This window comes from Callorhinus ursinus, unplaced genomic scaffold (assembly GCF_003265705.2).
Source record: "Callorhinus ursinus isolate GAN/ISIS: 27379988/994484 unplaced genomic scaffold, GSC_fseal_2.0 scaffold4, whole genome shotgun sequence".
NCBI lineage: Eukaryota > Metazoa > Chordata > Mammalia > Carnivora > Otariidae > Callorhinus > Callorhinus ursinus.
In genome coordinates, this window is record NW_027397066.1 from 79,518,978 (window position 1) to 79,591,066 (window position 72,089).

Consider the following 72,089-nt stretch of genomic DNA (forward strand, 5'->3'; position numbering starts at 1 on the left):
AAACCAAGAGTCAGAGTCAGTCGCTTAACCAACTGCGCCATTGTATTTTGCAAATATAATGTTCAGTGCAAGAGGCAAGACAAATATTTACTTATGATATGATATATTTGTGTAAATTTTAAAGGCAGAAAAATCTAAACTGTAAATTATATCATTTAGGTATGTATATTTTGGGGTTCTATCTGTACAGGAAAACAGTAAATCAACTGCACAGTTGTACCTCTGGGAGTTGGAATAAGAGGATGGTTTTTAGGGGTGCGTAGAAGCTTCAAGGGTGTTAGAAATGTTCTCATTTTTTACCTGGATGGTGATTACATTGCTGTTTGCTTTACAACCATTCTTCACACAATTTACACATTTCTGTAAGTTGTTATAGTTTAAAATAAAAACAAAAAGGTTTTAAAGGCTGGGGAGTTTTTCAGAGCTGGGTCCTCACATAATGGCCAAAGTTTCTTATAGCAAAGGATGCACAGTGGACTGATTGCCAGGGCTGCCACCCATGGTTGTCATAGCCAGATGACAGGACACTCCCCAACAGCAAGGAGAACTAGATGAGACCAGAACAATCAGAGGACTGTCAGGCCCTCTTGTGACAAGGGAAAAAGAAGACCATGAGCTGTACCAACCACAGTCCTTAGAGAGAGAGAGACACCAGCCAAATTTCCCCTGGAAGTTCAGTGAGTAACCCAGACCAGCCATACCTCAGCAAAATCCGAAGATTATGCAGAGGATAGCCAATCTATGTATGCTTATCAGCTCCCTTCATTACTATAGTATCCTACAAAACACTTGGATTTTTACAGCAGGATAGTATTTTTATTTAAAAAGGCTAAGCATTTATCTAACAGGAAAGTTTAAATTATTATATCCACAATGCTTACCCAACTGGACTAAAATTTAGATGTTTTTGCCATTACACTAAAAATTGTGGAATTGTAAAGAAATTTATATCAGTAACACAGAATAAACTACCTTTTCTTTGGACATCTAAATGTAGTTTGAGTAATTCTTTGGCCTAACAATAAATATATGTGCATTTGTAAAGGAGATGAGACAGTCTGCATTGTTTTTAAGGATTTCATTGGAACAGAGTTGGAGTCCAATTTACACTGTTAATTAATTGCTGTTGCAGATAGTTCTCTTACCTACTTTGATTCTCAAGGTTGTACAGCTCCTAAGTTTGCTGTGACAAAAAAGAGGTCTCGGTTTGCATATACACTTTGTTTCTTTAGCTATGGTGTATGTACAGAATTGTACTTGATCGTAATTAACACTTTAAAGAGAGAACATAAAAAATGAATATGGACATTTATGCTTAATCAAATTACTGGTATCCCTTAAGAATATCATTAGAATTATGAAGTAAAATAATGAAGCACTTAACGATGCTTATGAGTGTTTGAGGAAAAAAAAACTGCTTTACTGATTTTAAAAGGTAACTCCATATCTTATATGACATGCTACTGGTATTTTTTTAACTCCATAATATTTATTCTTATATTATTAAAAGTAATAAATAGTATTCTGAACTAGAATAGAAGCTTTCTATGACATGCTTACACAATGTAGCTATAACCAATGTAGCTATAACCTAATGAAGTTGGCTCTGTATTTGGCTCTTTTCAGAACTCCTCTAAAACAAGAATCCCACTTAACATAGTTTTATACTTTCCACCCATATAAGATTTCAATGAATATTTGAATGAATGAATGAATGAACAAATAATGTGAAATCTTGCACATCCTGGAGTTTATATTTTAGAATAATATAGTAATTAATTTTAAGAATTACTTTTAAAATCTAAGTTTTAATGGAAGTTTTAGTGTCTTTATATTTCTTGGCATTTATACCCAGCTGTTACATCAATTGATGATTAAAAACCTTTCTTTCCCTTTATCGTGACAAATCTTATTATAAAATTTTTTACTAGAGCTTCAGATAAATTATTTTGCTTTTTCAGACTTAATACATAGCATGTATATCTGATGATGTCAATACTTAACCATTTTCAAATAAGCTGGCCATCTTGTCAATTGCACATGTGAATGAGGGCATAAACTTTTGATATAAAACTTTCTAGAGAAGAGAATGGACAAAGAGGCTAGAAATAGGAGTGTGGGTCAGGAGTGCAATGAGATTCCAGTTGATAATCAGGGGAAATAACAAGCTAAAATAAATGGCCACAGGCTCCTTAATCTCTAGGGGACACAAAAATAGTGTCTTTTTCATTGGAGAAGGGGATCCAAGTGTTGAATATGAGTGAAAGTAGCAGAAGGGACCAAGTAGACAGATCTAATTCAGAGGGATGGAGATGCACAATATTGAAAAGGATCTCTGAGTCTGTCCGTGCTTGTATTTCCTAAGAAGTTTTGGAAGGGGCAGGAGCTCAGTGCTCCTCAGTCAGGTTAGAGCAGATTCTGCAATCGCCATAAATACTAATTATGGGAGAGTCTTCCAGATGCCCTTCTCCTTCACAGTAAAAACAGTGTGCTATGCAAATGGCAGCAAAAGCAAGATTTCAAACTAACTTAGCAGTCTCTTTCAATATTATTTGTTACTTCAGACTTAAAAACTCTTATGTTTATCCATAAGTTACCTGGTTAGCTACAAAACTACACCAGTACCAACACAAAACCTTGAGGGGATTTTGGTATTATTAAGTCTGAAACTAGCTTAATATTTCTTGGCTTAGGCTCCCAATGAACCTGAGACGTATTGATTCAGAAACTCCATAACTCTCCACCTTCTGAATCATTTTTAAATGATGTAAAGAAATATGTATTTTGTCAGCATTTCTCCAGACAAAGGAAATGGAAATCAGGCTTGCCATATTCAGGTGGAGAATTTTAAAAAACCATTTTTTACAAATAACAGTTTATTAAAGGATTTTAACTTATATACTTTATCAACACCATTAACATAATTGCCTTACTATTTTATAGTTTGCTTTTTAATGTTAACGCTGTGATTCTTATAACTATTCTGTAACATGAAGAGCATGGTTTCTCATCAGTTGCCCTTCCCCTACAGAAGCCTACTTTAAAAAAGAAAGTCTTGAGCCTCAGAAAAAGTCATTGATTTATTTTAAATTCTATTCAATATTAGAATAATCATTCTACCTTTACTATGGTTGTTATTTCCATGATATATCTTTTCCATCTTTTAAGTTTCACCTATTTCATCATTGAATCTGAAGTCGGTCTCTTGTAGATAGCAAATAAGTTGGATCTTGCTTTTTAATCCAGACAGACAGTCAGTCTTTGGTTAACTTGGTTTTTTGATAAAGTTGGATATATTGTTGTCTTTTGTTTTTCTCTGAGGATTCCAATTTCTTTTTATTTGCTGTCTACCTAAAGGGTTTCTTTTAATACTTCTTGTAAAGTTGATCTGCTAGTAACAGATTCTTTCAGTTTTTATCTGGTAATGTCTTCATTTTGCCTTCGTTTTTGAGAGATAGTTTTGTTGGACACAATATTCTTGGTTAACAATCTTTGTCTGTTTGTTTGTGGGCATTTTGAATATGTCACCCACTACCTTTGGCTTCCATTGCATCTTATAAGTTGACAATCTTATTGGGGTTCCTTTGTATATGACAAGTCATTTTTATCTTGCTGTGTTCAGATTTTCACTTTAGCTTTCAGCATTTTTACTATGATGTGTCTGGTGTGCTCTTTTTGCATTTATCCTACTTGGAATTCACTGAACTTCTTGAATATGTAGGTTAATGTCTTTCGACAACTTGTGAAATCTTCAGCTGCATTTCTATATACAAATATATGGAGATACACACACACATATGTGTGTGCATATATATATATGTGTGTATATATATACTTGTGTTATATATGTGTGTGTGTGTGTGTGTGTGTGTATGGCTCCTTCCTTTTTTCCTTTCCTCCTGTATTTCAAATACACATGTTGGCACATTTAAAGGTGCCCCACATTCCTCTGAGGTTGTTTATTTTTCTTCATTCTATTTTCTCTCTGTTTTTTGGATTGCATAATCTCTATCAATTTATTTTTGAGTTCATTGATTCTTCTACCAGTTCAAATTTGTTGTTGAGCTCTCTAATGAATTTTTCATTTCAGTTATTGTAGTTTTCAAATACAGAATTTTCATCTAGTTCTTTTGATGATTTCTGTATCTCTACTGATATTGTCTATCTGAGGAGACATTGTCTTCATACTTCATACCTTGCCCTACTCCTTAAGCATGATTTCCTTTCATTCTTTGAACATGTTTGTAATGGTGACTCTCAGGGTTTTGTCTGTTAAATCTGATATCTGGTCTCTCTCACAGACAATTTCTGTTGCCTGCTGTTTTTCCTGTGTCTCATCCTGTGTCTCATACTGCTACCACATGTATCATATCTCATATAACTTTTGAAAAATTTTACACAATATATTTTAGCAAGTCTAGATGTTGATTCCCCTCCATTCTCTCTGGGGTTGTTTTTATTATTGTTTGTGTGCTTATTTGTTTTGTGATTTGACTAGGCTACTTAGAAATGTCCATTCCCGATGTAGTGTGAAGACTTTGGTGACACTCATCTGAAGATGTAGCCCTGGGCATGTATACAATCACCCTGGGATGACATTGGTTTTATCAGAGCTCTCTCTTTCTCCAGTCTCTCTGTTATCTGCTTCCTTTAGTCTCACACACTACTCATTTAGGCTTTATTAATTATTGCCTGATTTCTCTATTGTTTTCACCATTACTCTAGAAGTATAAATTGCTCAGCAGTCTGGTCCAATTAAATTCAGATAATGGTAATTTTTGAGGCCAGTGTTTAAAGTTTTCCTGTCCCCAGGAGGGCTCTGTTCAGTTGTCTCTTTCCATGGTTCTCTCCTGAAAATTGGATGGCCAATGGTTTAGCTTGTTGCTGTTCATTAAGAGAAGCTATTGTTTTTGAGAGCACTCCAGCTTGAACTTTATTTCAAATAAAGACAATTATTTTTTAAAAGATTTTATGTATTTATTTATTTATTTATTTGAGAGAGAGAGTGACAGAGAGAGAGAGAATGAGCAGGGAGAGCGGCAGAGGGAGAGGGAGAAGCAGACTCCCCGCTGAGTAGGGAGCCCAAAGTGGGGCTCAATCCCAGAGCTCTGGGATCATGACCCGAGCCAAAGGCAGACGCTTAACCAACTGAGCCACCCAGGCGCCCCACCCAGGCGCTTTAGGTAGAACTTCAGAGCTCTCTTTTTTTATGGAATGCCTCTCCTCCTGGTAAAACTCTGAGCTCTGAGAGGGGCAATAGCCTCTGAGTTTCTTGGCTTGCCTCTCCCAAAATGGAATGTCTGCTCTAAGAATGAGCTGGTGTGAAGACCACAGTGACCTCAGTATTCTCAGTTTGCTGCACATGGAGTAGAGCCTCTGTCCTGTGAGCAGGGCCTGGGCGGAAAAAGGAACCCAACTGTTAGCCAGCACTCTCCAGGGATTTAGCCTCTTCAACTTGCACTTGGAATGGATGAGAAATACTGATGCCTTCTGGTGAGATATGGTAAAACTCAACTGGGAGCTGAGGGAAGAAGGAACCCCAACCTCTTGACCACACCTACATATAGTAGAGCTTTCATCAAGCTGAGTTTGGTGGATAGAGAGAAGCAAGCAGTGAGTCATGGCTTAAATGCCAGTCTTTCACTCTTTTGACTGAGAGAAGAACGTCTTCCTTTATTCTTGAGTATTTTTTTTTCATTAGTTGTATAGCCTTGGAACAATTTCCAGAGACTAATTTGTTTTTAGTTTTATAATTTTCATTAGCTTTGCTTATTTCACCGAGGATTGGGTCTGCAGAGCTCTTCACATTGTTATCCTGGACATGGAGCCCCTAGAAGCTTCTTCTTTAAAATTTTATTTTCAGTTATTCCAAGGGAATATAAGGTTAGATGTGAGATGGACAAAAATGCTCAATTTGTCATCTTGATCTAATCCCTTTCACCTCTTTTTAAAGAGTTTGTCTCTTCTTTCCAGGTCTCCACTGTCCCCCAGGTATAAATAATAGATTTGTATGGTCATATCACTGGCATTTGTTAGGACAGGCCCAGAAACTCTGTAAGTAAACTTGGTTTCAAATCCAGGCTTCTGTACTTCCTAGTTATTTGACCTTAACAACACGTGGGTTCTTTGAATTTTCGTTCCTTCACCTGTAATAAAAGGAAAGAACACTTACCATGTGTTGCTACATTTAGAGATAACATAAAATGCCAATCTAAACATGGCTTTTAGAGAATCCAGGTCACTTCATTATAATTATGGGAAATACAGGAAAGACTGTGGCAAAAATGTTATTAGTTTCATTATCTAATGAGTGCAGACTACTCTTAAATTTAAAAAAAAAATACCTATGCACAAAGCAATTATTGCTACATTAAAAATGTTTCAAAAGAATGCAATTCAAACCTATTTTTTGATTCCTGATTAATCTTTATAATGCCTTGAATTCTTATGCAAGAAGCATTTAAGAACTCATGACTGGGAAGAATTTTCTTTTTCATATGAACATTCCTGATATTTTGATGCTGGTTTTGTATAGGTTTAGACAAAACAGGCAGAATGATTTTAAGTAGGCTCCACAGTATGCGTGGATCCCAACATTGGGCTTGAACTCATAACCCTCAGTTCAAGACCTGAGCTGAGATCAAGAATCACATGCTCAACCAACTGAGCCACCCAGGCACCCCAAAACAGGCAGAATAATTTTAAAATGATAGTACCAGAGGGTTTCATTTCAGAAACCATTACTGTTTAATCCCACAGTGATGGATTCCTGTATCCAGAGAGCTTGATTTAATTTAAAGGATACTGTTAAGAAATGCCCTATTATTATATTAAAATTTTATTGATTCTTACCCCATTTATTTGAAATCTCTAAGAATTTACACATGGATTGAGTGTAAATTTGCCCTTGCTTTCTTTTTGAAATGAGTTTCCTAAAATTTTCTCAAAGCAAAATTTAATAGAGAGCCCTGCATAAAGTCGGTAGACAAAAAATAATTGCTGTACTTAATAAACATGCTCTTGGGTGAGAGAGGCATTTGATTAGCAGAGAAGAGTCATACATTTAGGTAAGTGACAATAAATTACAGATTTCTAAATATTTAGAATAAAGGAAAGGCCTTTAAGACCTTGCCTGGCAGTATCTTCTTACATCAATTGGTGCCTGATAGCTGGAAGTAGCCCGATTATTTAGGTGTTTATGTGGTTTTTATATGGTGCATCAATATATCTTTGCAGATTCTACAAGACCCCTTAGTAACAGAAAGTGGTGGTGTAGAAGTGGGTGGTGTTAACTATAACAACTTTCGGGGACTCATCCTGCTTTAACCATTGAGCTTTTATTTGTGTTACATATGGACTTCTGTATAGTGTTTCATTCATTCAAACAAAGGGTCTTGTGGTGGTTAATTTTATGTGTCACTTTAATGAGGCCTCTGTACCCAGAAGTACCTTCTGTACCTCTGTACCCTGAATATTACTGTGAAAGTAATTTTTAGGTGAGATTAACACTTGAATCAATAGATTATTACTTTAATAATGTGAGTGGGTCTTATCCAATCAGTTGAAAGCCTTAAAAAGAGACTGAGATCTCTGAGGATGAATTCTACCCTCAGTCTGCCTTTGGACTTGAGCTACAACATCATCTCTTCCCTGGGTCTCCAGCCTGCTGGCCTGTTCTGCAGATTGTGGACTTGCTGGCCTCCACAATCATGTGAGCCAATTCTGTAAAATAAATTTCTCAATATCTATCTCTGTTTCTATGCACACGCACATAGACACATAGGTGTCTCTGTATATGCACCCAATATGCACACACATAGACACATCTTACTGGTTCTCTTTCTCTAGAGAACCCTTACTGATACAAATCCATTGTTAAATGTATTGCTTTGGTTTAACCCCAGTTTTTTCAGTAAGTAAACTAAGGTACACACAGTAACAGCCTCAAGATCATACTACCATTTTGTAGGTGATCTGAGACCAGAAGCTTTGGCTTCTCCTATCAATAGAGATCTTTCTCTAAGCTATTATTCTCCAGACTTTAGCATGCATCAGAATCACCTGGAGCTCTTGTTATACCAGAGATTACTAGCTTCACTTCCTCCCTGCTAGAATTTCTGATTCTATATGTTCAAGATAGGACCCTGAAATTTGCATTTAATTTCTAACGAGTTTCCATGTGATGCTGACCCTGCTAGTATAGAGACCACACTTGAGAACAGCTGCTCTAGATTACAGTGTAAAATGTGGGGAAGCAATGAAGGAGCTTCAGTACACAAGAAAGAAAGAAAGCATTAAATAAATTATTTGATATAGCCTTTTTTTGGTTTCTTGACTGAGCCTCATCCATATTCCTGGGCCTTAGATTTCTTATTAATAAAATAAGGACTTTGGAGCAAAATATATTGGTATTTCTGCTAGTTATAATAATTTATAGGATATTATAAATACTACTACTTACTTGGGAGAATTAAAGAAAATACTTAAGAAAAAAATTCTGGAACTGTTTCCCTATAACAGCTAGAAATGATTTCACAGCAGGTAACTGTGAAACTTTGCAAGTAACTGTAGTTTAAATAAATTGTTTTCTCACATGCAAAAATGTCAGAAAGCAGATGACTATCATTTTTGTTTTCTTTACTGCTGGGTGGGTTCTTTGGAAGAGAGGACAAGATGGAGTTTGGGGTGTTAGATGTTTCTTGTAGGGATCAACACCTAGGAGGAGTGAGAGGAAGGAGGATTGGGCAGATAAAAACTGTAATGCACACCCAACAGAGCCTCAGACATTCTAGCAGGGAGCCCTAGAGTGAATACTGCCTATCAGAAGGTCTTGTGTTGGCCGGAAATGTCTGGGTCTGCCTCAGGGTAGAAACCATCTCGCTCTGTCACTGATAGAGTATGGCCATGGCCAGGCGGCTCTCAGCAGCTGAATTAGACCCTGAAGACCTGGTGTTTGCATGCTGTCTGCTGATCCCACTCTCTAGAGCTAGCAGCTGTCCTTCCTTAAGGGGGGTTGTGGGTGGCACATCTTATGTTTATGACACGTATCAACACAAGTCCTCTGTGATTCTTTTAGCCTTTCTCATGTTCAGAAAATGGCTCCTGCAGTTGCAAGGATCACATGCCGTTCAAAGCACCAAGGAAGGGAAGAAGCAGTACTATATATCCCTTTTATCAGGAAATTAAAAGCTTTCCTAGAAACTATTGAGTAGGTTTTGCTTATGCTTCGCTTATTGGAAAGTTATCACATGACTAGATCTAGCTAAAGGTTGGAAAGGTGAGTAGTTAGTATCTCCAGTCACTGCACTGGAGAAATAAAAGGGAAAGGTGATTGGGAATGGATGTGGCCTTTGTCGCTCACTTTACTAATCACCTAAAATGCCTCCCAAGTTCCTCTGCCAGGTACTATCCATTAAATCCCATAAAGAGATGCAAAATCTGTAGTATTATTCCCAATTCCCAAGTAAAAGCCTGAAAGCTAAATCCTTGCTTTTTCTTATACTTTTTTTCTTTTTTTTGTTTTCCTCTGTCATTGTCATGGCACCCAGAATTAACAGTCTAAGGCTTTAAAGAATTCAGTAGAACAGCAGAAAAGGATATTTTTCTGGCAATATTTGTAGAGTGAAGTTTTACCAAGAATATGTACATAATCCTATTGGGAAAAAAAAATAACATTCACTAAGCTTAGTATTTTAATTTTTCCTTGGGGGCTCAAAGAAGTTTTCTTCCCTCTCATGGGAAAATGTATGCAGCCAACTCACAGATGTGGCAGGGAAAATGTATGCAGGAACTCACACAGATGTGGCATGAACTGAAGGATATAGGGATTGTAATTTGCATCAAGGCCACACCAACAGAACTTCTGTCATCTCCTTTTCAAAGCAATATTATTATCCTATGCGATGTGCTGTTTCACTGGAAACCAAGGAATCTGTGTTCAAACATGCAGCTGCTAGCTAACAATTTAACAAAAAGAAAGAAAGTAGATGGGAAAGAAACTCAGGAATACCAATCTCAGGAATCCCTCCTGCTCTTAAGGGACAAACGTTACCCCAGCCCTTCCCCACCACAGTCCCAGACTCTCTGCTAATACAAAAATGAAGATGAGGAGTGACCAAGTGAATTACAATAATACGTATCATCAGGTGGATAAATTATAACTAAAAATAAGGGTTCTGCTTTCATAATTATTGCAGTGCATAGGAAGGAGGAGGAATATAATTACCTTATCTCTGGGGCTTGTCTGATTGAAATTTAACAACTTTTCAAACTTACTATTCAGTAAATTTATTTCTTGGGTTAGCAAATTTGACCTAGGACTTGAAACTTTTTCCCCAATATTTAGAGAATATGTCAAACAGCAGAATATCAGAATTATAATTTAATATTAAAATTACCGTTTTAATAAACATGTTTTAACAGCAATCTATAACTTTTCAAAATAATTCAGATAACTGTTGTTTATGATGTTATTTCAGAAATTGTTAGAAAAATAAATATTTTGGTGCATTGGGCAAAGTATACTGTTTTCAAAATGAAATAATAAAATGTCTCTCTTCTCCATTAACAGCCAGAATAAATCAATCAGTGAGCACTTCTCAGTGAACTGATATGCAGGAGACAAAATATGATATGGCTTAAAAACTTGTTATTTTAAATAAAACAGTAGAGGGCTCTGAAAATAATGAAACCATCAACTGCAAAAGCTAATTCAATTAACTGTCGACTATGTGTGACACATTTTACACACATTATCTCATGTATAAGAAAGGTAGGGAAGCTATGAATAAAGGAGTCATAAAAAGCAAGCTGTTTATAAATAACTTTTCATACGGTATTCCTTACTGTTTTAAGCCATTCCTTAATTATTTTTATTATTCTTTAATAAAAATTCCAAAAAGATAATTTTATTACTTCCAGAAAAATTTCAAACTTACATACTCTTGGTGTCATTTCTTTAGGGATTAGTAGTCTCTATCTTGTTTCAATATTGATCAGTTTATTTTATTTTATTTTGTCATAGAACATCAAGGGATATATTTTTCAAGGAGCTGTTTTTCTAGATTATGTTAAAATAGAATTTATTTATTTTTGTCATTAAAATTCCAGGAGGTATTTTTCACAAGAATAGAGATATAATTTTTAATGTCCTCCTAAATGCTACTAAAAATAATTACATTATTTTCCTAATTAACTGCTATCACCAAGGCTCCATGGTCAGAGAAATACATTAATTTTGACTCAGTATTAAATTTATATACATATTTCACTCAGGGTTAATTTTCTAAATAGAGGATACATCTACTCAATATGGAAAATATGTTTTGAATGTTATTTTTAAGGTACAATTATAAATTTGGTAATTATTAAGATGGAATCAATTGATTATATCAATTCATTATAATTAGTGTACAGCATTCCCCTACTGTAGATGATTAGCAAGCAACAACATGGCTGAACATCTAAAGTGCTTATTTTTTTTCCTCTAAGTTCCCAAAGATATATCTTTAGACACAGAAATGATAACTTCAGAACCACAAACACATGCACAACCCAAGATAAGCCTTTGTGAAAGGAGTTGATGACAATGTAACCAAAGAGTTGTAATGTTAAATACTTCTGCAGAGTGAGAGGTGGCATTAGTGTTCTAATGAGGAGCACAGACTCAGAACAAGATTGCCTGAGACAAAGCCAGGCTCCCTCCACTCACCATCTACGTGCCTGAAGGCAAGTTGGCACCTCTCTGTCAACGTGGAACATTACCATACTATACTTACTTACTATTAATATACCACTGCCCTAAAGCATTAATGTAACTTCCAAAGGGACCCTTTTTTTATTAATAGGAGCCCAGTTTAAACCCAAAGGGAATTGAGTTCAACTAATAAAGATGGTTAAATGTTTCAAAGTATGTGCAAATTATTTCCACTTTTAGACTATTAATATTAGACCACAGTAATTTATGTATACAAAATTTCGTATTTCTGTTCTTCACAATTCATCTTTTTCTTTTCCATCTTTTCCTTCTTCCTTTTACCTATAATTTGACGCAGAGGCGGGACAAAATGAAACTACATACTCCTAGAACATTTCCTAGAAATAATCTAAGTCCTGTGAACATGATACAGTGACCTTTTAAATTAGAAAATTAAGAAAAATATCTCAACTATAAAAACCAAAGGTTACTCCTATTCTGTTTTATTTCCTTCCTATGATAAAAATCAGAAATATTAGGATTATATTCAAAATAAATGTACGACGAAAGACTGAATGCATCTTTTTTCTCATTTTCCTCTACCCTTTCTATTTTCATCTCTCTTACACATAATAGTTCTATTAAACTAAAAAGATGTTATGTCAGTTGTTATTTTTCACCAAGCACTCTCAATTAGCATGTGACACAGCTAACAGTGCTGTCAGATGATATTAAAGATAGGCAAGATTCTAAATGGACACAAATTGAGCAATTTAATTATCTGCCACCAATATTATCAGGGTACCTCTGTTGTGCTTCTCTTCATCAGAGGAACAGCTGCCTGACCAATTATTCTTACCCATTTGTGGAAACTCAAGACCTCATTTTCTAACAACATGGTTACTGGCCAACTTGAGATAGGTCCTTTTTCTAGTTTGCTTTATAAGGCAAACCCTTAAAAGATTATTCAATTAATTATAGAGGGATTTAAGTAAAATCAGTTTATTTTAGAAAAGAATTTAATGTTGCAGGGTATAGGCAGGGACTCAGGTTAGCTGTATATAAGTGTACTTACCTATGTGCTTTCTCTTGTAGCAGTGAGACAAGGATAGCTGTTATTAGCTGTAAAAATCTATGGCTCAAGGAAGGATTTGTATTGTTTGTTCAAGGGAGATAAAACAATCATTGTACTAAATAAGAATTGCGTGTGTGGGGGTGTATACATATACACACATATTTTTACATATCTATAAAATTGCAATATTAAATAATTACAACTTCACTATGGGACTTAGTTGTAAGAAATATGGGGTCTTTAAGTCTTCTAATGGCATTGCAATATATAACATGTTAAAGAAGAAACAATTAGAAAATACTTTTTGATCTTATACTGTAGAAAAACCATGGTGTGAGACTAGGAGGAACTGTACCTGATTTTAATAGTTTTATGTTGATTTTAACATATTTATACCCTCAAGCCTGCCACACACAGTTATTTTATAAATCTTATTTAGTCTTAGTATTTCTGCTCTGAAAGATAATTGAACATGAGGGAGGAAGAGAGAAGCTTCAAATACCTTAGCTCTACTGTCACCCACAGTAACCTTTCTATTCTGTTACTCAAAGGCTTTTGCATTTAGCAAGAGGTCGCTTAACAGAAGACGAAAAACACTTTTTTTCTTTGAGACACAATTGTTTTGCACAGTGATGGGCTTTGATTAGATCCCCCCTTTTATCTATAAACTCTATGATTAAAATATAGAATAAAAAATTACCACAGATAAGAATAGAGACACATGCGGATATTAATATGATCACCTGAAAAGAATAAAGAGGGACAGAAGGACTGAAATCTGTGTGGATGAGAGACTGAGGTATGAATGACAAAGTCATTGTTGTTGAATTCTCCTTTTCTTACACCGAAATATATCTCAGGGGATTTCAAAACTGACTGGAACCTATATAATATTCATATGCACTCATTCATGTTATGGATGAAAAAAAAACGTGATTTAGGGAGGATAAATGGATTAAAGTCTTAACACTGACCTTTTCATTAGTTCAGTTATTCACTCATTTAAATAAATATTTACTGAACACTGTTGCACAGGATACTGTGTTAAGCATTAGAGAACAAATACAAATACATCATTGTCCTTACCCTCAGGAGTATTATATGTTCTTAGGATAAAAAAAAAAAAAGCAAATTCAATTGGAAAATGTCTTTACGGGAAACATTGTGACTTTAAAACATAAGAACAGAAGGAAAAGTGTTCATAATTAAAATATAGTAGAAATGGGACGTCTGGGTGGCTCAGTCAGTTAAATGTCTGCTTTTGGCTCAGGTCATGATCCCAGGTCTGGGCCTGAGTCCCGTATTGGGCTCCTTGCTCAGCACGGAGCCTGCTTCTCCCTCTGCCTTTCACTCCAACCTGCTTGTGCTCTCTCTGTCTCTGACAAATAAATAAAATCTTTTTAAAAAATTAAAAATAGGGCGCCTGGGTGGCTCAGATGGCTGAGCGTCTGCCTTCGGCTCAGGTCATGATCCTGGGGTCCTGGGATCGAGTCCCACATCGGGCTCCCTGCTTCTTGGGAGCCTGCTTCTCCCTCTGCCTCTCTCTCTCTCTCTCTGTCTCTCATGAATAAATAAATAAAATCTTAAAAATAAATAAATAATTAAAAATAAGTAAAATATAGTAAAAGTATATGTTAACTAACTAGAATTTAAATAAAAATTTGAAAAGGAAAACATATATTTACATGAAAGAGAGAACATTATAAGTGCATCAATTTTAGAGAATATAAAAGTAGTTTAAAATGCTCCATCAAAGAACAATCCAGTCCCACATGGCTTCCCTAGTGAATTCTCGCTAACATCTAAGGAAAGAAATACCAATTCTGTACCAACTCTTTTAGAAAATAGAAGAGGAGGAAATAATTCCCAACTCATTTAATGAAGTCATTGGTTAACCTGATACCAAAACTAGATGAATATGTTTAAGGAAATAAACACTACAGATAAATATATTTCATGAATCTTTATACAAAAATCCACCACAAAGTATTACCAAATCAAATCCAGCAATATGTAAAAAGGTCAACATATCATAACCAAGTTGGACTTAGCCATGCAAGATTAGTTTAACATTCAAAATTCAATGTAATTCCCAATATTCACAATATAAAGATGAAAAACCATATGATCCATCTCAACAGATGTGAAGTGCATCCATAAATTTCAGTGTAAGTCACTTTTAAAACTCAGCCACATACAATAGAAGAGAACTTCCACAGACTGATGAGGGCCATTTATGAGAAACCTACAGCTGACCTCCTACTTAAGGATGAATGCCTGACACTTTCTCCCCAGGATTAGGAATAAAGAGAATATGTCGACCCTCACTATTACCATCCAACCTTGTACTGGAGGTCCTAGGTATTGCAAAAAGGAAAAGAATTACATGAAAGGTATAAAAATTGGTAAAAAATAAGTAAAAATATTTCTATTTGTCTAAGACATTATTATTTACATACCAAAATTTTTAGTATGCCACAAGACAACTATGGTTGACCCTTGAAAAACACAGTGGTTAGGGCATTGATCCCTTGTATAGTCTGAAATCCACATATAACTTTTGACTCCTGCAAAACAACTACTAATGGCCTATTGTTGGCCAGAAGCCTTACTGATAACATGAACAGTTTATTAACACATATTATGTATGTTCTATGTATTCTATACTGTATTCTCACAATAAAATAAACTAGAGAAAAGAAAGTATTATTAAGAAAATCAGAAGTAAGAGAAAATACATTTACAGTACTGTATCTAAAAAAATAATATATAAGTGGACCTCCCCAACACACAGCCCAAACCCCTGTTGTTCCAGCGTCAAATACATTAAAAGTAATAGTTTAGTTTCTACAAAGTTAATTAGAAAATAAAATAAAGAATATTCTAGTCATAATGCTACCAAAATATAAAAATAACTAGTAATCAATCAAACAAAAGATAAGCAAGGTTATACACTGAAAACTATAGCACATTATTGAGAAAAATTAAAAACCTAAAGAAATGAAGATACTTGCTATGTTCATGGATTGGAAAAATAAACCTTGTTAACATGTTAATTTCTCTTAAATTGATCTATAGAATTAACACAATCTCAATCAAAATCCTAGCCACCTTTTTTGGTAAAAATCAGTAAGTTGATTCTAAAAGTTATGTGAAAATGCAAAAAACTCAGAAGGACCAAAGTAATTTTTAAAAAGAACAAAATGAGAGGACATACATTACCTGATTTCAAGACTTGCTATGAAGCTACAGGATGAATGTCTGATACTTTCTCCCTAGGATTAGGGAGAAAGCATGGCACTGGTAAAAGAATAGATATACCAAATAGCCAATAGAACAGAATTGTGAATCCAGAAAAACCTATACATACATGGTCAATTGATATTTGTCATAGGTCCTAAAGCAATTCAATGGGGGAGAGAAGGTCTTTTAAGAAATTGAGTTGGAAAAACTGAATAATCATGTAGAAAAGATAAACATGAAACTTTAATATACAAAATACACAAAAATTAACTCAAAATGCATCATATATCTAATTGTATGTGTAATATAAAACTTACAACAGGAAAAATCTTTGAAAACTTGGATTAGGCAGTATTATCTTGGATAGAACACAAAAGGTATAAACCACAAAAGAAAAAATGAAAAATGAGACTTCATGACAGTTAAGACATTTAACTTTTCGAAAGACACCATTAAGAAACTGAAAGGCAAGCCTTATAATGTGAATATAGATATACATAGCAGCAAGTAATTGGAAAATGATTTATAATAGTACCAAAAACATAATGTAATTAGGATAAATATATATTATTAGGAATAATAAAGATGATTTATAATTCATTAATAATAATAACAAGCCAATTAAAATGGGCATAAAGATTTGAACAGACACTTCACAATAGAAAATAAAATTGGATGACCACTAAGTTCATGAAAAGATACTGAACGTAAGTTCATAAGGAAAATATAAATCATAAATGAATTACTCCATACATTCCTTAGAGTGGCTAAAACAAATAAAATTGACAGTACCAAGTATTGGAATGTATATGAAACACCTGGAAGTCTCATATACTACTTATCAAAACATAAACGTGTAATACCACTTTGTAAAACTTTTTGGCAGTTTCTCATACATCTTCAATATACCACAGCTATTGCACTCCTAGGAATTTACCCAAGAGAAATAAAAGCATAGTTCCACGCAGACTTATATGCCAATGTTCATATTAGCTTAAATTCACAGTAGACAAAAATCCTACACACCACCAGACTATAAATTAAAATAGCATAACAGAGAGGGAATGGAGCCTTTCTTTGTCTTGTTCTCTATCAAATAGCTGAGCAGTCCTTATTCCAGGGTGTTTGAGAACATCTATTCATGGGGCATCATATTTGAAGTCTTGCATGGTGTCATAGAGTAACAAAACCACAAGGTGGTTTTGCTGGTTCAGAGCTGCACGATGGTCGTATCAGCAGTGGAAAACATCTCCTGGAAACAGTGAAACAGTGTGAAATAGTGGCCTGAGTGGCATGTTTTTTTAATTTTTTTTTTAAGATTTTATTTATTTATTTGACAGAGAGAGACACAGCGAGAGAGGGAACACAAGCAGGGGGAGTGGGAGAGGGAGAAGCAGGCTTCCCGCGGAGCAGGGAGCCCGTTGCAGGGCTCCATCCCAGGACCCTGGGATCATGACCTGAGCTGAAGGCCGACACTTAACGACTGAGCCACCCAGGCACCCCATGAGTGGCATGTTTTAAATAAGGTCTGGTGAACAGTTGAGTGGAGTAGATAAACATGAGCTGAGGTGGGAGAAGCAAAGAACAGAGGTAGGCCCAAGCTGGATTTCATCTAGCCAGAAGGCATGTGTCACAGAGCCAAAGAGAGGATTGAGGTCCTCCTCATCAGAGTGGGTAATGAGGGAATTCGATTTGGACACTAACAGTAATGTGATCAAATTTTTATATTCTAGTAGAGAAGTTAGGGGGAAATTTAGGCTGATTAAAAATGCATGAAGATCATTTAGGGATAATAAATTTGAGTTTGATAACTTATCTATGTGTTGATGGAGATTTTATAAACAAAAGTTTCTTCTTACAAAAATCACACTGTGAGTACAAATGTCTGTGGGTTATAAGACTCGATATTATAAAGATGTAAGTATCATCAAAATGATCTAATTTATTTAGTATGATCCATTAAAATCCTGGTACCTTTTTTTTGGAAATTGACAAACTAAAACATTTAGACACCACTAAAAATGAGATAAAATACTCAGTAAAATACGAGCAAACTGAATTCAACAATACATTTAAAAAAACTTTCACCACAGGGACACCTGGGTGGTTCAGTTGGTTAAGTGTCTGCCTTCAGCTCAGGTCATGATCTTGGAGTCTGGAGATGGAGCCCCACATCAGTCCAGCTCCCTGCTCAGCGGGGAGCCTGTTTCTCCCTCTCCCTCTGCCCCCCACCCCACTTGTCTTCTTTTTCCTCTCTCTCTCTTGCTCTCTATTAAACCACAAAAAAGAACATAATCTTACCATTTGCAACAACATGGATGGAGCTAGAGAGTATAATGCTAAGCAAAATAAGTCAGAGAAAGACATATACCATATGATTTCATTCATATGTGGAACCGAAGAAACAAATGGGCAAAGGGAAAAAAATAAGATCAACAAAGCAAGAAACAGACTCTTAATTCTCTTAATTATAGAGAACAAATTGATGGTTACCAGAGGGAAGGGTGGTGCAAGGATGGGTTAAATAGGTGTTGGAGATTAAGGAGTGAATTGTGATGAGTACAGGGTACTGTATGGAAGTACTGAATCACTATATTGTACACCTGAAACTAATATTACACTGTATGTTAACTAACTGGAATTAAAATAGAAACTTAAAAAAGAAAAAAATCACTTATTAAATTCTCATAAAATAGCACTAGAAATAAAGAAAAATGAAAAAAAGAAATAAAAATGGCAAACAGGACAATGCTAGGACTAGAGCCACTGTCACGAGGAGATATCATTAAGGTTCTGAAAAATGGAAGTCATAGGAAGGAAGAAGATACAATATTTTACAAGTAGCTTTTAATCAGCGTATATAAAGAACTACAAAAAAATTAGGGAAAGACAGGAAAGCAATATGAAAGAATAATAGGTAAGGAACTTGAATAGGCACTTCACAGAGAAACATTATCTAAGTGACTGATAAATTTATGAAAAGATTGTTCATTTTATTAGTGACTAAGAAAATACAAACTAAAATAGTAGTATAATACCGCTACATAGCCACCAGAAAGGCTATAATGAAGAAGAAAAAAAATCAATTTTAGGCAAGGATGTATACCAATGGGAAATTGTACACATTGCAATGGAAGTATAAATTGATGCAATCACTTTGGAAAGATGTTTGTCAGTATCAGTAAAACTTAGCAAATGAATGCCCTATAACCCAACATTCCACTCTTAGTTATAGGTATATATATTTATAGCAACACTATTTGTAATAGACAAAAGCTGAAAACCACACTATAAATGGTAAAATGAATACATAAATTATAACATTCACACAATGGAATACTGTCTGTAGAGAATGAAAACAAACTATAACCATAGGCAAAGATAGGGATTAATCTCACAAATGTAATTTTGAAGAAGATAGACAAAGAATATATATTTTTATTTATAAAAATTACAAAATCAGGCAGAATTAAGGTACAGTGTTACATGAGGCTGTTGTTAACTTGGGAGTGAATGATTGGGGAGGGACTTACTAGGACTTGTGGTGGTAGAGCTTCCAGTTGCAATGTTCTGTTTCTTGCTCTGAGTACTGATTATAAGGGTATGTTCAATTTGTAAAAGTTGGTCAATTTGTATACTCTTGATTTGTGTTTATATGTAATTTATACTTTATTAAAAAGCCTAAAATTTTTCCAGATCTTTGAATACGATTTTTTTTATGTATTTGCTCTATTAAGTGAGTTCAAATAGTTTCATTAATATGTGTTTAAAAAAACCTTTAAGTAACATGTGGGGAGTATGGCCAGGACAAATTTTGTAGCAGCTAGATCCACAAAGCAAAGTTGAAATAAAAAGTTCTCTTGTTCTTGTTGTAATTGGGAGTGGAGGTTAGGGGGATGTCAGTCCACTTTAGCTCAGGAAAGGCTACCCAACGGACATGAAACCTAAAGGGTATTAATGAATCAGCCTCATGAAGTGGCTGAAGGATCAGCCTGTACAAAAGACCCTGAGGTAGAAGAAGCCTTGGCAGATTTGTCAAACAAAAAACTATTTCTGGCATAATGTGTGAAAAAAGTAGAGTGATACACAGTGAGGCTGGCATGCCAGGCTAGAACCAGATCATGGAAAGCCTTGTAGCCATGATAAGGAGTTTGAGTTTTATGCTCATGATAGGCAATCACTGAAGTATTTATACAATAAAAAAGAAAAGAGGGACACCTGGGTGGCTCAGTCGGTTAAGCATCTGCCTTCGGCTCAGGTCATGATCTCAGGGTCTTGGGATCGATCCCCACATCGGGCTCCCTGCTCCACGGGAAGCCTGCTTCTCCCTCTCCCTCTGCCCCTCCCCACACTCATGCTTGCTCACTCTTGCTCTCTCTCTCTCTCTCAATGAACAAATAAAATCTTAAAAAAAAAAAAGAAAAGAGTTGACATATATTTTTAAAACATGACAGTAGATAGCCATGAGAACAGACTGGAGAGGAACAAAAGTGGAAAAAAGTGGATTTGTTAGAGGGCCACTGTAATAGTGTGTGTAAGAGATGATGATGAAGGATTAATGAGCAACAAATAGAATGGAAGACATAAGAATATACCTACTTCTATAACACCTGTATTTTCATTATAAACATTCTTGTAATTAGTTATCTGACTCATTTATTATCTGACCAATTTTTAAAATTAAAATATTTGTACAGATTTTTCTACTTTACCAGTGAATGTTAAACACAGAGTCACCAATATTTCTCAAGAAGATAGGCTCTTTCAGTTTTGTAACTGTGGGGAATGTAGAGGGATGCAATAAGCCAGATTTCCATGAGGGCATCCTGCAACAGCATGCCAGTCAGTAAAAGATCTGTGCTAAGCGCCCCAAGGTTTGAATCTACTATTCAATCTCTCAAATCTGTGACAAAATAGAAATACCTTTGAAATGGTGACCTATCTTTCTAAACTCGAAGGGGCTGAGATATTGTTGGAATAACCTGCAGCTATGTTAAGAAGATCTGTTACTTGGCTCGCTAATGTTTTAGTATACAACCTTATGTGTTCAGTTTTCTGTTTAGAAGACATTTAGACTCAGATCCCTGCTATAAGAGCAGCAGCAGGAGAAATGCTAAGCAAACAGTTCTTTACAGAGGCTGGTATGTAGTGTAGGCTTATCTCATTTTGTGTACCTGAGAGCTATAAAAAGAGAGTGTATTGCCAAATAGCATAATAGGTACACCATAAATATGTGTTGAGTAGAATGACCCTCTATTCATTCCCACTATAATTTCTGAGAGAGATTTACAGAATAAAACATCTAACCCAATGCCCAATAAAAAGAACAATGAAATCGTAACTGCTTAGTGGCAGCATGGTGAGACAGAAAGAGATGTGGAGCCCTAGGGCTTGATTCCAGCCTCTTTCACTTTCTAGCTGTGTGATCAGAGCGACCACAACAAACTCTCTGAGGCTAAAATTTCTCATGCACACAACAACAACAACAAAAAACACTAAAAGTGTCCTAGCGCTTAAAGCTGTTGGAATGATCAAGTAAGAAAATGCATGCAAAAAAAAAAAAAAAAAAAAAAAATTGAACTCAGTCACTGCTGTTAACTTTCACTACCAAAAGAAGAATTTTGCCTTTGCCTATAGTAAACCTGTTTGAATTTAATTTTTCCCCATAAGTCCTAGAGGAAATGATTCAAATACTTGTTAATTCAAACCATTTAATCTTGTGAATTTTAAAAGCATACATTTTAAAATAACATGTAGCTATGTAGCATTTCATCAGGGTCCCTCACTGAGTTCATGGATTTTAATATTTTTAAAAAAACTTTTTACATCATAATTCTGGGAAGTGAAATTCTCAATGTAGGAGCTCATACGGAGGTGTTTTTGTTGTTGTTTGTTTGTTTTAGCAAAGCGTGAAATAGGACAGGAGCAGTTCCTTTTTAGACTCTGATCTGCTTTCTGTGAAGTCCATACTGACCTGCGCTTTCCAGGACAGAGAAAGAGCAGTGAGACAAATGCACATTTCAGGATGCTATATTTCACAACACTGAAGAGATGCTTCTACTGTGGAGCTTCAGAAAGCTAATGAAATGATTATTTGAGGTTGGAGGACAGCAATGTCTCTCATTCCTCCTCTTTCAAAGAGGGCAGGGGTTCTGCTTTACTCCAGGAAAACTGGGAGTGAACACTTGTAGCTTCTCTCCCCACAGTTTACTTAATCTTTAGCATTGTAGCCCAAGTTACTAATCTGTGTTGGTGCAAGCACTCTACTAGTGTCTGAGGCCTAAAGCAGAGGCACATGTTCCATCCGCACAGTTCTCACATGCAGGTAAGGAGGCAATGCCTTTAACTACATCTGGGTCAGGGACTCCATCTTTCTCCACTTGTCAAGTGACTTGTTTTGTGAAGTGCCTGAAAGCTTGCTGATAGATGTACTCGTAAACTACTTTGTAGCCCTAGCTGTACCAGGAGGAGATTTAAGGAGGAAGGAAATGTCTCTATTTTGCCTTTGGTTGCAGCCACCTTTTACAATGTAGCATTGCTGGGAGTTACCACCACACCAAGAATAAAACCAGTATTGAAATCCTCATTTGGCACCTTGTATCTCTCCCTTTGTTTGAAAGATCCTAGAGGAGGGGTGTTTGAGAGGGCCCTCTAGTTACCAACAAATTAGATGAGAAGTCTGAACCTAATGGGGTAGAAACAGTTTATTTAGACTTATCTTAAACACACACATATACATAGATACACATACACACCATAACATGCAGGGAAAATTACAAATCATGTACATTTGTGCATTGAATATAAAATGACTATTAATTTCATTGTAGTAGGTAGAGTCCCATTCTCTCTAGGTCTTATCTTTCTTTGTTGGTTTATTGGGTTTTTGTTTAACTAAACAGTGTTTATTTAATTCATGATATACTATAAATTTCTATATACTATCCAGAATGATCAGGGGAGATTAGTATCTTGAGTTTAGGTTTTGCACACTAAAGAGAATTTGCAGTTTGTGTAAAATCTAACATTTCTTTTAAGTTTTATTTAAATTCACTTAATTAACATATAATGTATCATTAGTTTCAGATGTAGAGTTCAGTTATTCCTCAGTTGCATATAACTCTTGTTGCTCATCACACCACGTGCCCTCCTTAATGCCCATCACCCAGTTAACCCAGTCTCCCCCGCTCCCCTCCAGCCACCCTCAGTTTGTTCCCGAGAGTTAAGAGTCTCTTATGGTTTCTCCCCTGCTCTCGTTTGGTCTTATCTTATTTTTCCCTCCTACCCCCTATGATCCTCTATTTTGTTTCTTCTTTTTTTTAAAAAAAGATATCTTATTTGACAAAGAGAGAGAGAGCACAAGCAGGGGGAGTGGGAGAGGGAGAAACAAGCTCCCTGCCGAGCAGGGAGCCTGATGGGGAGCTCGACCCCAGGACCCTGGGATCATGACTGAGCCGAAGGCAGACGCTTAACTGACTGAACCACCCAGGCGCCCCTCTCTATTTTATTTCTTAAATTCCACATATGAGTGAAATCATATGATAATTGTCTTTCTCTGATTGACTTATTTCACTTAGCGTAATACCCTGTAGTTCCATACATGTTGCGAATAGTAAGATTTCATTGTTTTTTGATGGCTGAGTGATATTCCACTGTGTGTGTGTGTGTGTGCGCGCGCGCGTGTGTGTGTGCGCGCGTGTGCATGTGTGTGTGCGCGTGCGTGCGTGTGTGTGCGTGTGTGCACCACATCCCCACATCTTCTTTATCCATTCATCTGTGGATGGACATCTGGGCTCTTTCCATAGTTTAGCTATTGTGTATATTGCTGCTATAAACATTGGGGTGCAGGTGCCCCTTTGGATCACTACATTTGTATCCTTTGGGTAAATACCTAGTAGTGCAATTGCTGGGTCATAGGGTAGTTCCATTTTTTAACTTTTTCAGGAACCTCCGTACTCTTTTCCACAGAAGCTGCACTAGCTTGCATTCCCACCCAGTGTAAGAGGGTTCCCCTTTCTCCACATCCTCACCAAAATATATTATATATAAAATGCATATATATTTAAATTCAGACCTCAAATGGAAACAAGCTAATATTAATCATGTCCATATCATGTCCATATTCTCTATATAACCACAAGAGCCAAATAAATTTGATACTGTTATGGCCAGTTCTGTAGATTATACATTAGAAATTAAGTATTAAAAAATTGAGGCTAGAGAGATTACTCTTTTGCTAGAACATACAATAGTAAATGATGGAGCCAATATTCCAAGCTTTGTGGACACCAAAGACTATGCAACATTACCTCAGTGATCTGGGGTTCATTTTATCTACCATTCCTTTTCAATACTTTACAGTGACATTAACTGCCAAAACCTTCAAAATGCAAAACTCGTCTGGAACATCATATGTTGAGTATATTTAGGGTGTATAACTATCTGTAAGACTTTCATTCATAGCTGAAAAATAATTGTCTTTAGAGTTGTTTACTGCCTTTTAAGTTTAACTTCCTCCTGTTGGTCTGGAATAAATATTTACTTTTAAAAAGTGCTGTTGCCCCAGGGTTTGATAAAGTAAACACTACATTGTTATTGTGTGCATGTATTATATAGAAGGTACCTGACTTCCTGGAGTATTACTGCCCATTCATGTAGCTACCAGTCAGTACATTTCAAGTCTGATACCTCTCTGGAGCAATTCATCTTTGAGCTAGGCATAGAGGGAATCTAGATGGCTTTTTAGAAAAATATTTTTAGCCACATTTCTAAAATTATCAAGAAACCCAAGCCATGCTTTTTAAGCAATTGGGGAGGGGAGTAAGGAAAAGAAAAAAAAAGGCCCCTCCTTTAATTCAGGTTCGTTTCAAATATCAACTTCAAAATGACAGAGTGCCATTTTTTTTTTTTTTTTTTTTTACTTTAAAGTAAAGCCTTGGGACGCCTGGGTGGATCAGTCGGTTGAGCATTTGCCTTCTGCTCAGGTCATGATCCCAGGGTCCTGGGATTGAGTCCCGCATCGGGCTCCCTGCTCCGTAGGGAGTCTGCTTCTCCCTCTGCCCCTCCCCCCTGCTTGTGCGCTCTCTCTCTCTCTCTCTCTCTCTCTCACACACTCTCATGCTCTCTGTAAAAACTTTATGAAGCTAGTAGTTGCCATAGAGAATAACATTAAAGTCACCCACCCATCAATCCCCAAAATCTCAGGGGGAAAAGATTGTTACTCAGTTTTTGAGGGGCCCCTTTTGACAATGTTGAAATCTTAGTAAGAAATAGCAGAACAGAATCTAGTAATAAGAGATATCTAGTTTTATAATAATTGCAAAACAATTAAAAATGTTGAAAGGCTATGAGTGATACTGTGATATATTTATTGCTGCAATGGACATGTCTTCTCTGAACTAAGACCATCACACTCTTTCAAATAGCCCACTAAGCACACATTACATGATCACAGCCTTTCAGCTGCTTTTGATTTAGGCTGAATTGGAACCAGTGACCTAGAAGCAAAGAGTGTCATATTCCATTACTAAATGTCTTCGCTAGTCAGTACCCTCAGTTTTTTTCCCCTTAATCATTTTTATTAGCAGCATTCCCATTTTTGTCATCAATTTGAAAGATCTCAAGAAAGTATCCTGACACAAATTATAGCTATTGTTTACACTACCTTCTTATAAAGACAGACTATCCCCAAGTGTGAGATTCACCTTGAATTATGCCAGCCTCCGTCCTATTTCAGTATTTGTTCTTCTTTTATTCTCTGTTATAGTCTCTAAATGACATTAGATGTGGTTGGAATGACAAGTGCCTTTTCAGCTCCACAAGCGAAGGTGAATTCAAGAAGGAGCCAACAGACACCTGTCCATCATAACCAGGGCAAGCTAGCCCCAGGAGTAGAGCTATGTAAATTGATCTCAAATTTCACTCTCTGCTCTCATTTGATTTTTTTTTTTCATTTCCACCTCACAGCCTCTCAGAGCTTTATAGTGTGCAGTGTAAGAACTCACCCTTGTTCCTTCATATTTTTTCAACGGGCTAATACAACAATAGAAGAACAGAAACGTGTTCTTTTTTTTTCTTTTGGCCCTATATATTTTCCTGTAAACTTACATTTCTTGGACTGCCTGACGTGTCTACAGTGATCTGTGAAATAAATGCCTAGATAGAAAGGGAAGTAGATCAATATTGCTTTAACAGAGAAAATGCTTCATGAAGACACACTGGTACATAATTAAACATAACAAACATTTCCCAAGGACAGATCTCTCTAACTCAACAAAATCAAACACATTCCCTTGTGCTTTACCTTGATGAGAACTTCATAACTTTGGAATGCTGGAAAGGGATTTAGAGGACAAGTATGATAGCTATTTATAAAATGATAGGCATCTAGCTTCGAGATAAACCTGAACCTAAAACAAATATGTTTAGAGGAAATGGTATGGACAGTATAAGCACAAAAGAATAGTATACTGAGGTAAATGGTTTGCACTTAATCTTAGTTTTTGAGGTTTCATGCTTTCCACAGTTCCTATACTTGCCGTTTATTGCGATTTCCTTACTAAGTAAAAAAAAAAAAATCTCATAATCAAATCTATAAAGATGAAGATATAAAAACAGTGTTTTGTTTTAGGGATAATTTATATCAACACATCATATTTCTTACAACTAAAGTTATTTGGGACTGCAGTACATGGATATATCAACTCCACAATGTGCATTTCTTAATTCGGGTCCTTCAAAAGTAGGTGCTAAGGCAAATATTCGAACACAAGTAGAGTATCTGGAAGATGAACTTAGGGAACACAGTGAAGGAGTGAACAGGTGAGAAATAAAAGGGAGGGAAGCCAATAAAGTTTTATTAGTGAGTGGATTACTGCTGTGGGAAACTGAAGCTCAATCCTGCCCTGGACCCTCTAAGAGACTTTGTAGAATTATTTCACCAGGGGAAGAAAAGACCAGAGCTGTGTACCCACTGCTATTTATTTGTTGAGTGGCACTCCTGGTGGCATTAACTCCTTGCCAAGCACAGTCCAGAGGCAAAGATTGGTCCCAGGAAAAGGGGAGCAGAAAGCTATAGGTATGAATAAAATCTGTCTTCCGGAATAGAACCTGACTTCAGAGGTGAGCTGGGGAATATAAGAGGAGTTTCCACAGGATCAGCTATAACGCATATGGAAAACCCTAATGTAAGGGAGAGCAGTACAAAGGAGACCACTATCTAGATAGATGATATTTTTAAAAATTGAGAGAGCACTCAGCAGTAGCGATAAAAGAGGGTTACAAACTCTCATTTCCCCCAATGTCATTATCTGTATCTATTTACCGTTTTGATGGGCAAGAACTCCTCCCTCAAGAGAAAACCCTCTTTAACACTTTCCTCTTTACTACATATATTTAGAGGCATGATGTTGGTTGTTCACTAAATACCATTGTCAAGCTGTCAAACTCTATTTTCAAAGGCAGTTCATTTTGTAAAGATATATGACTTCAGGCTCAGGGGAGGTTTGAAGTGATTTACACCAGCATACATGAGTGCAGGTGTCCAGGGCTTCTATCCCCTACCTTTGGAGTTGAAGGGGATCCTTGGGCTATTGACTAGGTAGGCTGTTTGCTCTGGAAGGTCAGGGCAGATAGGGTTGAGCCAAGTTTCAGGGCTCAGGCAGATGTCAGGGCTACTGTGTAAAAAATGAGAGATATTCTGACTGCTGTGAAAGGGAAGACTTTTTTTTTTAATAATACTTAAAATAACTGCTGATGGACTTCCTTAGCATAGTGATGTGGTTTAGATACTCCTGTGATGGTCTGGGACACCAGCTTGTCTCCCATATGGCTCCCTGGAAGCCAGAAAATGGGCAGTTATGACCTGGATGAAGAATGGACAGCCCCTCACTGCAGACTTCAACCATGTCCACATGGCCATTCTTCTTCTCTCTCCTGCAGAAGCCCACATAGCTTTATCCCTTAATATTCTTCCCTTAGTTTTGGAATTTTTATTTCTTGTGGGCATGAGGGAGGAGTAAGTCTAGCTCATCTGCTTATCTTTTTCACTCTTATCTTGTGGTTTAAACTCATCCCTAGAGATTTTAGGGCTCAGACCTTTGGGCCTCACCCAGAACAACTCTTGCAAATCCAAGATCTTAACTCCAATGCCAACATTTGGAAAATAAAAATACCAAGAATTTTTCTCCTTGGTCTCAGATTCTGCTGTAGCATCCATTACCTGAGACAGGCCATTGGAGTGGCCCAGCTAGCTGAGTGGCAGGTGGGCCCACTGGACACCAATAAGGAAAATTTCAAATAATATTTCAGAGTTTTATCCTCCCATGAAAACCACCTATAACCTGGAATCATAAGCAATCTCTATATACATTATAGATACTATGTAATAAGGATCACACAGTGCATAAACAGGCATACATCAAAATGGTTTTGGTTGGAAGTTTTATTTACTATGTGGTTTAGCTAATAATATGATTTAGACCTAAATTTTATTTTAATGAACCAATAATGATTTTTAAAGTGTACTTTAAAAGTGTACCTGAAATAAAAGTCACACATAGCTTTGATAAAAATTGGTGATCCATATTTCACAAATATATTTCTTTTCTCATGAGTTGAAGATAATATGCAGGTTTGCAAATTTGTTTCCACTACACTAGGTTATGTACAAATACATGGCTTCTTAATTTTTCTATTAAATTATCTGATCTTCCTCACAATCTCCTCTCCCCATCCCCTACATGAGCAAAACCAAACTAAGCTTAGTATATGTTGCTTACCTTATAACTTAAATAGTATCTTTAGTTGACTCATTCTCATTTAGATGAACTGCAAAGCTTTAAAATTTTCCACTCTCCCCTCACCTCCAAGTTCTTATTGTTTTTTTCTAGGACGGTGTCTGGATGTGAAGGACTAGTAGCACCGTATATGATAGGAAAGAGATGGGTAGGTCTCTGGAAGTCCGTCGATCTAGGCAGGTTCTCAGGTTCCTGACTGGTGTCCAGTTAAGTGTCACTGGTCTATGCTGAAAACCAGACTAGTGACAAACGAAGGGTGCTGCTCTGCCCTTTGGCATTCTGTAAGGGTTTGCTGGTATAATCTCCAGGATGTGTATCTCTGTCAGTAGAGCAGATCCTGGGCTGTGATCCCTCTGAGCTGTGGACCACCTGCGATCAATCTTTGATCTCCATGTGTGTCTGACTAAGGCTGTCTGCTGTGTAGCCCATGGCATCAGTTCACATCACCTCTTCTGTGGCAGACTCTTAAGACCTCCAGTCTTGACTCTTGACCTCCAGTCAAGAACTCTATTCACTAACACCCTTAATACACTATGAGGCATCTTCTGAGCTGTGTCTACTCCAAAGAGTAGACGGAAGCCTCTGCCCAATAAGGTGTACCACTGAATTTACTGCTTATATGATTTGTGTGAGAAGTTTCTGTGCCATATTTTGCTTTCAGAGTCTGAAAAGGAAAGGAAAAAGCGCTTCTGCTCCCAGGATCATCCAGATCTGCATACATGTTTCTATAGATTTCTGGCTTCCACAGGTTATAAGTTTATATGTCTGATACAAGCAATTATGTTCTGACAAAAGGAATAGTGAGCTATCAGAATTTGTTCTAGAATTTAAATGCAACAGATTCAAGGAATGGGTCTGTCTGGTTTGTTGCTTCACCACCTCAAGGGCAACATATAATAAGTACTTGATCAATATTTGTTGAATGAAGGTGTGGATGAACGACAATAATTTATGATTTGCTCAAACTGCACCTGAATGGTATCAGACTTGCTACAGAGGTGAAGGTGTTCACTTGTGTCACAGTGTTCTTTGCTTGAGCCTGGGATGTGCTCTTCATGTGTCATTTCACTAAAATTTTCTTTAAGACGCTAAAGAAGAGCCAGCAGCCTTGCCGTGAAAGAGTCTCCAACAGAAACAGAAACTGGCCCTGACAGCAGTGTTTGGCCACCGGCAGTGGTCCCTTCAGAGCTCTTTGACTTCGGCAGATGTTTGCTCCTTGAAACTCTGGCACATGCAGCTGCCGTGACATTGTCTCCAGAATGTGGACGTCAGCATTTCTACAGGGCATCCATGGTGTGGGGACAGCTGTAAATGCTGCTTTCCACATCACAGCAGCACCCTCAGTGACCATTGCCAGTATAGGTGCTGCTCTCATTAGAGGTTGCCACAAAACGTGCCTGCAAGGCAAGTCAGAGAGGAAGAGAGGACACTGGAACATTATGTGGAAGACTAGAGGGATGGGATGTGAAGAGGGTCAGAGGTTTCAAAGAGGAATCTGAGGGTTTTTTTCAGAGAAGGTGACAAAAGAGCGAGAAAGTGGTTTTATGTTTTATGCTTATAATTGTGATCAAATTTTTTATTTTAAAAGTGAAGGATGAAATCTAGAAATCCTGGCGTGCCTGTGTGTGTGTGTGTGTGTGTGTGTGTGTGTGTGTGTGTGTGTGTGTTCAGGTATAATTCACTGACAAAACCAACAGCAAATTCAAGGTGCCAGTCCTATTTTTACTCCTATAAGTCTTGGGAGACTGTATAATTACTGCAGCTTTCGGGAATTCCATTTTCTCACTTTAATTGAAGATATCAATACCTGTCCTGCTTACCTCACATTCTTGTTATGAGGATAAAACAGGATAATGCTTGTGAAAATCTTGATGAATTAGAAAGTGCTTTACAATTGCAAGAATTACTGCTTTCCAAATTAATTTGGTGAATAATGTATTGAGTAGTTTGGTAACAAGGAACAAAGATTCAATCAAACTAGCTTCAGAAAAATGGAATGACATTTTCTGAATACAGCAAGTCCATGGATCTCAAAGGCCAGGCAATAATCAGAGCCAGGCCACATGTGAATAGGAACTAGAAATGGAAACGTGAAGGATTAAAGCTCTTCTCTCACTTGTCTGGGGTCATAGGATTTCTCTTAGTGCTCTGCTTTCAGTGAGTCTATCCCATTCAGCTCTTTCTTAACTCTTTTCCTCTGAGGTTTTTCTCCCTTATAACCTCTCACGCACAATGACGCATATTTGCCATTGCAGTTCTAACTCTACCTTATTTTCCTTCTTTTTTTTTTTTAACTCAAGCGTACACCTTTCACTGTAACTCTCTTTTCTCTACCTATTGCTTCAAATTTCTGAGATAGGGATCTGACTGAACCTGCTCTTCATGATGAAGAAGGTCACATAAATCAGGAGTTATCAGTCACTCTGCCCATTAGGTCTGATTAAATTAGAGTTCCTCAGTGTTCCCATTATCTACGGCTGGAGCAACATGGTCAGGGTGTTCCCTGCCTCCTCATGGCAGCTATAAAGAGAAGCAAATTCTTTGAGAACAGGTTAGGGTAGAGCAAGCAGTTTGCAATGCAGAGAAAATCCTTTGCTAGGTCAATTTGTGAGGGGTGTCTTAGTCTTTCTGGGCTGCTATAACAAAAGTACCATAGATGAGGTGGCTTAAACAGTAAGTATTTATTTCTCATAGCTCTAGAGACGGAGAAGTCTAAGATTAAGTTGCGGGCAGATTCGGAGTCTGATGAAGACCAGCTTCCTGGTTCATAGATGGCTGTCTGGGGTCTCTTTTATAAGGGCACTAATCCCACTCATGAGGGCTCCACCCTCAGGACCTGATCACCTCCAAAGGCCCCAACTCCTAATACTGTCACATTGGGGGTGAGGATTTCAACAAGTGAATTTTGGGATGACACAGACTTTCAGTCCATGATAAGAGGGCAACAATAGAATGACATGAGACCACTGGTTACTGGGCATAATTGTTGGGGTTGTGGAAGAAAATACAAGCAGAGAAAGATTAGAAGGAAGAAAGAATGGTTTCACCAACTTTAGAATTTTGCTCAGGTCTGCCTCTGAATATTATCTTTTCTACTGAATATTTTTTTTTTTTTTGCTGACAGTAATGAAAGGGCACATGTATGTAGGTAAATTAAACATAAAATACTATTCAAGTTTTTGTATTTTAATTTATAAAGTATTATAGGACTTTGGTGTGACAGCAGATTTTCTTTCCTAATTATGTTCTGTTAAAGTGCATCCACATTCTTTGACTATGCACAGTTACTAACCTTTGAAAATGATTAAGGAACCCACACTCTTTCTTAATGGATAGAGCAAACATTCACACATAAATGACTAAGCACTTACAATGTCACTAAAGTGACATTTGATGAAAGATGCCAACAAACTTACACATGATTTTATTTTCTAACAAACATTTAACATTAGGATTTTTTTCTTAATTTTTTTCTTCTCTTCTGCAATATCCTTACCTTTCTTGTCCCTGAGGCACTTTGAAGAGACTTTGTCCCTTGTTGCTTTACACTTCTAAGTAGAGATCAGGTCCCATTGATTACTCTGGGTTGACAAATGACACAAATGTTAGTTATCCTTTCTGTCTCTGTGTATGAAGCCCACATGCATTATGTCATTGTACAAAACTGCATATGAAATCAATAAACTCTAGGAAAATGGCCATAAAACAACAATTCTTTAAGTCAAGGGGAAGTAAATTGCTTGTGCTGCCCAGGTAGTTTGGGATTTGTTGCCTGTTTCCATAAGAGAGGTTTTCTTTCCAATAACTTCAGGCTTAGGAATTAGAGTTAGTCACCATAAGCCTAAAAGTCGGATGCATTAATCATTATATATGTTCTTTTTCATTGCATCTTGCTTTATTTATGGAAATCATTTTGCTAGAGTAATACCATAAGCTATAAAACTTGTTTTCATGAGGAATTGGAGTTTTAAAAAATAGATCAAAATAAAACTAGTGATGAAATGCCATTTGAAAAGTACCCTGAAGAAATTACTATTTATTGGTTCTGATAAATGTTTCCCAGGTTTTCTTAGAGGTTGGAAGTTTGGCTATATTTATAAATCATCATTTAACACTCTAGTGACTTTTTGAAGTTAACATTTTGGACCATCACTTCTTTTGTTCTAATCCCAAACTCATCTAACAGTTTGTATCTTATATGTCATTTATTCTTTATTAAATAACACCTGTGAGAGCTTATCATAAAATGGAGCATGTGAATGTGATAGGGAAGATTTTCAAAACTGTATCTCATCCCAAAATCTTCAAAAGAGAAAAAAAAGGAATATCTGATTGAAGTAGTGATTGTAGAAATGCTGTCCATACTAATGTGAATTCATTTTACTAAAATTTCAAATGTAAAAACTTTCAGTGCAATAAATGCTTTATATCGACTTCTTGGTAGTGTCTCTACTACATCTCCAGTTGCCATATATATCTTCTCACTAATATGTGGATTGTTCCAGTCACCTCAGCTTTATGGACTCGGCAATAAGAATTTTAATTAAAACACACAGAGTAATTCTCATGAGTTAAGAATCTAATCTATATTGACCTAGGACCCAAGTTATAAGCTTTTCTATAAGCTGGCAATCAATGTTCCTGAAATTCCATCTTATTATTAATAGATAATTATAATCCAGATCTTAGTATTAAGAAATTAATAATAGCTTAAAACTAATTTTGTTTTTTTAATTGCTATTAACTCTATTATCAGTTATTTTTTTTAGTTTTTAAAAATGAAGTCAGTTTTTGAAAGAACATTATCAATAGATGCAGGAATCCAGAGACCCACACATTCAGGAACAATCCTGGTCATTATATAAGAAAAAAAGTATCAATAATTAAGATTACCAACTCTAATAATTTTCAGTGAAAAAAATAGCTCGTTTATTTAGAGTTTACTAAATTCTGAGCATGTTCTAAATTGTTTACAACCATCCTTTTGTGCAATCTTTACAATAATTCTATAGAATATAGATAGCTCCATTTTATAGGTAGAGAAACAAAGCAACAAAAAAGTAAATTTTTTCTCAAGGTTATACAGCTAGGAAGTGGTGAATCCAGGATTTAAAGCAAATTGGTCTGACATTCAGAGCCTGTGCTTCATCCCCGCACTTTTCTCTGGTTAAAGAAAAGCAAGCCTAGCAAGGGTTTTATTTTGATGTATTTAATGTGTGTATACAATAAAGTTAAATTCCCTGCTAACACCCCATATTTGGTATACAGAAAGGACATTTTGTTCTCCAGAAGCACTTGAGTGCCCCTCCTCCCTGTTCCCCCATATCCATTCCATCCTTATCTGCCCTGCTCTATGTTCCAAGAGTCCAGGGTTGCCTTTCCCTCTGGCTTCTAGTTGGGTTTGGCAAATGGGGGGAATCAGCTAGAGATGAGAACTCTGGAGGAAAGAGTATCTGGGATATTTATTCAAAACCATCCCTTCTTCATGAAAGACTACTGTTTTGGCAGTGCCTCACTTTCTATGACTGCAGCCCTCGCCCAGTTGTGTACAGCCACACCCTCCACTTGTCACTTCAGACCTAGGAACAATAATGGCTTTATCTTCTCCCCAGCTCTGAAAAGCATCCTTTATTAAATTCTTCTCAATTATCCCTCTGGGGGATAATTGAAGTGTAAACTCTTCTCTTCTGGGATCCTAATTAACATATAACATATAACATATAACCCTTGAGAGTAAATCAGGGAGCTTCTTCCCAGGGTGTGGTTATTTGTTTTAGCTGGTATAGTCATGCTGCAAAGAGAGAACAAATAGAAATTCTGGACAGTGCAAAAGAATTCTGGGAAGGATCTAGCAATATTAATCACCAATGCCAGAGTCGTACATACTTGAATCTGATTGTAGTCAGCATCCATAGCCAAGAGGTGTTATTCATGGAGTCTTAGACTTGGCTCAGTTGTGCATTTTCTAGGAGACAGAACTTTTATTAGAGTAAAAGATATCCATGTTGTAGATCAAAAGGTCCATCCAAGATAATTTGAAGAGCACTAAAAGGGATTAGGTAAGGTATACTAAATATCCATATTGATGTGAAGCTCTGTTTACCCACTGGCACAATGGGTATAGAACAATACCTTTGTTTCATATCTGGGCAGTGTGCCCCACAGGAACAAATTATTCTTCATGGATACAGGGCAGGGGTGGGCAAGAACTCTTGTCAGAAATGTAGCTGTGTCTGATGAAGGGGGAGGACCAAGAAGTGTTCTTCTGTGATTGATCCTGTACTCAAAGAGATTTCACATTTTAAACAATGAAGTTGATGACAGAATGTCGATGATATTAAAGTGTGAGCAGCGCATCCAAAGAAGACAAGAGTGTCTAAAAGACCCTAAAACATATTTCACAAAAATATCATGAAGTTCATTAAGTAGAGCTCAGAACAATATACTTAGCCAGAAGAAAATCAAACTGCATAAATTCAATATGAAGGAAACTTTGTTGTGGAAAAGGAAACCAGAAAAAGAGTTAGTAATGAGAACCATTCAGGAAATGATTTTAGAATGATATCCAATACATGATATTAGCTGATGCAATATCTTTAATGGATTTTAAATTAGAGTTTCATAAATATACAGTTTATAAATTATGTAAAGAGTAGTAAAGATAGTATCTTCAAGTGATTGTAAAAGATTCTATATATTAATCCTTGGTAAAAAAAAAAAAAAAAATAGTTGTTGTCCCAGTAATCTATTGTTACAAAACAAACCATCCCAGAACTGTAGTGGCTTAAAGTGACAACTCCTTATTCATTCATGATTCTGTGAGCTGGCAGTTGGGTTGGGTTAAATGAGTGGTTCTTCTGCTAGTCTCACCTGAGTCATATATTTAGCTGCAGTTATCTGGTGCCTCCAGGGAGGCCACACAGTCCAAAGCCCTACACCCACACTGGGAATCTGGTACATTGTTGGTTGGGTTTCTCTTTCCAGTGGTCTGTTGTCCTCAAGGAGCCTATTTCAAGCTTCTTTACAGGGTTACAGGTTGTTCTAAAAGGGGTAGAGCAGCCTCAAGTAATCTCAAGGCCTGGATCCAGAAGTTGCATAGTACCATACTACCACATTCTATTGGTCAAAGAATATCTCAGGGCCAGCTCAGATTCAAGAGAGGTGATAAAAGACTCTACCACTTGATGGAAAAATGTGGTCACATTTCAAGGAAACATGTACAGATACAGGAATTATCTATGGCCATCTTTTGCAACAGACAACAGATATGTATAAATCAGATATTATCCTTATTATATGGATAATTAAATAGAAGTTTATATTCAATAAGGTATGAATCCTGAATAATACCCAGTCATAGGACTGATTTTTTTGGTCTTTTGTATATTTGGGGGGACATATATTTAAGTCTTTTCTGTTCTCACATATACAAATTAAAACAAATCCCAAGACTGTTGTTCATTATTTTATATTAATGACCCCAGTATACTAGTCTTTCTGCTTTCCAGTTAAATGGAAAGAATCCCAACTAAAGACTTTAAATAAAACTACAAATGCAGACTAAATTCTATCAGTTAAGATTATCGTATTTTTTAAAAATTTCTTAAATATTTGAAGTAATGTCATGATGAGAAATGATGTTTATAAAAGGTAATCTGTAATTGAAATACACTGAAAAGATAGATTATGAGTCACTCTTATAGGCACTTATAATTTAATGACTTCTAACTGACTATCATGTTCTGTGCCCCTAGCAAACAGCAGCTCTTGCTCTCCTAATTGTTTCTTCCTACTCATTCTTTGGATGGCAGTCACTGGAGCCAGAGGCTAACAATGGAAGATGTTCTTCTAACAACATCTGCTTGCATTGTAAAATTAACCATGCATTAGTAGCTTTTTGCTTTTAGTTAAACTTCAATTGTGAAGAAATGAGATGCATGTATGGCACTTGTTGAAGGATATATTTTCTTCATAGAGGAAAAATTGTCGAGATGTTTATATGCATGAGGTTAAATAAAATCAGAGAACCACTGAAACGTTTATTTCCATGAATATTATACATTAGAAAGAATTAAATCAGAATCATAAAATGTTCTGTTTTTTGCTATAAAGAAAATGAAGAAAACATGAAGTATAAATATTGTTGTCACATACATAAGAGAGGCCCAACAACCAATATGTCTTCCAGGTTCTTGAAACCTAGCACCTTCCCTAGGGGTTTCCGTTCTAGCTTCACCATAAGAGAAGATACATCTGTGGCTACTCCTGGCATGAGAGAGATGGGCTTCTCTGCAGACTTTAGTGGTAAAGCTTATTTCAACCTCACCCATAGAGAAAAAAGGTGGAGAGTCTGTTGTGTAGGTTATGGTGTCACTAAGACAAAGGAAAACATTGCTCTCAATAACTGATATATATATATATATTTTTTAGTTTTTGATGTAGTGTTCCATGATTCATTGTTTGCGTATAACACCCAGTGCTCCATGCAGTACGTGCCCTCTTTAATACCCATCACCAGGCTAACCCATCCCCCCACCCCCTCCCCTCAGCGCCCTCAGCTTGTTTCTCAGAGTTCATTGTCTCTCATGGTTAATCTCCCCCTCCAATTCCACCCCCATATTGACCTTTGGTGCTATAAAAAGGGATTTAAGAAGGAACAGAGACTAAGCTAGAAATGTGGGGTGCTCTTTAGCAATTGTCTTCAGGATGTCTCAGAAGCTGCTATATATTTTGATCAGGGTTAATGTGCATTGTATACATAATATGAAATCTATTAATTTACTTACCTGGATAGTCCCTTTAAAATATTTTTCTTACCATAAATGACCCAGATTATCCTCTTATATATGTTTAGAATCAAATATATTTCTAAATATAATAATTTGTTATCACAGTTGATATGGAAAACACACTTGATTATTTTTTCTTGCTCTCCATACTTCAGAAGACAGAAAGTGAGTGTTCAATTGTGCAAAGTTAAGAATTCGCCACTAAATTCTTTAATCTGGTTTCTCATATTGAACTTTTTAAATTAATATATGAAATAAAATAGTTTTGTACAAATTGGCTTTTCTAGAAACTAATTATATGGCTACTATCTACTTTATTCTCTAAGAATAAAATATTCTTAGGAGAAATCCCCAAAACTTTCTCCACCCAAATCAGAAAATATGCCAGACTTACATCTCCATTTTATGACACTTGCAAAACTAAACCTTGGAGAGCTGTGTGTCCAGATCTGATTCTAACCTAAACTTAAGTACCTACAGTTTAAACCATTATTCAATACTAACTTGGCTTATATTTGTAATTTCAAGAGTAGGAATAATTTTCTTGGTAAAAGTTGCTGTTTCATATTAATTGAGTTTTAGATATAACTACATGTCAGGTCATTTACACATTAGGTTTCTGAATTTATTTTTTTTCTTTCTCTTGGTATAAAATACCAAAAATAAGTTATAAAGAGTAATTAGGGGGAAAAAACCTACTCATTTGACTTGTAGAGAGAAATGTCAACTTTATGGAATAAGAAGTAGGTAAGAAAGGACTGAAAATAAAACATAACATTGAAAAATAAGCCCCCAGGCATCAACCCTCCTGCTTCTATTAGTTAGACCTTCATTTTCTGAAGTTTTTTCTGAGACAAATTGTTTCTCAAGGAAGCTTCAGAAAAAAACAACAAAGAAAGACCAAAAGAAAACATTTTTTTAAATACTGTGGTTGAATTAATTTTGAAAAACAGTGCACATTTTATTCCTCATTAGAGATTCAAGCATAAGCTACCACATTAGAGACTCTGAAAAGTTTCTCAGAAAAAAAAGCTATCTTACTTTAACTCATCATTTTCCAATATTTTATCATCACAGAACCCACCTTTTTCTCATAACAGCTATTAATATCCTGAGGCCAAATGTTTCTCTGGGAGCTTGGGAAATGTTCAGAAACAATGAAAATGTCTTAGCCTAGATGCTTAAGACCTGCTCTTTTACAAGAAAGTTTCATAGATTCTGATTATTTAGAAGCAAATTCATTTTAAAGTTGTCAAAATTTCATCCCTGGAGTGTAAAAGTATTGACTGAACTTACTATTCATGCGGAACAACCCAAGAGAATAATTTTAACAAGTGCAATTAAGTCAGACACATGAATTAATTTCAAATAACAAACTATTTTTGGAAAAGGAGCATTTTGAAAAAAATGTCAAGGATATCATGGTGGTTTAATAATTATCCTACTTTGATTCTGGAAAAAATAACATATATATAAGGAAATTTAGATGTTCTACTCAAAATCATCAAAAGATCTGTATGGTTTAGCTATCCTTAGAGTATCCATGGCTTTTCCTTAGACATCCTGAAGAAGCTATAGGTAGAATTAAGAATTACAGGTGCACTACCACTTCAGTAATCTGTTTAATTCAAATCAGTTAATATTTATTGAGTGCCTACTGTGTGCAATTCCCTTTGTAGGCTTTATATCAGCTGTTTCCTATGCTTGGCCCTACATCACCTTATTTCATTCTAATATCAACACTCAGAAGTTATTCTCAGTACAGATGAGAAAGCTAAAATCCATAGAAATTAATTGACTTGTCAAAAGCTTCATAGTTGGTAAGTGGTAGAGTCAAAATATAGACCCAGATGTTCTTGCATCATCTCCTGGGATCTGTCCTCAAGATTGTATATTCCCCCTCATAGATTTTATCATGTGAAAAATCTCAGGGCATTGCTATTAAGCATGCGTGCTCCAGAGACTGACTGGGTTCAGATTCTGTCACTGCCATTTCATTGTGTGTAGCTTTGGGAACATAGCTTAATTTCTTTGAACATAGTGTCATATTCATTAAATGGGAATAACCTTTAAAAGGATTTAGTTAATAAATGTGAAATACTTACAGCAGTACCTAGCCCATAGTAAATGCTGTCTTACTATTATCCAGAACAATTTTAGTGGCTTTGGACTTTTGGGAGTGCAGGGGAATCAATTAGTTATTTCTTCTTTTTTTTTATATTGACTTTTTAATATTTATGATTATTCATAAACGTCTAAAGGTTCATGAAACTCTACAATTGTGTTTTCTTATTAAATCTTAAGACTGCTCACTTTGACTTTTAGAATTTATTCTTTTGGCGTCTTCTATATTTTTAAATACCTTGCAATTTATTTTTATTTCTGTATTTTAACATTGTAAGAATTGTCATTGGACTGTCATAATAGCAGATTAGGATTTAACTCTCTGTCATACAGTTACCTCTACATCATATATTCATGCTTCTAATTTCCCTGTTATCCCAATATATACAGAGCAATTTTTGGTCTATTTTGTATTCAACTTTATGTGACCCAGTGCTATTCATAATAACCTACGAATAACTCTTCCTTTACTGCAGAACTTTTATTTTCCTTGGAGTTAATGATTACCTCTAATTTTTTTTGCTTTGTTTTCAGTATACTTATTACTAATTTATCCTCCTATTCTTTTCCATTTATACAATTCTCTTGTTAATATACTAAATGTATTTGGTATTCTATGAATTTTCATATTCTTGAGACTCTCTTCCAGAGCCTCCTTTTTGGACAGTAAGAAAGGAATACACTTTGCGTCCTAAGGTTTCCTTTACCGCTGCTTTGTGCTTAAACTTATGAGCTCCACTTCCAGGTTTACTCCCTTGAAGACATGCATTCTCTCATGGCTTCCTAAAACAAGTGCATTGGAGCACATATTTGAGACATTGCTTGTATAAAAATGTCTATATTTTTCTTTCAAATTTGAATGATAGTTTAGCTTGTTTAGATTCCAATTTGAAACATACTTTATGCTAAAAATATATTGTTTTTAGCTTTCAATGCTGTTACCAAAAAAAGCTCAGTAAGAACAAAAAGTCCCTATTTTGTTAAAATTTTATTTATTTATTTGACAGAGAGAGAGTACAAATGGGGGGGCAGTAGGCAGAGGGAGAAGCAGGCTCCCCACCTAGCAGGGAGCCCAGTGCGGGCTCATGTGGGGCTTGATCCCAGGACCCTGGGATCAGGACCTGCGCCGAAGGCAGATGCCTAATGACTGAGCCACCCAGGTGCCCCAAAAAGTCCCTATATTTTTGACCTTTAGAGTAAGATCTTTTTTTCTCTTTCTCTCTAAAAACCTTTTCTTGTCTTTGTTCTGAAATCTTACACAAATGCGTCTTTTTGACTCTATTTCCATCCGATGTGGTAGCATTGGATTATAATTCAATGAATAAAATAAATATCTATGAAACCATAATGGCATGAACAAGTAAAAGTATCTGTGGGTCTTTTAATTAGGAAATTTTCTCAAATTATTTTGTTAATAAATTGATAATATTCTTTCTCTGTCTTCCCTCTTGGATGCCTGATCTTTTGAGGTCCACTTTCAATTTTCTTATACTCTCTCTACTGTTTTCTCTTTGATTAACTTTCTACCATCTAGGAGATTTCTTCAACTTAATCTGTAAATGCTTTTACGGAGTCTTTCTATTTGCATCATTTTAATTTGCAACAGGCATTTTTTGTTCCATAAATGCTATTTTTATAATGTTAGGCCCTTGTTTCATGAATCAGTATATTTTCTTATCTGTGTCATTAGCATTTCTTTTCTAAGTTTTTATTCTGTAAACTTAAAATAAAGTTTCAAAATTAGTAGTGTTGTCATATACCCACACTTACTCCCCTCTAATGCTAACATCTTGTATAACCATTGCACAATGACCAAAACTAAAAAAAAAAGAGAAAAAAAAACCTTGATAAAATACTATAAACTAAACTATAAGACTTCATCCACATTTTACCATTTTTGTCCTCTAATGCCCTTGTCTCCCCCAGGATTCTCCACTGAACTTAATCATCATGTCTGCTTAGTTTCTTTCATTCTGTGACAGCTACTCAGTCTTTCCTTGTCTTTCCTGACCTTACTTATAAAGAGTATTGATCAATTGTTTTGTAACATATCCTTCAATATGGGCTTATGTGGTGTTCTTCCATGATTAGATTGAGGTTGTGGATTTTGGATAAACCTGTCAAGGTAATGTGCCCCTCTCTGTTTATCATATCAGAGATATGTGATGTTGGTATGTCTTATTACTGATGATGTTTACCTTGATAACTTAAATAGTGTAATGTCTGTGTTTTATCCAATATAAAAGTAATTTTCCTTTTTTTAACCTTTGCAGTTAATAATTATTTTAGGGGAGGTTCCTAAGACTGTAATATCCTGAAATGTCATTTGTACCTTCATCTTAGTGTCCATCACCATTGGTGGATATTGCTTATAATAATTATTGTTGTTGTGTCTAAATCTGATTTCTATTTTTGCATGCCTTCTGCATCTATTAATTGAAGTTATTTTGTAAGGAAGAGTTGTGTCTTCTTTTCTACTTATTTGTTTAATTATTTATTTATGTAAGTATACACTCAAGGATGTTTATTTTATTCTTTCAGTTTAGTCCAGTACTATCATTATTTATCTTCTTGCTCTAATAGTTCTAGATTTGGTCCTTGGCAGTCATTTCAGATTGGCTCTGGTGACCTTTCAGTGCACATCTGTCTATTTTTGAGAACTTCCTTACTTCAGAAATGCACAAAGTACACAAAAAATACAACAAGTTGCTCTTGTCTCATCTTGTGCTTACCCTCTCTCAACCCTGGAATCTACCACTTCTCTGAGGAGCCCTGGTTCTATTTATTAAATAATGCCATTTAGAAACTAAATCTTGGCCCCAAGTCTACCATTGCGTCTAGAACCTCTCAGTGGATAGACCTTGAAAATACATGTATAAACAATAAAGCATGCACATACATGCATAGACAAACATACATCTATATTCTCATGTCTTTTTAAGTGCATGTGTATACATATGCATATGTGTGTATATATATGCATTAATTTATATTGATAGCTTCAGTTCTAATCTAACACCGCAGAGTTCATCTAGCCTTTCCTCTTTCTGTATCTATAACATCTTTGTCCAAAACAGACAAATCTCTCTCACTGTACATTATTTACAATATATTCATTTATTTATTCAGCCCTACTGTGCATGTAAAATAATTCCAAAATTCTAACCTGTAGTCAGTCCTGTGATAATCAAGCTGGTTAACTAGAGTGCAGCATTTGTGCACTACTTTTTTTTTTGTTATTAGTCTTATAGAATCAAGCAAAATGCTATTTTCTAAAGTAATGTACTATATTAGCTTCCTAGGGCTGCCATAACAAAGTACCAAAAACTGAATGGCTTAAAACAACAGAAATTTATTTTCCCACAGTTTTGGAGGTTAGAAGTCTGAAATCAAGGTGGCTGAGGTGCCATGCTCTCTGTGGTGGCTCTAGGGGGAAATTCTCTGCTCCATCTAGCTTATGTTGTTTGCCAGCAATCCTCAGTGTTCCTTGGCTGGTAGATACATTAATCTGGTTTTATGGCCATCTCACAGTGTATCTTCAAATTGTCTTCTGTGTGTCTGTGTGTCCAAATTCCCCCCTTTAATGAGAACACAATTATTGGATTAGGCCCCATCCTAATGACCTCATTTTAATCTGATTATCTCTGTAAAGACAGCATCTGTAAAGACCGCATCTTTTGGAGTCCACTTACATTCTGGTGATTTTTTTTAAGTTTATGTACAATTCTTATTCTTATTCTTTGTGATGTACAGTTGTGCGGGTTTTGACAAATGCCTAAGTCATGTATCCATCACCATAGTCGATATACTGAACAGTTCCATCAATGGCCAATTTGCCCTCTATTGTCCTTTTATAGGTCCCCTCACCTCCTACCACTAATAACTTTTTGAAGTTTTATTTCCCCTATATGTATTTTCTTCCAAGGTTTTATTTTTTGTTTGGTGTTTCTTTTTGTTTGTTTTAGTTTCTGTCTTTGATATTAAAGGATTTTACAAAGTGTGATCACATTTGGCTATCTGTTCACATTTAAGAGTTGGAGAACCGAATGCTGACTAGAAGCTCTGTCTATGTGATACTGTGTGCTGTCAGTGAACTGTGGGTGGCTTCAGAGTAGAGTGAATCTTGGCCATTTCCTTGAGAGAGCCCCTGATGTTAGTGTATTTTCACTTGAGCTTGTCTCATTTTCTAGAGAAAGCACTTCTAAATTCATGATAAAAAGGCCTAATTCTATCTGTAACCACAAAATTCCTGGAGTCTGGTGGAGATGAATATGTAAGGGGTCACAGACATATAATATAGCACTTACTTTATTCCAAAATGTCAGAATGAAAATCCCAGTCACAACTGTACCTAGGATGCCCCCAGGCCAGAGACTTTCAGTATAATCTTCTTTAGACAATGAACATTGTTACAGGTTGAATTGTGTCCCCTCAAAATTCGTATGTTGAATTCCCTTTTTTAAAAAAGATTTTACTTATTTGAGAGAGAGCATGAGAGAGAGAGAGAGAGAGAGAGAGAGAGAGAGAGATCATGAGCATGGGGGAGGGGGAGAGGAGAAGCAGACTCCCCGCTGATCAAGGAGCCCGATGTGGGACTTGATCCCAGGACCCTGAGATCATGACCTGAGTTGAAGGCAGATGCTTAACCGACTGAGCCACCCAGCTGCCCCATATGTTGAATTCCTAACACCCTCAGAATGTGACCTTATTTGGAGATATAGGATTTTTACAGAGGTAATCAAGTTAAAATAAAGCCATTAGGTTGGGCCCTAATCTAAAACCCTTTTCCTGTGATCCCTAACATACCGATTGATTGCATTTAATTCATAAGTATATAACAGTCTTTGTCACATTGTATTATGGTTAGTTATTTCTACTGTTTGAATATTGTGCATGGTGAGGGGAAATAATTTATTTTGCATATCTAAAAATCTGTTGTTTTTTTAAGAGCCAAATATATTGCTTTGCGTGGAGGAGCCACACCAAGAAGTCCATCCTTTTGTTGTTGGGCAAACTGATAAACATCTAGTGTTTCCTAAAGGACAATTCCTGCATGGGAGATGGGCGGGGGGAGACAGTATCAGTGAAAAACTCATTTAACTGTTTCTTAAATAGACTTTCCCCAAATTCTCTAGATTATAGTTCTGTCTATACCCTTACTTCCAGAAGTACCTAGTGCTGTTTATTCTAACCCTTTCAGGGATTCTGTGGGTATTTACTTCTCAAAATCTTGCTGTCATGGAATTCAACTTTCTCATTTCTATTTTTTTTTCTTTTAAAGATTTTATTTATTTATTTGAGAGAGAGAGAATGAGAGATGGAGAGCACGAGAGGGAAGAGGGTCAGAGGGAGAGGCAGACTCCCTGCCGAGCAGGGAGCCCGATGCGGGACCCAATCCCGGGACTCCAGGATCATGACCTGAGCCGAAGGCATTCGCTCAACCGAATGAGCCACCCAGGCGCCCTCTCATTTCTATTTAATCAGTTATCATTTTCCAACTTCCAAGATATATACTGGAAATTTTATTTGGACGTTTGAGTTTATGACCAAAAGATAAAAATCTATTATATCATTTGTGTGGGGTTTGAGGAAGGAATGAGAGTTAATGCCTGAGTTCAACCCACAGTGTTTAAAAGGAAGCATGTGATTTTCATTTTTTTCTAAACAGATGGTTGAAGGTTTCTCCAAATTCCTTATTATAGGGAACAAATGTCATAATAGAAAGAGCTCAGGCTTTAGAATCAGAGATAAATATGGACCTGAAATATAACTTCATGTGACTCCAACTTTAAGGTGGATGACAGATAAGGAAAAAGGAGGCCAAACAAAGGGAGATAATTTCAGAAGTTATTGCATTAATTCATGTGAGATAAACTGAGAACCCTGGTAGGTGTTGTAAGAGTGAGTTCAAGAGAAATAAAAGATATAAGAAATACATGGAAAGTAATATTTATAGAATCAGTGATCAAATAATATTTATAGAATGAGTCAAACATGGCTTCAGTGTTTCAGCTTTGGAAATTTGGTAGGACAGTGATGTCATTCTCTGAGGAAACAAAAAGAGGAGGAGCTTTAGGGAAGCTTCTGAGTTTAGTTGAAATTTTTTCATCTTGTATTGAGTCTGAGTCGTAAGTACATCCATATTTACAGGTGCCTGTATACTCGAATAAGAAAAACTAGAGAGTTCTATTCTAAAGATATTCTAAAGATAAGTGAGAATTTTTAGCACGTAAATTGACGTTACCATGAATATAGGTTTGATCACCCAGTAAGAGTAAGAGGGTTGAGAAGAAAGGTGGGGAAAGAATTCTGAGGTCCATCATCATTCAGGATAGTTTCTTTTCTTATTTGTGTACAACTTCCAAACTGAGAAACATGGACCAGGCCATGAAAAGTAATTGAGTTCACTCTAAGAGTTGCTAAGAAGAACATAGCTTTCCTTTTGGGCAAGGACCATGCATTTGAGTAATGCTCAAATTCCTTCTTCAGGACAAAAGAATGCAAAATAGCAACACTATTTAACATGTTTAAGTTGCCAGTAACCTGTTACCTGATTTTCTTTACAACATTTAACTGTCTCAGGAAAAGTCTTTATATGGCATATTCATTACAGAAGTTTAGAGAAAACAAACAAAAAAATTATAAGAAAATAAAGCTATAACTTGCAATACCATCACCAAGAGTAAAAGATTTTAATACTTTGCCATATTTCTTTAGGCTCTTATGTCCTACATATTTAATAAAAGTGTGATTATATTCTGTATTCAGCTTTATATCTTTATCATTTAGCATTATATATTGTGAAATTTCTCCGAATTATCTTTAATACTTTTTTTTTTCAGAAGAAGATCTGCAAAGGTTTCAATACCATCCTGATTTTAATTTGAGAAAAAAAATCACTTTTAAGCAATGTCAAGTTTTCCATAATTTGTCTCATTCTTGAAATCCAAGCCATTTGGATAACATTTACACATTTACAATATTTTATCTTGGCCAATGTTTGTAGCACCTCATGTTTTCACTTATAAAAGTAAGAAGACTCTCATCTGTCTGCATTGTTTATAAGGCACTCACGAACAGCAGCAAATATATTGACTAAAGATTAGAGTAATAAATAATAAAGCTATGGATTAGCAGCTGCTTTTAACAAACATTCTCACAATTCTTTATAAGCTTGGTACTGATCTTTGCATACATTTGAGAGTACATTGCTCACCTTGTGAGAGGTACATTAACTCTTTCAAGTCCCAAGGGCACCATTTAGTAAATGACTTCTTTAGTGCTCTAAATGTACCTTAGTGCCCTGAAAGAGACACATTAATCTTCAGAACATCCCATGAGTACATAGGTCAGGAAATGGAATTTTCTTGGTTTTCTCAGCACAGAACATTATGAAACTTACATTATTACACAGGCAATTCTCATTGGATTCTATTTTCCTAAGTTCCTAAGTGTCACCCAGCTTCAAGGCCTTAAAAAAGAAAGAAGAATTATTCACACAGAAGACTGTTTCAGTTGAATTCCTAGAGTAACTGGAAAGAGAAACCCTAACTCTAATTGCATCATCAGAGTCATTCTGAGTGACTTACTACAGAAAGAACACACTTGAGTCATTTATGGAAAATGCAGTTATAAAAATGATATGAAAACTCAAAGACAGCCATCAACTTTGTACTTACAAGAATTTGCTGATTACTGGACAAAAGAATACTTTATGATTTATGACCCAAGAAGAAAACAATTCTGATTAATTTCATCAATTCAGTTTATAGGACATAAGGTGATTTTGTATAAGTCTCTAAGTTAAAATGAAATATAATCAGTATGAAAAATTTATAGACTGCTATATTTAAAACTGTGGGATATTTTTCCTTTAGTTTTTCTATTTATCTGTTACCAGATTTCTCACAAGGCAAAGATATTATAACCCCTAGATTTTAGGTCATTACTTTTTATTCTTTTTCTGATTTTGACCACCTACAGAGTAAAGAGCAATATAAGAATTCTAAACTTTTTCTTATTAATCTTGTCTGCTTTTTAATTTAGTAAAATTCCATATTGGGGAAGTCTCACCTTCCCAAATATAAGAAAACAGGGGTCTTCAAAGCATGCCTTCTTTGGAATAAGAAAATGCATATAAAATTCTTAGTCTAATCACTGGCACATAATTAAAGCTCAATGTTAGCCAAAGTTGTTGAAAGTAAAAAAAAATAAAAAAATAAAAGTCAGATGAACGAAAATATTGAAATGTACTCCAATCTGTTTAAGACTTTGAAGCTTTCTGAAAACATTCATAATTATCTAAGTTTAACTTTTTTTCTGAATCTGAAAAAACTCAACCATGAGGTTCACCAAGTTCTCTCAATAGCATGCCTATGGGAAAGAAGAGGCAAATAGTTGTGCTTGGCTTTGAAAATCTGTGCTGTGAGGATAGCTCCTGGGGAAGGGGTGAGGAAGTGGTCTCCAGGTTCTATTGCAATGTGCAAAGGAGAACAGCAAATTCAAGTTTAGCCCAGGCCAGTACCCAGAATCTGGTGGGAGAGAAATTGAATAGACTCTGCAGGAGTCTCCAGATGGTTTTAGGGCCCCATTAGGGGAGGCGGTAGGGTGATCATAGGCTCTCCATTTACTCTGTAGAAGAACGACAGCACTAGCTAAGAGTTTAGAGGGCCACATCCAGCACTTGGTAACTAGGGATAGTTAAGAGTTAGTATGCCAAGCAAAAATTTAGGCTAGAGAAGTCTTCATTTCTTTTGCAAAAAACCTAGAATATAATGAGAATATTGAGATAGATACTATTCAGAGAAACTATTAAAATGCATTGTGACAGGAAGCAGGAAGAAGACTTTCATTCAGGGGTCACAGAAATTACAGGTATGAACATCATAAAACTACTTTCAGTGCTGATGGGTACATAACCAAAATGTCTTCTGCTTATCTGCAGAGATTTGCTTCTTACTTTAAGTGAGTTGAGACTTCAAAAAATCAGCCTAAAGAGTATTTCACTGAGGCAATTGTGTCCAAAACTCTATTTGATGTTGCATTTTTAATAGTACATTGTGACAATAAATTTACTGCTATGTAGTATTCAACATATATTGTTTTAATTTTTATGATAACTCTGCAGTAGTATAATTATCCCCATTTTACATAAGAAAACTGAGATTCAGAGATGTTTAGGCATCAGTATCTCATTGACCTGGGATTACTCATCAGTCTGTTTAGCTCCAAAGGGTTTCTATCACACTGCTTTTTTAAAGTTTTTATTTAAATTCCAGTTAACATAAAATGTAATATTAGTTTCAGGTGTACAATATACTGATGCTATACTTCCATACATCACCCAGTGCTCATCAAAAGTGCACTGCTTAATCCCCATCACATATTTAATTCATCCCCCATCCACCTCCCCTCTGGTAACCATCAGTTTGCTCTCTATAGTTAAGAGTCTGTTTCTTTTTTTTTAAGATTTTATTTATTTATTTGAGAGAGAGAAAGAGAGCAGAGGGAAAGAACATGAGCCGGGGTAGAGGGGCAGAGGGAGGAGAAGCAGGCTCCCCACTGAGCAGGGAGCCCAACGTGGGGCTGGATCCCAGGACCCAGGGATCATGACCTGAGCCAAAGGCAGATGCTTAACCAGCTGAGCCACCCAGTCACCCCTAAGTCCTCGTTTGCCTCTCTCTCTCTCTCTTTTTTCCCCTTTGCTCATTCATTAAATTTCACATATGAATAAAATCATGTGGTATTTGTCTTTCTCTGACTCACTTATTTCACTTAGCATTATACTCTCTAGCCCTATCCATGTCTTTGCAAATCGGAAGATTTTATTCTTTTTTATGGCTGAATAATATTCCAGTGTGTGTGTGTGTGTGTGTGTGTGTGTGTGTGTGTGTGTAATTTCTTTATCCATTCGTCCATCAGTGGACACTCAGGCTATTTGCATAATTTGGCTATTGTAAATAATGCTGCTATAAACATAAGGGTGCATGAATCCCTTTGAATTAGTAGTTTTGTATTCTTTGGGTAAATACCTAGTAGCACAATTGCTGGATCATAAAGTAATTCTATTTTTAACTTTTTGAGGACACACCATACCATTTTCCAGAGTGGCTGCAGCAACCAGTTTGCATTCCTACCAACAGTACACAAGAGTTCCTCTTTCTCCACATCCTCACCAACACCTGTTGTTTCTTTCTTTTTTTTTTTTTTAAAGATTTTATTTATTTATTTTACAGGGAGAGACACAGCGAGAGAGGGAACACAAGCAGGGGCAGAAGGAGAGGGAGAAGCAGGCTTCCTGCTGAGCAGGGAGCCCGATGCGGGGCTCGATCCCAGGACCCTGGGATCATGACCTGAGCTGAAGGCAGACGCTTAACGACTGAGCCACCCAGGCGCCCCAACACCTGTTGTTTCTTGTGTTCTTGATTTCAGCCATTCTGACAAATGTGAGGTGATATCTCACTGTAGTTGTGATTTATATTTCCCTGATGATGAGCATCTTTTCATGGTCTATTGGTCATCTGTACGTCTTCTTTGGAAAAATGTTCATGTCTTCTGCCCATTTTTTTCAAGATTTATTTATTTGAGAGAGAGAGAAAAAAAAACTAGGAGGAGTGGCAGAGGGAGAGAGAATCTCAAGCAGACTCCATGCTGAGTATGGAGCATGACATGGGGCTCAATCCCACTATCATGAGATCACAACCTGAGCTGAAATCAAGAGTCAGATGCTCAACTGACTGTGCCACCCAGGCGCCCCTGCCTGTTTTTAAATGGATTAGTTTTTGGGGGGTGTTGACTCTATAAGTTCTTTATATATTTTGGATACTGGCCCTTTATTAGATATGTCATTTACAAATATCTTCTTCCATTTTGTAGGTTGCCTTATAGTTCTATTGTTTTCTTCACTGTGCAGATGCTTTCTACTTTGATGAAGTCCAGATAGTTTATTTTTGCTTTGATTTCCCATGCCTCAGGAGACATATCTAGAAAGATATGTAGCAACGGCTAATGTCAAAGAGGTTACTTACTGCCTGTGTTCTCTTATAGGATTTTTATGGTTTTTAGGTCTCACATTTAGGTCTTTAATCCATTTCAAATTTATTTTTGAGTTTGGCAGAAGAAAGTGATCCAGTTTTATCTTTTGCATGTAGCTCTCCAGTTTTCCCAATACCATTTGATGAAAAGACTATCATTTTCCCATTGGATATCCTATCCTGCTTTGTTGAAGATTAATTGACCATATACTTATGGGGTTCAGTTGTGGGTTTTCTGTTCTGTTCTAGTCATATATGTGTCTATTTTTGTGTCAACACCATACTGTTTTGATTATTACAGCTTTGTAATACAACTTGAAGTCTGACATTGTGATGCTTCCAACTTTGCTTTTCTTTTTCAAGGTTGCTTTGGAAATCGTGGGTTTTTTGTGGTTCCACACAAATTTCAGGATTGTTCTAACTCTGTGAAAAATGCTGTTGGTATTTTGATGTGGATTGCATTAAATGTTTAGATTGCTTTTGGTAGTATAGACATTTTAACAATATTAGTTCTTACAATCCCTGAGCATAGAATGTCTTTCCATTTCTTTATGTCACTTTTATTATCTTTCATCAGTGTTTTATAGTTTTCAGAGTACAAATCTTTCACCTCTTTGGTTAGGTTTATTCCCAAGTATCTTATTGCTTTGGGTACAATTGTAAATGGGATTGTTTTCTTAATTTCTATTTCTACTGCTTCGTTCTTGGTGTATAGAAATGAAATTTATTTCTGCTCATGGATTTGTATCCTGAAACTTTACTGAATTTGTTTATCAGTTATAGCAGTTTTTTTGGTATAGTCTTTAGGATTTTCTATATATAGTATCATGTCATCTGCAAATAGTGAAAGTTTTACTTCTTCCTTACTGATTTGGATGCCTTTTATTTTTGTTATCTGATTGTTGTGGCTAGGACTCAGAACTACGTTGACAAAAAAAATGGTGAGAGTAGAAATCCTTTTCTTGTTCTTGACCTGAGAGCCGAGAGAGAGCTATAAGCTGAGAGCTTTTCCCCATTAAGGAGGATGTTAGCTGTGGGTTTCTCATAGATGGCCTTTATTATGTTGAGGTATGTTCTCTCTAAACCTATTTGTTGAGGTTTTTTTTATCATGAATGGATGTTATACTTTGTCAAAAATAGATGCTTTTTCTGCATCTGTTGAAATGACCACATGTTTTTTTTTTCTTTCTTTTATTAATGTGATGTATCACATTGATTGATTTGCAAATATTGAACCACCCTTGCAACCCAGGAATAAATCCCACTCGATTGTGGTGAATGATTTCTTTAATGTATTGTTGAATTTGATTTGCTAGTATTTTTTTTTTTTTTGAGAATTTTTGCATCCATGCCATCAGGGATTTTGGCTTATAGTTCTCTTTTTCACTGGTGGCTCTAACTAGTTTTGGTATCAGGGTAATGATGGCCTCATAGAATGAATTTGGGAGTTTTCCTTCCTTTTCTATTTTTTGGAATAGTTTGAAAAGAATAGAGTTAATAAACTCTTCTTTAAATAATTGGTAGAATTTGCCTGTGAAGCCATCTGGCCCTGAACTATTTTTTGTTGAGATTTTTTTGATTACTGATTCCATTTCTTTCCTGGTTATCAGTCTTTTCAAGTTTTCTATTTCTGTTTCAGTTTTGATAGTTTATATGTTTCCAGGAATTTGTTCATTTCTTCCAGATTGTCCAATTTGTTGGCATGTAGTTATTTTCAATTGCTTGTGTTTCTGTGGTGTCGGTTGTTACTTCTCCTCTCTCATTTGTGATTTTATTTATTTGAGGCCTCTCTCTTTTTTTCTTGATAAGTCTGGCTAGAGGTTTATCAATTTTACTAATTTTTCCAAAGAACTAGCTCCTGGTTTCATTGATCTTTTCTATTGCTGTTTTTTTTTCATTTCTATATCATTTATTTCTGCTCTGATCTTTATTGTTTCCTTCCTTATGCTGGTTTTAGGTTTCATTTGTTGTTCTTTTTCTAGCTCCAATTAGGTGTAAGGTAAGGTTGTATATTTGAGATTTTTCTTGCTTCTTGACGTAGGCCTGTGTTGCTGTATATTTCACTCTTAAGAACCACTTTTGCTGCATCCCAAAGGTTTTGGACCATTGTATTTTCATTTTCATTTGTTTCCATGTATTTTATTTTTCTTTTTCTTTGATTTCTTGGTTGATCCATTCAGTGTGTGGTAGCATGTTGTTTAACCTCCTTGTATTTGTGTTCTTTCCAAATTTTTGGTTGTGGTTGACTTCTTGTTCACAGTGTTGTGGTCAGAAAAGGTGCATGGTATGATTTCAATCATTTTTTATTTGTTGAGGACTGTTTTTGACCTAATATGTGCTCTATTCTGGAGAACGTACCATGTGCAGTTGAAAAAATGTGTATTCTGCTGTTTTAGGATAGAATTTCTGAATGTATCTGTTAAGTCCATCTGATCCAGTGTGTCATTCAAAGCCACTGTGTGTTTGTTGATGCTGTGTTTAGATGATCTGTCTACTGATGTTAGTCAGTTGTTAAGGTGCCCTACTATTATTGTATTATTTTCAATTAGTCCCTTTATTTTTGTTATTAATTGTTTTATATATTTTGGTGCTCCCATGTTGGGTGCATAAATATTTACAATTATTAATTCTTCTTGTTCAATCATCCCCTTTATGATTATATAATGCCCTTCTTTGTCTCTCCTGCAGTCTTTGTTTTAAAGTCTAGTTCATCCCATATAAGTATTGTTAGCCTGGCTTTCTTTTGACATCTACTTTGCATGATAAATGTGCCTCTACCCCTCACTTTCAATCTGCAGGTGTCTCTATTTCTAAAATGAGTCTCTTGGAGGCAGCCTATAGGGTCTTGTGTTTTTATCCATTCTGATGCCCTATGTCTTTTGTTTGGAGTGTTTAGTACATTTATATTCAAAGTAATTACTGATAGATATGTGTTTTTATTTTTTATTTTATTTTACTTTTATTTTTTATTACTTGTTTTGTCATTGCTCTGGAGATTTTCTCTGATCCTCTCTTGTCTTTGTCATTTTTGGTCTCTCCTTTGCACTCAAAGAGTCCCTTTAACATTTCTTGCAGGGCTGGTTTAGCGGTCACAGATTTCTTTGAGTTTTATTTGTCTGGGAAGCTCTTTATTTCTCTTCCTATTCTGAGACATTCCCTGAAGTTCTAGGCCCTGGGCACTTCATAACTCTTCTTCACAAGGCCATTACTTTCAGGAGCAGGAGACATAACTGGCTTTTCTAACACAGAGAAGAAAACAGAAACTTAGACAAAAATGCCAAGGCAGAGGAATTTATTCCAAATTAAGGAATAAGATAAGGCCATGGCCAGAAATCTAAGCAAAACAGATACAAGTAACATGCCTGCTGGAGAATTTAAAGCAACAATCATAATGATACTTGAGAAAAGAATAGAAAATATCAATGAGACTCTTACCACAGAGAAAAAAGAATTAAAAAAGAGTCAATCAGAGATGAACAATATAATAAACAAGATTGAAAACAGTTTTGATGCAATTAACAGCAGGCTGGAAGAAGCAGAGGGACAAACTAGTGACTTAGAAGACAAAATAATGGAAAATAATGAAGCTGAACAAAAGAGAGAAAGAATTATGGGACACGAGAATAGACTTAGGGAACTCATGACTCCATCAAATATAATAACATTCATATTATAGAAGTTTGAGAAGAATAAGAGAGAGTAAAGGGAGCAGAAAATTTATTTCAAGAAATAATATCAGAACACTTCCCTAATCTAGGGAAAGAAATAGACATCCAGATCCAGGAAGCAGAGAACTCCCATCAAAATCAACACAAGTAAGCTAACACCAAGACATATTGTAATTAAGTTTGCAAAATATAGTGATAAAGAAAAATCTTACAAGCAGCAAAACAAAAGAAGTCCTTAACTTACAAAGGAAAACCCGTAAGACTAGCTGGAGATTTCTCAAAAAAATCTTGGCAAGCCAGAAGGGAGTGGCATGATATATTCAAAGTGATGAATGGAAGAAATCTGCAGTCAAGAATACTCTATCCAGCAAGCCTACCATGCTCCTTTTTATAACTGGGTTTTGTAATAATTAGGAAAATATTGTGCAAACTATAAAGGGTTTTTTTATTGGCTTACATGCTTGAAATGACCAGAGATAAGGCAGGCTTTGGCTCATTGCAGTAGATGGTTGAACTCAGCTGTTCTGTGGGTCAACTCTGCCTTTCCTCTTCTTATACTTCCACTCCACTGGGCTGCAGTAGGGTCAAGTGTCACAACCAGGCACCAGATCATCAGAGGAAAAAAAAAGTCAGAGAATGAAAGCCCTACATTTCATTCTGGTTGGACCAACTCATTTGAAGTGTACTGGACAGTCACCAAGATGAGGATGTGTGAGTTATGCTAAATGACTAAAGTCATCTAGAATTTCTTTCCTGCTGCCAGAGGTGGGATCAACCCACTGGAACTAAATAACTACTTCCTAGTGGCCAAGGAGGGGATTGGATGCTCTTCATGGAAGGAACCACTAATCTCCACTACAATTTCTAGTAAATGTGGAGTGAATTAAATAGAAAAAAAAGATTTATTTTTAAAACTTTCTGTCAGATAACATTTTATTTTAGTAAAAACTTTTTATTTTTTAGTTGTTAAGTCTGTTCATATTATTAAGTATTCATGTGCCATAAACAAGCAAACAAATAAACCAGCATAATAGCAAAGGTTAAATGATTACAGTTTAGTTTCTTAAAATTTTAAGGAGGCAGGCTTTCCAAATTAGTGGAGTGAAAAAATAGTGAAGATTGTAAACATAAATATAGGAAATGTTTTGGTGATGCATGCTTGGAAAAGCCATTTGAAAATTACTGATAAACTAAAAATAAAGGTAGTGGAATGAACTTTGTGATTAGTACCCTGGTTACTGATCTTACACAGAGACAATCATCTTAATATAATCATTACTGCTGATGCTAAATTGGGACAGAGCTACTCACAGTAGGAAGCACTAACAAACAAACACCCTAACACTCTTTAAAGCATGAGGAGAAAGAACAGAATGCTATCATTATGAATCCTTTATCCATTCACAAAATACAAATAACATGCCCAAGAAAGTCTAAGGAAACCAAGAAGCAGTCACATGAATAGCAAATGGAATATTATAGCAATGCAATATCGTTCAATACAAGAAGAGAATGGGCTGAAATAAACAATTTTCCTTGGCCTAATGCTACCTGACAGAACAGAAACACAAGCTGTTTGAAGAGCCATCTCTTCTCCTTGTCCCGTAAAACCTATTCGGCCTTAATATAGCTCCCCGCACAGAGGCTGAGCTCAATAAATATTTGTGGAACTCATAAAGAGTGTGGTGATAAGTACCAGTGAGAGCAGTATTAAAAATAGCCACTATTCCCAGATATTTCTTAGTGACTAGAGTATTTATTCTTAAGTAGGTGCTTACTGTGTTCAAAGTGTCTGGTATTCCAATTCCGGTATTCTCTCTCCTCAAGTTCCCTAAAGGATTTCTTTTTGTCTTTACATCGGCATATCTTGTATTACTTCATAAATAAAATAGAAGCCATCAATGAGAAGTGCCTAGGCATTTCCTCTTCGAGTTTTTGTCTGTTGCTGAAAGTACCCGTCCTTCCAAGTCCTGAAGTTCACACTTTTGCCTGGGCACTTTCCCCCCTCTTGAATTGCCTCATCAATTTTCTCTGTCTTTTCTGGATATTCTAGATATTTTAGCTCCACCTCTCTCTTACCCTTCACCATAGAAACATACTCAGTTATCCTCCTTCCATATTAATTTTTAAAAATGAACATGTCTTTTTTCTGAACTCTCATATCTTTCAAGTTAAGATTATCTCTCTCTCTTAGTCACCAAATTATTTAAAAGAAATTGCCCACCCTTGATTTCCCAATTTCCTCAATTCACCATCACTTAAGTCAACTACAATTGGACCTTAATGTTTACAATTCTAATAAAATGACACAAATCTCAGAAGAAATCCTGACTTCCAAATTCAACTGGACTGTTTCCAAATGGAGGTGCACATATTCTAAAGTAGACAGGAAACAACACACATGACTATAAGAACAGAATATCAGGCATTTGTCCTTCTATGCACTTGGCACAAAGCCATGAAGAGAAAACGTCTGTTAAATAGAATTATGTGAGAATTCCCTTATGAATAGAAGTATGTGTGTAGTCAAAATGTGCAGTACTCATAATACATTCTTATTTTTACATATCCTCCAAGCTTTTACTGCAAATACATGTTGCAAAAAGTACAGCATTTAAATTACAATCTGTTGTGTACTTTCTGTTATACTGCTCTGAATAAATATCTGAAACGCCTTGAGTGCTGAATGCCAAAGATGATTGAAATCCCTCTGAGCCATAAATTTAAAATGTGTTCTCTGTGATGGTGAGGATTTTTGCATTATGTAAAAGATATAATTGGATACTCTATCCTGAAAGGAAGACAGGATAAATTTTACAGAATTCTGCATATCTAATTTCCCTCCTTTTAAAAGTAGAAATAGGTTGTATCAGCTTACATGAAAGTGGAAAATAAAATATAAAATGATACAAGTCAACATCCATTTAGTTTTTTCTTCCTCTGATTCAAGTAGCCCCTAATTTTAACATTCAGACTAGCAGCTGACTTTTTGTTGATGCTATTGTTAAGTTCAGTCTAGCATCTTAGTGAATGAATGAGAATTTCAGTCTGTTGAGTGAGGAATTAGGTCCTCCTGAAATTTCAGAGTCTGCCAAACCTCAGAGACTCTGACCTTCTGCTACGACTGCCAAATCATAGCAGAGCCATTTTTCAGCAGTTTTCCAAACATGGGTAGCCAAAGAGATGAGTAGGCATTATACTGCTGCTTAAAACCTGTAATTTCAAGAGCACTGAATAGGCTAACAATTTCCTAAACATTTCCCAAGCAGACTAGAGAGAAACAAGCATTTAGAAAATTTATGCTTAGTCTTTAAAGGCTTTTAGGGGGCGCCTGAGTGGCTCAGTTGGTTAAGCAACTGCCTTCAGCTCGGGTCATGATCCTGGAGTCCTGGGATCGAGTCTCATATCAGGCTCCCTGCTCGGGGAGGGGGAGTCTGCTTCTCCCTCTGACCCTCCCCCCTCTCATGTGCTCTCTCTCTCTCTCTCATTCAAGCTCTCTCAAATAAATAAATAAAAATCTTTAAAAAAAATAAAGGCGTTTAGGGAGGGGAAAGTCATATTTTATAGAGGTAACTAATTTTTAAAGTAAGAATTATAAATTGCTGGGTAGTTAATCATCAAGAATGGGTTTGCCTGGTTTAATTACTACATAATAATCACCTATAAGCAGAGTCCTAAAAAGCATATGTTTGCTAAGAGGAGGGAAATAGGTGCAAGCATTAACTCATCCTGGTCACTGGTACAGCAGCACACAAGGGTTAATGGGTTAATAACAGGTGTAGGACGAGTGTGCCAGGGTATAAAGTCGTAATGGGGGGGCAGGCAATACAAGAGCAATGGGAAGAAGCAGAGGACATTTTTTAACCTCATAATTTTGTCTAGAATCAGCTCAACTGCCAGGTAAATGAAATGGGAACTGTGTGTGTGTGTGTGTGTGTGTGTATGTGTATGTGTTTAGGATCAGAGATAATGTTTAAAATCATCCATTTCAAGAAATACTGCCAATCAAATGGAAAGATGACTGACATGTTTGTTCCATTGGCAGATGGTTTAGATGTTGATTTTGTTAGTGTATAAGCTGTTTGGCTTGGGTGTCTACATACTGCTTTTTAAAGGTGACTAAAAATCTCTGCACCTGCCAAATCTCATATTTAACATTCAACAGTTGGTGGTGATGGCAGGAATATCATTCAGAGATAAAAATCTCTATTAGTCATGCTATTTTAGGTGGACTATTATCAAAACCTAAGCAAATGGAAACCTGGATTAATTCAAACTTAAATTCAAGGTCTGATTTTTGTCCTCTGAGCCTGCTAAGACACAGTCTAATAGTCAGCACTTAATCGACTTCACAAAAGCATCATAGTAACATGAATGGATAATCTAAGACCATAATAAACAGTGGCATTTACTATACTTTAATAACCATAATGACCTGCAAATGTAGAAACATCAGTCCCCAAAATTTTGGGAGCTGCTTTTGTTTCAACATATTAAGCCCTCCAATATGTTACAATAAACTCTACTGTATTTTTTTGGTTTCTAAGTTGTATCATAATTGGGCTATATATTTTTATTCAGACCATATATTTAGAGACATCTGATTTCAAAAAAGCAAGCAAAAGTGCCTTGTAAAAATGTCATATTGTTTATATCATGCCTCCACATACTATCATAGCTATTGATTAAAATGTGATAGCTTTTTTTTAATTAAAGAAGGAATCATTCAACATACTGCATGGAGCACTGGGTGTTATACGCAAACAATGAATCATGGAACACTACATCAAAAACTAATGATGTAATGTATGGTGATTAACATAACATAATGATAAAAAAAGAACGAAAAACAATGTAAAATAAAGAAGGAATCAAATATCACTGATTAAAAGTAGATACTATTTTAATACAAATGTATATATTGTACTTTTAAATGCATTATATTTGCAAAAAACTATTACATCTCTTGAAGATTTTTATCTTTTCTTATACCAGAGAACAATGTTCAATGTAATAACAGCAGCTATTTTAGCTATTAATAGCGACTGTGTACCAGGCGGTGCTGAGGGTCAGGAATAAAACATTCAAAAAGAAAGTATTTTTCTGCTTTGGCAAAGTTTGAGGTCTAACCATTCATTTAAGAAAACTGTATACAATGACAGAGGGCAGCCATTCTTTTTTTTTTAATATTTTATTTATTTGAGAGAGAGCATGAGAGAGAGAGAGAGATCACAAGCAGGGGGCAAGAGTAGGGAGGGAGAAGCAGACTCCCCACTGAACAGGGAGCCCGATGTGAGGCTCGATCCCAGGACCCTGAGATCATGACCTGCGCCAAAGGCAGATGCTTAACCGACTGAGCCACCCAGGCACCCAGAGAGCAGCCATTCTTTACCACAACTTGTCTGCAATATTAAATCTATTGCCATGCCAAAGAAATAAAATGGTTTAACATATTGAAATCCTTTTTTTAAGAATTGTATTTTAAAAACAAAACAAAATTTATTGGTTAAAAGTGAATTTCACTTTTATGATTCTAAAATTGCAAGTTGGTCTACTATTTAATTACTGCCAAAAAAGGAGTGCTATTCAACCTCACTAAAAAAACAACCTCATTGTTTTTGTTAGATACAGAGCAACACTTTTTTGACTTACAACTTAATTTTAGACACAATTTTGAGTCATTTATTTACTTCTACATATGACTTGCAACCCACCTTATCCTGCAGGACATGCCTGTAAATTACAGTGCTCAAGGTTAAGTGGTCTATAGAGGCCATGCTGGGTTTTGTAATTGCCCTGAGTATTTAAATATACACGATATACTTTTTTTCCAGGCTGGAATTATTGTGGCCAGAATCAAGAGGCCTTTTTTATCTCTGAGTTAAAGCAGACTGCAAAGTTCCTGATGAGGAACTTTGGGACCAACTTTTCCCAATGGATATTTCTGAGTAGCAATGGAGTAGCTATCACCCCAGCTCCTTCTAGGGCTCCTCCTCCTTCCTTAGAAATGCTGGTCTGCTCCCAGGCCACATAGCAATAAAATGTGTGGCTCTGTTCTTCATCAATAACGCAAAGTAGTTAAACTCTCGGCACTTGTTAGGGAGCCTAACTACAAATTATAGCTGCTCGGTACCAATCAAAACTTTAGTTAAGAGAGTAGTATCTGTGGAAGGTTTCCTGAAATGTAATTCAATCCGCATAGAGGAACCATTAAAACCCACCCATGGATTATGTATGGCTGATGAACAGAGAAATGCTCACCTAGACATCCAAATGTTATCCCCCACAGAAACACCCCTAGTAAGTTGTGTTTCACCTTGGCATTGTGCCCTGGGCTTACACTGAAGGACTGTAACAAACAGTCTCATAAAACTCCTTGATGTAGTTGCTGCAACAGTTTCTTGAGGACACTGTTCACTATGTCACAGTGTCCTTTTTATTAGGACTCAAAGGAGGAATTTTTCTCCAGACTCTGTGACAGGAATAATTGGGCTTCTTCTAAGCAACAGGTGGGTTTCCTTTCTATGGGCACTGGGCAACTTGTTTCCCCTAACGTTGCCCTCTTTTCTTTGACTGCTTTGAAACTCGAGTCAAGTGTGTGGCCGGCCTCAAGCAAATTTAGAAGCCCTTAGGGCACTCTTGAATTCATCTCCTGTTTCCTTCTTTTGCTTTCCTTCTTTCTCATCTCCCCCATTATCTATTTATTTTTTTTACTTCAATTTATCTAAATATATAAAAGCTGCCCTAAATTCTTTTCTGGAAGAGGATGTGATAAATAAGGAAGATTAATGACATGAGATACAAACAGCATACATTTCCCATTTTCCCATTTCAGTCTTATTTTTTTGACTGAGAGACAAGAAGCCAGCTTTTGCCCCAGGAACAAAAACAAACAAACAAAAACCCTTATTCTTAATTTCTAATTGTAAAAGGACTCATTGGATTTGAAGAAGAAAATAAGATTGAGACTGTGAAATGAATCTTTTTCCTTCCAGTTGCAAGACCACATAAAGAATTCTCAGACCTAAGAGGAGCAGAAGAGAAAAGAAATTAGAGTAAGAAGCAATGTCGTAGCCTGTCTCTGTTCACATCCTCAGCTGACAGGGACTAACACCTGTCCTATCCTGGCTGGAGCTCTGGCAGTCAGCAGCCTCACAGAAGTGATCAAGAGGACCTTATAGGGATGTCTGGTTGGCTCAGTCTGTTCAGCGTCTGCCTTTGGCTCAGGTCATGATCCCAGAGTCCTGCAATCAAGCCCCGTGTCGGGCTCCCTGCTCGATGGGCAGTCTGCTTCTCCCTCTCTCTCTGTGCCTCCACCCTGCTCATGCTCTCTCTCTCTCGCTCACCCTCTCTTTCTTGAATATATAAAATAAAATCTTAAAAAGAAACAGGACCTTATAGAGGAGTAAGGGTAACCACTGACACCTAAATGCTTGTGGTCCTCAGACAGGCAGAGATAAACAGACAGTTCTTTGGCAGCCAGACCCAGGAAGATATCTTTAGAACTTCAGAGGCTGGGCATCAAAGGACAATGGTGTGCCTGGGGTTAGTGCAAGAGGGCTAGCAGAACAAAGGCCACAGATGTGCCAACACTGAGCGCTATACTGGGACAGTCTGTCTCCTGAGAAAAAGACCAGCATGGGCTTTGGATGACAGTGAGGCAGGATCGCTCCTCTCCAGCTATTTTCCTGATGGCAGGTAGGTCTCTTGGAGTTTAGAAACAGAAGCAGGATGAGACAGCAAGAGAGCCCCAAGAACAGGGAATGAAAATGAGACTGGGTTAAACTTAGAATGAATGACAAATACTTGTGCTCATGAAGGAAAACCCACCCAGAACCTAAATTAATCTGCCGTCAGGCAAGTTGGTACCTCAAGTGTAAGGAAATTATGAAGGGTAATATTTGAAAGTTACACTTTTCAATTTGTGACCAAAATATGTGTCTGTTAAGTAAATAATATTCATATTTGAATGTATATATAACTCTAATCTAGATTCTCTTCCTATCTCTCCTTTTTAGAGATTGTTCTTTCTGGGGTCGCCTGGGTGACTCAGTCAGTTAAGCGTTTTGACTCTTGATTTCAGCTCAGGTCATGATCTCAGGTTCATGAGATCGAGCCCTGCGACAGGCTCTACGCGGAGAATGGAGCCTACTTAAGATTCTCCCACTCCCTTTGCCCCTCTGCCAACCTTTCCCTCTCTTAAAAAAATGTTCTTTCTGAAGTCAGCAAGCATATAGTGTAATATGGATATATCTAAATTCCTATTTCCATTCTCTGTTCTTAGGTTCTGAGGAGCAGTTCCTGAACACCAGACTTCTTTTGGTTCATATGGCACAGCCTTCTCATAGTCTTCCTCCTACCGGTCTGGTTATTCCTTTCCTATGTTTTTACTGTCATAAATTTTGTATGTATGCCATTCAACTTTAAATGCATATTATATTCTCGGATGCCTGGTTGGTTCAGTCAATTAAGCGTCTGCCTTTGGCTCAAGTCATGATCCCAGGTCATGATCAAGTCCCACATTGAGTCCCGCATTGGGTTCTCTGCTCAGTGAGGAGTCTGCTTCTCCCTCTGTCTCTACTCCCTCCCCCCTGCTTGTGCTCTCTCTCGCTATCTTTCTCTCAAATAAATAAATAAAATCTTTTAAAAATGTATATTCTATTCTGGCCTTTCTCCTTCTCCTTTTATACCTCCTACAATGAAGATTTCATCCACTCTCTCAGTTCCCTCTCAGGCAAAATGAGATACAAATCTTTATTTGCAACCATATCTCTTTCAGACTCATATTCTAAACTCTAAATTGTTACCAGGATACTTCTAGTCATATGTCCTATTTATAGCCTCAAACAGGACATACTGAAACAAATTATCCACTTTCCCTAAAGCCTAATTCCATTGCCATGCTTCTGACTGATATCAAGTTACTACCATTCCTTCAAGCTCCTGAACAAAAATATAAACGTTGTCTGTTTTTCTCTCTCACCTACCATATAAACAAGTCAAAGACTTTCTAGCCTTCAGCCTTACATCCGAATCTCTTCACTCCAGTCTCACTGTCATTTCCCCAGTATACATTAGCCCCCATTACTCCATTTCCATAACTGGCTGTGGAGCAAAGAACAGAGATTTTGGTGTTCATATGAACTTGGGTTAGACTACCTTGTCAAATTTTAAATAAATTACTTAAAACTTAGTTTCATCATCTGTAAAATATAGATCAAAATAGCTGCCTTACGAGTTTGATGTGAGAACTTGACATCATTTATCTGGGGACTTAGCACAAGTCTAGGGTATCCACTTAGGACAATCAACCATCTCAGTTATTCCCACAATTGCTCCTTTCTTTCACCACAGGCTGCTGGGCTTACTGCAGAAAATCATACAATTCTGTAAATTCGGAGTCACAAAGAGTAGCTAGGCTCCCAATAATAATTCATTATTTTTTAAATAGATTTTATTTATTTGAGAGAGAGAGAGCAAGAGAGAGAGGGGCAGCAAGAGAAGCAGACTCTGATGCAGCCTGATGCAGGACTCATTCCTAGAACCCTGGGATCATGACCTGAGCCAAAGACACCGACTGAGTCACCCAGGCGCCCCTATGATTCACTGTTTTTTGTTTTTTTTAACCAGCTTCTTCTTCCTCTTTTACTTTCAGAACACTACTGGACCTTCACCATTCTCCATCAGCTGTCTTCCTGTTCTCATTCCATGTAATCTCAAGTATGTCTTTTGCCTTCAACCTTGCATACACAGTTGAGTCTGTCTGGTATCTCATCTCCCTGCTTTCACACCAATAACTTTATCTAGCTATGCCCCCTTTCTTACTCCCTTGCTTCCAGTTTTAGAAACAGAATTGTCCCTCCTTTGTTCATTGTCAACCCTTCCCCTTCTCTTTTGATCACTTCCCATCCTATGAAGTTTAGGAATTTGTTCTATTAATAATGCCTTTTCTCTGCTACATCCTGAATATCCATGTCCACTTACTCTTTTCCTTAATCTTTAAACACATTTGAATCTTCTCTCCCTAAAATGTCCCTCCTTGGTCGTTAAGACTTAAACTTGAGCCACCATGCTAGTCCTCTTTTGCCATTCCAGGAAGAATTTCTTTACAGGATATTCTTATTCACACTATATACTTACTCAATCCTGTATTTCTTAGCCTACTTGAATCAGACTTGCCTCTTTACCCATCGTCTAACTTAGATCATATCTAGGTGTTCAATGACCCGTCTATTTTAAAGTAGGCCTCTCTGCTGAATTTACATTTGCCACTCATCCCTTCTTGAATTCTCTCTTCTTTTGGCTTCCATGACCCTGCTCTTTCCTACTTCCAGAACTGTCCCTTTATAGTCTTTCTTGTGAGCTCAGTGTGCTTGGTGCTTAAGTGTTTACCTGCACTACTCTCAAATGAAATGTCATGTGTTTTCATACTTTGAACAATCACTTGCATGCAAAGGATTACCAATTATATATTTTTGTTTTCAGTCTCGAGCTCTTCTTTGAGCTCCAGCCCTACATATACAATTCTTGACTCAATTACTCAGCTACACGTCTTCATTTAACTCTTCCACAGGCACATCAGCTTCAACATATCCAAGAGAACTTAGCATCTTTTCACAAGACCTGTTCCTCCTCTTTCATTTCCAAGTTCAGTTACTGAAACTGTCATTGCAATAATCAGTTGCCCTCGTCAGAAACTAGTTTTTCTCTTTTCACTCCTACATCAAATCAGTGACTGAATCCAATATTACTAAGTTACTAAATGACTCTCCAGTTCATAACGCTTTCTCCATTCCCAGCACCAATGATATTATTCAAGCCCTTAACATTTCTCACCTGACCTAAAGAATATATTCTAAGTAGTAAGCATACGAAAAACTAATATAGTGGCATAGAGTGAACACTAGGAACTTTGTTTGTGTTCAAATACCAACTCCAATAACTTACTAGTTCTGCAGTCTTAGGAATGCATACAACCTCACTGTCCTTCATTCTCTCTCCATCAGGGAGAATGTGGCATCTTTACCTGGTCAACTGTTACTTATTTATTCCTCAAGGCTCAGTTAAGACATCACCTATTTAAGGATCCCTTCTCAGACACATCGAGTTAAATCAAAAAATCCCTTCTCTATAATATCTTGATATCCTTTGCAACCCCTACTTAAAGTTTATTATATTTCAATCTATTCTGCTGCAATATGTGTTTATTTAATGAAAATTAACTTATTTATGATTGTTAAATAGGGGAATGGTGTAATATAATGCAGACAGCAATATAATTCTAGTTCATTCATAACTTTTCCAAGCCTGCTTTTATTTTGAAGAGATTTAAAGCAAACTTTCTCACAGTTACAGAGAACATGTTAGTAATACATCAAAACCTTAAGGAAAAAGCTGAAAATCTAAGATCCTTACTCTAGGCAATAGGCTAGTTGCTTCAGAAATTGCTACACTTTCCACAACATTCATTAATCTAGGGAATTTGAAAAAGATGACATAACTATGAAGACATTTCTCGTATGTTAAACACGTTGGGAAAGATTTTTAAATTTTGATATATCTGGTCTGTTATGGGTGAATATTTTCAAAGTCCCTAGAAGGAAGACATAAGTGCAAGAGTTAAATATCCGCAAAGAATCAACTGGTTTAGTTAATGGATGCAAATGTCAGTGGAGGTATAGCTGTACTTCCGTTTTTGTTAAGATTGTCATTGCTTTTGTTAGTACTCTGCTTTTAAAAGTTACATAGGCTTTGAGTGGTCTGCCCAATCTTACTTGTTTTCCTTTAAGCCCTGTTACTTTTAATGGAAGTTTTTTAGCACAAAAGTATTTTTCAGGAACATATATATGACACTATTACAGGAACGCCTATACATTAAAAGAGTGCATCTGTTGTCCCATTAATCTGTAATTTCTGAGAGGGAGGACCATCAGGAAATAGCATTTGTACCATCATTCCCTAACTTAATATTGCTCGTGAACTGAATGAAACCACAGAAGATGCTGAATAAATGCTACTTCTTTTTTTCCTCATCTACTGTCCCCTTTTCAGTCTCCCTTAAATTCAGCTGAACCCAAGTCTTTGTGTAGATGCAACTTCCGTGACCAAAAACACTTCAAGCGCTTATCTGGTGAAGTCTGGGTCTCCTGACTTGAGTACTAAGGCTATTAGTCACTCCCAATTTCCTGTGCCAGTCAGTCAAGTCAGCTTGCTGTGTTCTTGCTGCACAATGTATATTAATTTGCTCCCTTATTTTGCCCATGCCCTTTTCTCACCATCTTCCCCAAAATGGACTCCCAACTCCACTCTAATGATCAAAGTCCCCAGGTTGGCTGTGGTGCCACCTCATCTCACTCTCTTCTCCTTGAAGCAGCTCTTGTGCTAATATGTAATGTGCATTTGTCATTAACTCTCACATACTATTATTATTCTTTTTGTTAACTATGGTCTAAACAGCATGAAGTTGGCCTGAATCTTACATTTCTTAGAGTTCCAAAGTCCAAGATAGAAACTTATATTTAATATAAAGCTGTTAATGATTTAAAAAAATAAAAATAAGAGAGCCAGAATAAGTCATGTTGGACTGAAGTGAAAACCTAGCAAATCAGTGAAGCATGCTAAGAAGTTGTTGTAATATGTATACATGTGAGGTTTTGTGGAACTGAACTCTCTGTATATCATTGGGAATGAGAAGGAAGAAAAGGAAAGAAAAAGGAAAGAAGGGAAATAGAATTACTTTAGGTAAATGAAGAATAAGGATGAATAAAAAATGAATCTAAGTTACAAGTTCCAATTAAGAAAAAAATTATCACATCACTGAAACAGACGACACTAAAATTTATTATAGGAAAAAAACAAAGAATGTGGACTTCTTTTTTCTATATTCAGGATGATGTGCAAGATGATGCAGTACAAAAACTGTACCTTGATTAAAATGCAATATATCCTTTATTCCTTAATCCTTTCTCTATCTTGCCTCATTATCTGTGAACTCTTATTAACCCTGGTAACTGATGCTCACCATCCCAAACCAACAGTTGATAAAAACAAACAAAATACCCTAAAATATTCCATATACATTCTACCCATGTAAACATTCCTAGTGTGAGAATCATTTGAATCCAAAATATGCTCATGGTGCCCAAGGGTAATTTAAAATACATTTTAAAATTCCCAGTGTATTAATAGCCTAGGCAAGAACTTAGAATGAACCTTTTAAAAAATTTAACTAATGTATGACCACTTGACTCTGAATTATATAATTTAAAGTAAGAAATTATTTTAGTTCACAACCACCCAGTTATTTGATTTAAAGATTTTCCTTTTTGTTCTGAAAACCAGAAGTAAAAGGATAAGAGTGTGTGTTATATTCACAAAATAATAATGTGAAACATCTCCTTCATTTCTTTTAGACTATAATAACTATATCAAGCTAATTTAGAAAATGACTACTTCACAGAACTCCCTGAATGAACATTTGCTTATTTTGTTTTATATGTATTCCCGCAAAAATCTCTTCATTGTACAACAAAATAATTTTAATTGAAAATCAAGAAATTAGAATTATTTCAAATCATTACATAGATCTGGAATGAATGAAACCATCAGATCTGACTACTCCTAGAGCCTAAAGTGTTGTGAGATGTGATGTATGCATTTCTTATTTATTTTTAGAGTGGAAGCTAGAAGATTGGCCCAGTACTCCTAGAAATGCATAAAATTCTAAAATTGTTTAAAATATTTTTTTGTTGTTAAGTGGAGTGATCGTGCCCTTCATTGATATTGTGGAATTATCCTAATACAATCACTATTTTGTCATTACATTTTTAAGAACTTTGATCTTAATGTGTTTCTTAGGCTACCTGTTAAGACTTTCTTATGGAACACTTTCTTAAGGAAAATTATATTTTCTGCAATAAATCTTCTAATCCACAGTTCAAATATAAAGCAATTGAGATTATTCCGCTCAGTCAGTCCTTGGATGAAGTCAAAGAAACAATTATATTTTGTGTTGTTTTGTTTTATTCTAGGCATGCCTTTGAATTTCATTATGGTAATAATGAAAACTGATATTTACCTGATTTATTTACTGATAAAACCCCTGAGTGGTTAGATTTGTCATCCATTGTGCCTGAAGCTTTATAGATATTAGCTCATGTAACCCTCCCAAACTCTATTAAATAACTAAGAGTACCATCCCTATTCCATAAAGGAAGAAATCAAGAGTTCAAAAAGTTCTATAACTTGCCCAACCACACATAATTAGAAAGCTGTCCGAATGGTATTTAAGCCTGTGTCTATCTTAAACTATAAACCTTATCCCATCTTGTGTGAGAGATCTTCTCCTTCAGTTTTTTCAAATGAAATTTACTTAACTTTATACTGTACTTTTTTTTTATATATGTCTTCTCTAATCATAAGCCACTCATCTTCATGATGTGTGTCCGAAACTACAACCTAAATGTAATTTAAAATGTTATTAAGAAAATGCTATTAATTCCAAATATTGTTAAGATTACATAGTAACATGCATTGTTCTGCTTCTCTCAGATCTACAATTTTAATGTCCTTAGTCAGAAATATTCAGCATGTACACTCTCATTCTCGTACACTTATAGGGGACTGTAGAGATAAAGGGAGATTTTTCATTGCTGGGAAAGAGGCCTGAGCGAGAGTTCAGCTGCCCATTTCTCAACTTACAGGCTGATTAGTTACAACAGTTCACCTAGAGAGTCATTGCCCAGGGCAGTGTTCAAAGTGATAGATTCTATGATATAAACTAGCTGAGGGACATTAAAGCAAGTAGCAGAAGAGGGTCTTTTTGGGGAGGAATGTGGTAGAAAACATGAAAAACAAAATGTACTTTGAGAGTCTCCTGGACCTGATGGGAAGGCCACCCATGGAAGTCCCCTCCTATTGTAACTGCACAAAGGAGAGCACCCTCCTTGGACATTTGCATCTATTTCATGTTCCTTTTTTTAGAGTAATGTGATTTAGCACTGGTGTCTGCTGGATAAAAAGAGTGTGATTAATGTGTTGTACTTCATGTTATAGCATATACTCCCATGTAAGTGATGGAAGACCCTCACATAATTGGATCTGAAAAGGAATAAAATGATGAAAAATTTAGCATAGCCTTTGTCTTTATATGCTTTCGTGGGGACAGCTGAGAGGTCAGGATACTTGGAGACGATGAGGGACATTTTATAGTCTCTGCTGGTAAAAATTTGTTTAACACAGTCTCATGATTAAAAGGAATGTGTATCCTGCTGTGGCACGAAGGTACAAGAGAAGGAATAATAAATTGGTGCCATTGACAAGATGTCATTTGTTATCTGCTTTAAAATGTCAGGTCATGTCATTGTGGTGAAATATTTTCTCTCTTGATGTATGTCTTACAAAGCAGGTTCAATGTTTGGCACTATTCTATTTCAATAAAAGAAAACAGCTTTTAATCTGGAAAGCACTGACACCAGGAGGAAAATAAGGTCAGTGGAGACTCTTACTTGGCCATTTCTCCACAACCCTCCATTAGCACTATATTCAATAGCCCAGTTGGTCCAAATTCTTTCTTTAATTTATCTTTTGAGGAGTGTAATTATCCATCTGCTCTCTTGGCCAAAGGCAGGGAGGAAAAGGGATTTTAGTATAGCAGGGTTACAAAAAGGCCAAAACCTGGTAACTGCACATCCTTATGTGGTATACTTATGAGACTGTTAGATTCTTCATAACTCTTTCTTTCCGAAAGTCTCAGAGTACAAACATAGAAAACAAAGCTGTCCTGGATTATATCAATTAAAAGTAAATGAAAAGAATTTTAAAAGACAAAAATGGAGAAAAATATGAAAGATGTGTTTGTGGGTTATAATACTGTTACACTGATACATAATTTCAATTACTATGAAACATGAATGAAGTAAAACATAGGACATTAAAAGACTCAGTAAGTTGTTTTCCATTTCTCATGTATCTACATTTTCAATATAAACTCATTATAGTGACCTTGGACAGAATATGTTTGTCTTGCACATACTAGACCAAGCTGGCATCTTGAATTATGGAATGATGTTCTCATTGAGCTGGAAGAGCAAAATCCATTTTTGATGGTAGGAAACAAATGACCCAACAAAGGACAAATAAGAAGGTGTCTTATTTCTTTTTGGATGTATCTTGGCTCAATATTTGACACAAAGCTCAAATTACAAGTGTTGAACTATAAAACCAGATAAAATAAGAAAGAGCAAAAATAGCTCTGACCTACTACTGTGTCATAAAGAAAGTCACTATAGTTGTGCTATAAGAATACTATTCTGCATATAACTCAGCATAAAGATTTGCCTTACAACGCTCACAATAAGTATTCTTACCATCTGTTACCATATAATGTTATTACAATATTATTGATGATATTCCCTATGCTGTACCTTACATCCCTGGAACTTATTTATTTTTAAGTGGAAGTTCCTACCTTTTAAGCCCCTTCACCTATTTTGCCATTCCCCCAACCCCCTCTCCTCTGGCAATCACCAAATTGTTCTCTGTATCTGTGAGTCTGTTTAGTTTTTTGTTGTTGTTGTTGTTATTGTTCATTTGTTTTGTTTTTTAGATTCTGTATGTAAGTGAATTATATGGTATTTGTCTTTACCTGTCTGACTTATCTTATTTAACATAATACCCTCTAGGTTCACCTATGTTGTCATAAATGGCAAGATCTCATTCTTTTTTATGGCTGAGGAGTATTTCAGTGTGTGTGTGTGTGTGTGTGTGTGTGTGTGTGTGTGTGTGTGTGTGTACCACATCTTTATCCATTCATCTATCAGTGGACATTTGGGCCATGTCTATATCTTGGCTGTCATAAATAATGCTGCAACAAACATAGGGATGCATATATCTTTTTGATTAGTGTTTTATTTTTATCTGCATATCTACCAGTAGGGAGGTTTTCACATTATACTCTTTGACATGCCAAGATATCATGGAGGATATCTCAGAGGCTTAGGGACGATTATTATGAAGAGATGAAAAGGTGGGCTTACCCACACTCAAACCCCACTTCAGACCAAGTGACAATTTGTTGTTGTTCTTTACATTTTTTAAAAAAGGCATTGGTTGGGGCATCCGGGTGGCTCAGTCATTTAAGTGTCTGCCTTCAGCTCAGATCATGATCCCAGGGTCCTGGGATAGAGCCCTGCATTTGGCTCCCTGCCCAGCAGGGAGTCTGCTTCTCCCTCTGCCCCTCCCTCTGCTCATGCTGTCTCCCAAATAAACAAATAAAATCTTTTTTTTTTTTTTAAAGGCATTGGTCTGCTGTTAAAACTGGCTTGGAAATAAAAATCTTTTTATCAGAAATCACCTACGTAGATCAGTGTTGCAAATCCAAATGCTCACAATAGCCAGGCCAATCACTTTCTGAACCAGATGGTGGAAATGCTCTGTCTGAATGGAGCTACTGTGCTGCAGCTCACTCTTGTCATACCCAACTCCACATTTACCAAAATGCTATGCCAAATCTCATTTTTCAGTTATAGTTTACAGTTTTAGATTTTATTCATGGGAAATCTTCTGGGTGTTAATACTGACAAATGATTCAAGTTACAGATATGTAAGTATATATATGTGTGTATATATGTAGTCTATCTATCTATCTATCTAGAGGCCAAACTAA

General features: G+C 36.2%; 2 long non-coding RNA genes across 5 annotated transcripts in view; one reads left to right on the top strand and one right to left on the bottom strand.

Moving 5' to 3' along the window:
- Window positions 1–17,116: 17,116 nt before the first annotated feature.
- Window positions 17,117–47,064, bottom strand: LOC141372482 (uncharacterized). The gene is made up of 5 exons (XR_012377748.1): window positions 46,940–47,064; window positions 34,943–35,087; window positions 34,697–34,775; window positions 32,307–32,391; window positions 17,117–17,265 (listed from the first exon to the last, which is right to left on the bottom strand). It is a non-coding gene; the product is annotated as an uncharacterized lncRNA (long non-coding RNA).
- A 14,936-nt stretch (window positions 47,065–62,000) lies between these two features.
- Window positions 62,001–72,089, top strand: part of LOC141372637 (uncharacterized) — a 309,547-nt gene continuing 299,458 nt past the window's right edge. For 2 of the 4 annotated variants that reach the window (XR_012377985.1, XR_012377984.1), the window contains exon 1: window positions 62,001–62,122. This is a non-coding gene — a long non-coding RNA (uncharacterized lncRNA). The remainder of the gene's footprint in view (window positions 62,123–72,089) is intronic. The other 2 variants (XR_012377986.1, XR_012377983.1) reach the window with 2 other exon arrangements.